Below are 72089 nucleotides of genomic sequence, written 5' to 3' on the forward strand. Positions count from 1 at the left end.
TTCACTTTGAGATAAAATTCTTGCATAAGACAGCTACTCTTATAAATTATATATGGGCATGGACATATGTAGAAAAACTCAACGCTTAAATGAAATTAAAAAACAAACTCAACAGGTTTTTTCTAAGAACTACTAACGGTAAATCAACTTGATACATTTTATGCAAGTTTTCAAAGCCACATGAGCTGCCCTCACTCCATATCTAGGGCTTGTGCTGAACTGTATAGGATTACAGAGAAGTGGGTCACATTTCCCACCCTTTGGAAGTTTATTTTCAAGGTATGATAGTAAAACTAACATGCACTAAACATTTGGAGAATAATAAAAAAGAGAATATAAATATACGCAAGAGAATATTGAATAGGGAAAATGTTCTAATCAGGAGAATTTTTTTTTCTGTTTCAGGCTGAAACCATGTCATTGCCAATGGAAAATGGAAAACTGGCAATATAAGCATCCATTTACATGAGAAATTACCCAAGTGCCCCCACACATACTGCCTTCCGTGCACAATACAAAGTGGTTCCATTTTCAGTAGAACATATGCTAAATGTTTAAGCTCAAAGATGATTTAGACAAAATGGAAAAGATTTTTTAAACATTTATTTTACACTTTACAGGATTCATTTAGATTGGCAGATGTTCCAAAACCCAAAGAAAAGTAACTTAACCAGCTAGTGGAAAAGGCAGTGTTTGCAAAGGCAAGAGGGAGGAAAAAAAAAAATCCCTGACTTTGTAACATTCAGTATCAGAAAACATATGAATGAATGAATGAATACATAAAAATCCAGGGGAAATCTAATAGTTAAAATACTGAAGGACTTCTAAATTCTTTCAGGTACCTGCAACAAATGATATATTGATTTTGCTGTTAAACAGCCCAGCTGTAACCAACACATTAGACACAGAGGATGAAAGCAATGACTAAAAGCACCTTATTTCATCTGTCACACCTGAGGCACTGCCTTCTTCAGACCTTTGGTGTATTAGCACAGAAAATCAATTAGGTAAAGAGCTGAACAAATGAAGGGAGAATAAAAAAGGTCTCATTCACAAAGTATGGGATATCAACAAGCCCAGGAGACTTTGGTAAACTATATGATATCTCCAAATAAACCATAACAACTTTTTCTGAACTTTTAAAAGTCTGTGATTATGTATCACAGATTGCTCTAAACCTATTTTGGAAGGTTGTCAGCCATTAAACCACCTGATAAACACAGTAGAGTATTTTCAGCTTCAAGTTTAGTACATATGCATCTCTTAAATCATAAAATATTGTGTCCAAAAAAAAAAAACTCAGTGTAGTTACTCCCTTAACAGATTCTTAAAATGATTATATACATGAATCTTCAGGTAAAGATCATTGTTACTTAACATTTGTGTGGCCTGTTCTGTGCTTGCATATGGCCCCCAAATTTTCAGTGTAACCTAATAATTTCCTCAGCCATAAAAATAATCAATTTTTATCATAGAAGTCATATGGCTCCTGTTTGAGTTTTAAGTAGACAAAGCACTGAGCACAGGATCAACCTCAGGGATTTTAAGTACCATGATATTAATTTTTCTTCAAGGAACTTATTTTTTTTTTCCTACAAAGAAAATCAAGCTGCTTCTTGAAAGGGATCTCATAAAGTATCAGAGGGAATGTGTGGAAGCCACATTTGGATACTGATATTAAGTTTTATGGCCAGTGCTTATCCCTTTTTGTGCCACTTCCCCAAATTATAAAAGTATCTCTTCTTTATATCTTTAGTTCTTTTACTACTAATATCTACCACCTCATCAATTTCCCAGTCATTGCCTCTTCATCTCATTTCCCAATAGCTATTAATCTAGAATCTCATGCTTCTCCTCCCTTCCTTATCTTTTTCCCATAAAACCCTTGACAATTCAATATACAGAGCTCTGTAAGCTCTAGCTCCACTCTGACCAAAATCCCATAACCTCTTGTATTTGCTTATGCCCTCTGCCTTTTCATATTAACCACTGATGTTCGGCTATCAGGACCTTTCCCATGAAAACCCAATTCTTCCACTTCCCTGTCTACTGGTTTGCTTCTCATTCCCCAGGCCCAATATCAGCCACTAACTCTCCACATCCTGCTTATTCCACTGAAATTCGAATAAGGGTATTCATTGTGTGTGTGCTCTGTTTCAGGCATTGGGCTCCCACTTTTGTATGTATAAAAGCATATATAATTTAGTCATTTGAATCTCAGAAAATCTGGCCACCCTACGACTCATTTTTACAGGAGACAAATTTAGAGAAGGTAAGAAACTTTCCACACCCATTCAAGATTTGCTCTTTGTTACCTTTCGCTAGGAAATACCTCTAGCATTCTTTCTTTGTACATAATAATTCACCAGATCAGCTCTTTGCCATCTTGGATTGTTTGGGGTTTTGTTTGTTTGTTTCAGTAAGAACTCTAGGGCTTTGATTACAAATGGAGTTGACTGCTAAGGAGCCCCTTCTCCAATCTTTCTTCTCCACCCTCTTCCTCTCAACATAACCCTCCAGGTTAGGTCACTAGGGCCATTAAGGAAGAGGAATCTGAGGAGAATGAAAAAGGGCAATGCTTTCTCCAAAGTCCTCTGAAGCGCAGAGTCCTCCTAGCTCCAGCTGAGAATCTTCTGGTAGAAGGGGTGAGAGATTCAGCTCTCCTCTTCAGGGTCTTCCATGTCTATGTCCTGGGATACTTTTGTCTTCTTTTGCCCTTTGGGCTGTGCCTCACTAGTCCTGGATGGCTTTGTAGGGGTTTCCACTTCAATGACTGCTTTCTCTTTCTGGGCAAGCCAGGTCTGTGGAAGGAGTTTTCGGTGCTTCTTCACAGAGTAATGTTGGCATGTACACCTGACACCCGCTTTTTGAGGTGGTGCTGCATGATCAGCCCATCGTCTGTCACAGCCGGAATCATGGGTGCTTCAGTCGCCTCTCCCGCTTCAACACCCGCCAGAGCTTGAACAGCTTCTTCTCAGCTACATTCAAGGCCGCTTGATCTTTCCCTGGGGAGCTCCCAGGGCTGCGCCACCATCTTGGATTGTTATAAAGCCTCTAGAAGAAGAAATAAAGATTCATCTCCAATATTTCCAAAGTGCTATCTAGAGGAGCTAATAAATGGTGGAAATGTGCAAGATATGAGAGAGTGCTCAATGTCCTTTTGGAGATTAAAGGGTGTGTGGGTGTGTGTGTGTGTGTATATATATATATTGCTATATACACACACACACACACACACACATGCTTATATCTATATCTCTTTCTCAATATATGTATATATCAAGAGAGATGAAAGATAATATAAACATGAAATTAAGAGAAGAAAGCAACAGGGCAGGCCTGCCTAATGTATATGGTATATATATATATTTTTTTTTTGTAAATATTTAATTTATTTTTTTTTAAAGATTTTATTTATTTATTTGAGAGACAGAGTGAGAGAGAGAAAGAGCACAAGAGTGGGGAGCGGGAGAGGGAGAAGCAGACTCCCCGCCGAGCAGGGAGCCCGATGCGGGACTTGATCCCAGGACTCCAGGATCATGACCTGAGCCGAAGGCAGTCGCTTAACCAACTGAGCCACCCAGGCGCCCAGTATATGGTATATATTAAAAGTCAGTTTAAGTTGTTGTTCAGGAAATAAACACAAAAGAAAGTGGATATTAACAGGACATATGATTCAAAAGCAAGCCCCATCCACTTCACAATTTCCCTAAGATATAATGCTATTTTATAGGAATACTTCATATATGAAATGCTCCTTTCAGTACAGAATACACTAGATCAGAACTCAATCTGTTTTTCAATGAATATAATGTGAATTTGGGTATATTGTCTGAACTCAAATTTTCCAAGGTCAAAATAAATATTGGGGACTATCCATTTTCAGTTATGCTGTTGAGGAAACTCTGAGAGTTCTTTTGCTAAAAATTTACACTTTGAAATGTGACATGTGAACATTCTGCTTGGTGAGCACCTAATAACTATTTAGTGACAAAATAAGACAGTTGGTAACATTTGCATAATTTATGCAAGATTTTATAGACTCATATTGAAAGCAAGAATAATAAGCTTCTATGATTTTGGTACCTATATTTTGTGACTATCAACTGCTTGATTCAAAAGTATGTCATATAATGAAATAATTTGCAGTATATAGCCAGAGGTTTTTAAAAAATCTACAGTTGATCATGTTGTAAGCTATCACATTAGAATATGAGGATGTTTTCTTTATTAATAGCAGTACATGGATGGTTCTGAACCTGGACTGCTCAGACAAATTTTGAAGATTTCTGCATATTTTGCAGTCAACAAAATATACTGTACTTTTGTACAATTTCTCATGGCAACAACACTTAAGATCACACATAGTTGAGGTTATCAGAAATGCATGTCTTGGTGGTATAATTTTAGCACTTGCTCATGGAAGAAAGATTCACGTCAGTTTCAGATTTTACCCAGTTTTCCAACTGCTAAGTACAAACAAAAATCTCTATCAATCTACTGAAAGTAAACAATTCTGTTGAAATTGGTATCCTCTGATCACATGGACATCTTATAATTTGATAAGGCAATTTAGAATAGCACTAGATGTCCCAAATGTTTAAAAGTCCAGCTTTTACCCAGATGACTTGGATGTTACCACCAAGTACATTATAGGCAGAATAGTACAGAATGACTTTCTAAGTACTTCAGATATTAAGTAAGAGGCCTGCTTGATGCCTTAAAGTCTCTTTATCAATATCAATTCTTTTCCATAAGTTCATGTCTCCAAAATGGCTCTTTTGAAATGCAACTCTATTAGCTGGAAAGGTAGTACATTGTTCCATTAGCCTGTGAGGGGGAATTACTTAGCAAGGTCCTCAGGGAATGAATATCAACAAATAAATTTTGATAAAGGAGGGAAATGAATATTAGAAAAAAATCTGAGCATGGATCTTTGCTCAACCAAATAGGCCCAGATGGGTCGTTCCAAAAAACCAGCAGAAGGGCACTTTTGAGGAAGCACAACTAAAGATGAGGTTATGCCAAAGCACAATTTTCCCAGAGTTTTATAGGGCTCTGTAGGGAAAATTCTAGAACATTCTTTATGGTTACAGAGTATGTGGTTCACACTCTTCTGCCTCCACTTCTTCTGTAAAATAGGGATAATGATAAAAGCTGCATCATCATAGATAATTCATTGAGATGAAAATGTAAAGCATTTAGAACTTTACAATAATATTAACATTTTAAAAATGTAGAGATGCATTAATATTGCAACACAGCATCCTGGCACCTTCTCCATTTTACATTTTAAAAAGTACTATTACTGTTATGAATTATTCATATTCCAAAAAGCCAATGTCCTAAAAAAGAAAAATAGAATTATTTTGCATAGTGTTTTATTTTCTTCAGCATCATCAAGGGTTCTTGATTTTTATTTTTTCTTTAACCTAGTGAAATGTCTGAAACCTTCCTTTTCATGTTAGAGAATGAATTTCAAACCAGTTGTAGCAGCTGTCCTCAATTTTCATTCCTAGCAAATGAACATATTTTTAAACGATATTATAGGGTATTTTTCACACTCCTCCTAGATGATAGATAAATTCTTCAGGCACTTCTCATTGCCAGTAAATAGGCGCTCTTGTTGCTATTCCAATAAAGTGAGCATACACAAGAGTCTCTGGGAGACTGATAATCTCATACACAATTCCATTTGTCAGCTTCCTGTAGTCTACAAGCTTGTCTTCAAGGAAACTTCACCTGCATGAGGATTTCAGGATTAGGTTTTTCTATGTAATTTCACTCTCTAATAAAGGGATTCGGTGAGCACTTTCTCAATTATTTCTGCTTCCTAAGGTCAGGCTACAGAGGTAAATGTAGAGATTTATGCACTTAATTCCCTGTGGGTCAAGATGAAAATACTCACTTTCATTCTTACTTTTTATTTTATTTTATTTTATTTTATTTTTTTAAGATTTTATTTATTTGTGAGAGAGACAATGAGAGACAGAGCATGAGAGGGAGGAGGGTCAGAGGGAGAAGCAGACTCCCTGCTGAGCAGGGAGCCTGATGTGGGACTCGATCCTGGGACTCCAGGATCATGACCTGAGCTGAAGGCAGTCGCTTAACCAACTGAGCCACCCAGGCGCCCTTTACTTTTTATTTATTAAACTTTTACACAGCTCATATTTCCTCCAATTTGCAGGCTACCATGGTGGCTTAATTTTTCTTTCTCTCCCTTGCTTCTCTCTCTTTCCTCCCTCCTTCTTTCCTTCCTTCCTTTCCAGTAGTCAAGAAATATGTATTAGTGTTTCAGTTCCAGTATATTTTCTTTTCCTTTTGAGAAACAGCCCTGTTTGTGACTTTATATTATAATACACAGAGAATCATACAGAAATACATTTATACACAAAACTAAATTCTCAACTATAATTAGTTGAATGTGGACCAAGTCCCCCTTTTGCCATCAACCTCAAAAATCTCAGTATAAGCGTTAATAACCCTCTTAAGAGCATAATGTCACATTTATTTGATCTCCAGGGCTTTGATTTGTCATCCCAGTTCAACTTTCACCATAGTCATTAGCCACTCTGATATTTCCTTCTTTGAATCTAATCTTTCTGCCACCTTTCTCATGTTCTTCTAATAATAGAACAATTTCTTAATTCTCACTAAGATCTTTAACTCTTTTCCTTCCTATTTTCTCACTGCCAACAAAAAAGGGGAATGTCTTTTAGAATCTAATGGACCTGTCATTTAGGGCTCAGACACTTTCAAGTTGTGTTGCTTTGGCTTACTATTTAACTCATATGAAACTCATTTTCCCAGTGGAGAAAAAAGTGATTCTATTACATATAACTCCCAATTCTGTCAAAAACTCTAAAGATAATATCTATAAAACAACATAATGCCTGGCACCCAATCATTGTTATAAATATCATGAAAATAGTCAACATTGCCTTTATCCACAGAGTTAATCAGTATCATCTTCATCACTGCCTAGTCTGTAATCAAGTATCAGCTGTATTTTTCATCACAATAGTTTTTTTTTAAGGTAAATGTTTTGAAGTATAACTCATATGTAGTAAAATTTAACCTGTTTAAGTGTTCAGTGCTTGAATTTTGTCAAATGTTATAGTCATATATTCACCACTGCAGGCAAGATATAGGACAGTTGCTTTGACCTGAAAATAATGTAGTTAATCTCCTACCCCAAACTCCAGCTAGTGGCATTCACTGATGTTTTTCTTTCTGTAATTTTTATTATTATTTTTTTTTTTGGTATTATCCAATGGAAGTGGAATCAAAGAATATGTAGCCTTTTGAGTTTGACTTCTTTTAATTAGCATAATGCATTTGAAATTTGTTCATGTTGTAACATGTATCTGAGGTCCATTCACATTCCATTTTATTACTGAGTAGTATTCCGATGTATGAATGTCTCCATGATTTGTAATCTTTTCTCCTGTAATGGTCATTGGAACTATTTAGGGGTATTGATGATTATGACTAAAGTCACTGTGATTACTCACATACAAGTTTTTATATGGAGATGTTTTCATTTTCCTTGGATAAATGTCTAAGGAAGGTATTGCTGATCATATGATAAGTATTATGTTTATTTTTATAATTATTGTCAAACACTTTTACAAATTAATTGTAACATTTTGCATTTCCACTGGGTAGGTATGAGAATTCTGATTACTGCACACTCTTTCAAGCACTTGATATTGTTTTTATTCCTTGTTTTTGTTTTAATTTACTCATTCTGATAGGTGTTTAATTTTATCACATTATCCAACAAAATAATAACAATGTTGACCATAATTTCAAGTTTATGTGCTATTTGTAATCTTTGGTAAAATGTAGGCTTAAGTATGCCACCTATTTTTAAAATTGTATTGTCTGTTTCCTCATTATTTAATTTTGTCAGCTCTATATTTTGGATTCCAGTTCTTTATCATATATGTGTTTTACAAATATTTCTCCCAGTCTGTGTTTTATCTTTACATTTTCTTTACAGTGCCTTACAAGGAGCTAAAGTTTTTAATTTTGATTAAGTCCATTTGTTTCACATTTTGTTCTGTGATTCATGCTTTATCCTCTCTGAAAAATTTTTATCTTACAATCTAACAATGTTTTTGCATGTTTTCTTCTAAAAGTTTTATCATTTTAGGTTACACTTTAGATCTATGTCCATTTGTAGTGAATTTTTTTTCTGTCTTCAACATTTTTTAAATTTTATTGTTATGTTAATCACCATACATCACATCACTAGTTTTTGATGTAGTGTTCCATGATTCATTGTTTGCGTATAACACCCAGTGCTCCATTCAATACGTGCCCTCTTTAATACCCCTCACCAGGATAACCCATCCCCGCACCCCCCTCCCCTCTAGAACCCTCAGTTTGTTTCTCAGACTCCATAGTCTCTCATGGTTTGTCTCCCCCTCCAATTACCCCCCTCATTTTACCCTTCCTATTATCCTCGTATTTTTTTTTAACATATAATGTATTATTTGTTTCAGAGGTACAGGTCTGTGATTCAACAGTCTTACACAATTCACAGAGCTCACCATAGCACATACCCTCCCCAATGTCTATCACCCAGCTATCCCATCCCTCCCACCCCCCAACACTCCAGCAACACTCAGTTTGTTTCCTGAGATTAAGAATTCCTCATATCAGTGAGGTCATATGATACATGTCTTTCTCTGATTGACTTATATCGCTCAGCATAATACCTTCCAGTTCCATCCACGTTGTTGCAAGTGGCAAGATTTCATTTCTTTTGTTGGCTGCATAATACACCATTGTGTGTGTATATATAGATATAGATATAGATATACATATAGATATAGATATAGATATAGATATAGATAGATAGATAGATATCTCACATCTTCTCTATCCAATCTTCTGTTGATGGACATCTTGGCTCTTTCCATAGTTTGGCTATTGTGAACATTGCTACTATAAACATCGGGGTGTGTGTACCCCTTTGGATCACTAATTTGTATCTTTGGGGTAAATACCCAATAATGCAATTGCTAGGTCATAGGGTAGCTCTATTTTCAACTTTTTGAGGAAACTCCACACTGTTCTCCAGAGTGGCTGTACCAGCTTGCATTCCCACCAACAGTGTAGGAGGGTTCCCCTTTCTCTGCATCCCTGCCAACATCTGTTGTTTCCTGACTTGTTAATTTTAGCCATTCTGGCTGGTGTGAGGTGGTATCTCATTGAGGTTTTGATTTGGATTTCCCCGTTGCCGAGTGATGTTGAGCACTTTTTCATGTGTCTGTTGGCCATTTGGATGTCTTCTTTGGAAAAATGTCTGTTCATGTCTTTTACCCATTTCTTGATTGGATTATTTGTTCTTTGGGTGTTGAGTTTGATAAGTTCTTTATAGATTTGGGATACTAGCCCTTTATCTGATATGTCATTTGCAAATATCTTCTCCCATTCTGTCGGTTGTCTTTTGGTTTTGTTGACTGTTTCTTTTGCTGTGCAAAAGCTTTTTATCTTGATGAAGTCCCAATAGTTCATTTTTGCCCTTACTTCCCTTGCCTTTGGTGATGTTTCTAGGAAGATGTTGCTGCAGCTGAGGTCGAAGAGGTTGCTGCCTGTGTTCCCTTTTAGGATTTTGATGGACTCCTGTCTCACATTTAAGTCTTTCATCCATTTGGAGTCTATTTTTGTGTGTGGTGTAAGGAAATGGTCCAGTTTCATTCTTCTGCATATGGCTGTCCAATTTTCCCAACACCATTTGTTGAAAAGACTGTCTTTTTTCCATTGGACATTCTTTCCTGCTTTGTCAAAGATGAGTTGACCATAGAGTTGAGGGTCCATTTCTGGGCTCTCTATTCTGTTCCATTGATCTATGTGTCTGCTTTTGTGCCAGTACCATGCTGTCGTCATGATTACAGCTTTGTAATAGAGCTTGAAGTCTGGAATTGTGATGCCACCAGCTTTGCTTTTCTTTTTCAACATGCCTCTGGCTGTTTGGGGTCTTTTCTGGTTCCATACAAATTTTAGGATTATTTGTTCCATTTCTTTGAAAAAAGGGGATGGTATTTTGACAGGGATTGCATTAAATATATAGATTGCTCTAGGTAGCATTGACATCTTCACAATATTTGTTCTTCCAATCCATGAGCATGGAACATTATTCCATTTCTTTGTGTCTTCCTCAATTTCTTTCATGAGTATTTTATAGTTTTCTGAGTACAGATTTTTTCCCTCTTTGGTTAGATTTATCCCTAGGTATCTTATGGTTTTGGGTGCAATTGTAAATGGGATCAACTCCTTTATTTCTCTTTCTTCTGTCTTGTTGTTGATGTATAGAAATGCAACTGGTTTTTGTGCATTGATTTTATATCCTGCCACTTTACTGAATTCCTGTATGAGTTCTAGCAGTTTTGGGGTAGAGTCTTTTGGGTTTTCCACATAAAGTATGTTCCTGACCACAGGGGGAAAGCTCTCAGGTTTTCCCCATTAAGAATGATATTTGTTGTGGGTTTTTTATAGATGGCTTTTATGATATTGAGGTTTGTACCTTCTATTTCTGTACTCTGAAGAGTTTTGATCAAGAAAGGATGCTGTACTTTGTCAAATGCTTTTTCTGCATCTATTGAGAGGATCATATGGTTCTTGTTCTTTCTTTTATTAATGTATTGTATCACATTGATTGATTTGCAGATGTTGAACTAACCTTGCAGCACAGGAATAAATCCCACTTGGTCGTGGTGAATAATCCTTTTAATGTACTTTGGATCCTATTGGCCAGTATTTTGGTGAGAATATTTGCATCCATGTTCATCAAGGATATTGGTCTGTAATTTTCCTTTTTGATAGGGTCTTTGTCTGGTTTTGGGATCAAAGTAATAGTGGCCTCATAAAACGAGTTTGGATAGTCGCCTCATAGAACGAGTTTGGAAGTTTTCCTTCCATTTCTATTTTTTGGAACAGTTTCAGAAGAATAGGTATTAATTCTTCTTGAAATGTTTGGTAGAATTCCCCTGGGAAGCTCTCTGGCCCTAGCTCTTGTTTTTGGGAGATTTTTTATTACTGCTTCAATTTCCCTAGTGGTTATAGGTCTGTTCAGGTTTCTATTTCTTCAGTGTAGGTAGTTTATACATCTCTAGATATGCATCCATTTCTTCCAGATTTCTAATTTGCTGGCATATAGTTGCTCATATTATATTCTTATACTTGTTTGTATTTCTTTGGTGTTGGTTGTGATCTCTCCTCTTTCATTCATGATTTTATTTATATGGGTCATTTCTCTTTTCTTTTTGATAAGTCTGGCCTGGGGTCTATCAATCTTGTTAATTCTTTCAAAGAATCAGCTCTTAGTTTTGTTGGTCTGTTCTACTGTTCTTTTGGTTTCTATTTTATTGATTTCTGCTCTGATCTTTATTATTTCTCTTCTCCTGCTGGGTTTAGGCTTTATTTGCTGTTCTTTCTCCAGCTCCTTTAGGTGTAGTGTTAGGTTGTGTACTTGAGACCTTTCTTGTTTCTTGAGAATGGCTTGTATTGCTATATACTTTCCTCTTAGGACTGCCTTTGCTGCATCCCAAAGATTTTGAACAGTTGTGTTTTCATTTTCATTAGTTTCCATGATTTTTTTAAATTCTTTAATTTCCTGGTTGACCTATTCATTCTTTAGTAGGATGCTCTTTAGCCTCCATGTATTTGAGTTCTTTCCGACTTTCCTCTTGTGATTGAGTTCTAGTTTCAAAGCATTGTGGTCCGAAAATATGCAGGGAATAATCCCAGACTTTTGGTACTGGTTGAGACCTGATTTGTGACCTAGGATAGGATCTATTCTGGAGAATGTTCCATGGGCACTAGAGAAGAATGTCTATTCTGTTGCTGTGGGATGGAATGTTCTGAATATATCTGTGAAGTCCATTTGGTCCAGTGTGTCCTTTAAGGTCTTTATTTCCTTGTTGATCTTTTGCTTAGATGATCTGTCCATTTCAGTGAGGGGGTTGTTAAAGTCCCCTACTATTATTGTATTGTTGGTCATGTGTTTCATTGCTTTTGTTATTAATTGGCTTATATAATTGGCTGCTCCCATGTTAGGGGCATAGATATTTACAATTGTTAGATCTTCTTGTTGGATAGACCCTTTAAGTATGATATAGTGTCCTTCTTCATCTCTTATTATAGTCTTAGGTTTAAAATCTAATTTGTCTGATATAAGGATTGCCACCCCAGCTTTCTTTTGGTGTCCATTAGCATGGTAAATGGTTTTCCACCCCCTCACTTTCAATCTGGTGGTGTCTTTGGGTCTAAAATGAGTCTCTTGCAGACAGCATATCAGTGGGTCTTTTTTTTTTTAATCGAATCTGATACCCTGTGTCTTTTGATTGAGGCATTTAGCCCATTTACATTCAGGGTAACTATTGAAAGATATGAATTTAGTGCCATTGTATTTCCTGTAAGGGGACTGTTACTGTATATTGTCTGTATTCCTTTCTGGTCTATGTTACTTTTAGGCTCTCTTTTTCCTTAGAGGACCCCTTTCAATATTTCTTGTAGGACTGGTTTCGTGTTTACAAATTCCTTTAGTTTTTGTTTGTCCTGGAAGGTTTTTATCTCTCCTACTATTTTCAATGACAGCCTAGCTGGATATAGTATCCTTGACTGCATATTTTTCTCATTTAGTGCTCTGAATATATCATGCCAGTCTTTTCTGGCCTGCCAGTTCTCTATGGATAGGTCTATTGCCAATCTAATCTTTCTACCCTTGTAGGTTACAGATCTCTTGTCCAGAGCTGCTTTCAGGATTTTCTCTTTGTCTCTGAGACTCATAAGTTTTACTATTAGATGTTGGGGTGTTGACCTATTTTAATTGATTTTGAGGGGGGTTCTGTGTGCCTCCAGGATTTTGATGCCTGTTTCCTTCCCCAAATTAGGGAAGTTCTCTGCTATAATTTGCTCCAATATACCTTCCACCCCTCTCTCTCTTTCTTCTTCTTCTGGGATCCCAATTATTCTAATATTGTTTCATCTTATGGTATCACTTATCTCTCAAATTCTGCCCTCGTGATCCAGGAGTTGTTTATCTCTCTTTTTCTCAGCTTCTTTATTTTCCATCATTTGGTCTTCTATATCACTAATTCTCTCTTCTGCCTCATTTATCCTAGCAGTTAGAGCCTCTATTTTTTATTGCACCTCATTAATAGCCTTTTTAATTTCAACTTAGTTAGATTTTAGTTCTTTTATTTCTCCAGAAAGGGTTTCTCTAATATCTCCCATGCTTTGTCCAAGCCCAGCTAGTATCTTTATAATCATCATTCTGAACTCTAGTTCTGCCATCTTAATAATGTCCACATTGATTAGGTACCTGGCAGTCAGTACTGCCTCTTGTTCTTTTTTTTTGAGGTGACGTTTTCCATCTTGTCATTTTGTCCAGGGGAGAATAGATGAATGAGAGAACAAAATGCTAACAGGATAACAACGACCCCAGAAAAATATACATTAAACAAATCAGAAGAGATCTGAAACCAGAGTAAAAGAAAGGGAAAGAAAGAAAAAAGAAAAAGATTAAAAAAAAAAAAAGTATATGATCAAATATGATCAGGCTGGTGTATAGATCAGTGCTACACACTAGATTTGGGGCATATTTTGGTCTGTTAGAAGAAAATGCCTCCCAAAATTTTAAAGAAAAAAAGCTTATATATGTACAAAAATAAGGATAAATACAATGAAGGGATGGAATATGACTGTAAAGATGAAAATTATAAAAGATTTTATAAAAGGTATTGATAAGAAGTTGGTTGAAAAAAGAAAGAAGAGTAATTTAAAAAAAGGGGGGTGGGGAGAATGTGATCAGGCAAGAGACTAGAACAAAGCCATACACTAGAGATTTAGGATATATTTTGGTCTGTTAGAAGAAACTATCCCAAAATTTTAAAGAGGAACAACTTATATATATACCAAAAATAAGGTTAACTACTGTGAAGGGATGGAATATGACTCAAAAAATGAAAAATAAAAAAGATTTTTAAAAAGGGAATTGATAAGATATTGGTTGAAAAAGGGAAAAAGAAAAAAAAAAGACAGTTAAAAAAATTAACTTTGAAAGACTAAATAATCATGGTAAAAAAGCCATGAATTCTATGTGCAGTATTCCCCTAGCGCTGGAGTTCTGCCATTCTCATTGATGGGTAAACTTGGTCTTGGCTGGCTGTTCTCTCTGATCTTCTGGCGGAAGGCCCTGTTGCCGTGGTTCTCATATGTCTTTGCCGGAGGTGGAATTGCCCCACCCTTGCCGGGTCCAGGCTAAGTAATCTGCTCAGGTTTGCTCTCGGGAGCTTTGTTCCCTGCAAGCTTTCTGTACAGCTTTGGAGGACAAGAGTGAAAATGGTGGCCTCCCAATCTCCACCCCAGAGGAGCCGAGATCTTGGGGCCCCACTCCTCAGTGCACCCCCAGAGAAAAGCAATCACTCCTGTCTCCCTGGGCTCTGGCTGCACTCTCTGCTCACCCAGCCTGTGACTGAGCATTTCTATCTCTGGCACCTGACCCCATGTGGAGTCTCCAAACCCAGCAGATCCATGCAGTGCACTCCTGCACCACTCCTCCCAGGGGAGGAAGGGGAGTCTCCCCGGATCTGCCGCTTGTTGGGTCCCTGCTGGAGGAGTAGTGGCCTGGCCATGCCGCAGATCACGGTTTATGGCAACCCCGAGCTGAGAGCCCACGCCTCAGCTCCATCTCTGCAGCCAGCTTCCATGCTCCGATACCTGGGAGCTCTGCCGCACTCAGGCACCCAGGTCTTTCTGTGACCCCGAGGGTCCTGAGACCACACTGTTCCAGCGAGGGTTCCACCCCCTGCTTACCTACTGGAGCGATGTCCCTCAGTGGAGCTGACTTCTAGAAGTTCCGATTTTGTGTTCTGCGGCTCTATCACTTGCCAGAAGCGGCCACCAGAGGCCCCCTCCCCTGCCATCTATCATCCCGAATATCGCCTCGGATTCACTTCTCCGTACATCCTACCTTCCAGAAAGTGGTCGCTTTTCTGTTCAGAGAGTTGCTGCTATTCTTTTGTTCAATCTCCTGTTGAGTTCGTAGGTGTTCAGAATGGTTTGATCCCTATCCAGCTGAATTCCTGGAACCAGATGAAATTTAGGTCTCCTACTCCTCCGTCATCTTGCTCTCAAACAGCTCAATGCAATTCTCTTGACTGTATTTTTATACATGGTATAAGGCTGTAAGGTATGGACTGAGGTGATCTCTCCCTTTTTTTTTTTTCTTGGATATGGATGTATGTCTAGTTGTTCAGCACCATTTGTTACCTGTTCTGTCAGCTCTCCATTTAATTGACTTGATATCTGTTTTGAAATCAGTTAAATAGGTGTGTGTGCCTGTGTGTGTATTCCTGCATTCTCTATTCTGTTCTACTTATTTGTTTGTTCTTTCAGCAATTCCACAATGCACTAATTAGTGTAGCTTTATAGTAAGCCTTGAAATCAAACAGTGTGAGTCCACTGACTGTTCTTTAAAATTTTTTTTTTATCATTCTAGCAAATTTGCTTTCCATGTATTTTTTAGAGTCAGCTTAACGATGTCTATAAAGTACCTACTGGGATGTATCATGGCATAGAATAATTTGGGAAAAATTGACGTAGTAACAAATCATGTTTTCTAATCCATGAATATTGTATATATATCCATTTAATTAGATTTCTGATTTCTCTCATCAATGTTTTGTTGTTTTTAAGACACAGCTCTTGCATATATTCAGTTGGACTTATGGTAAAGGTCTTCATCTTTTTGGTACTATTTTAAATAGTACTTTTATAAAATTTTAATTCCTAAACATACATTGCTCTATTCTGTTCTATTCATTTCTCTCATTCTTTCTGCTTCACTCTGAATATAACAATGATGTTGTAAAATTAGTTGAGTAGTATGGACCCTTTTCAAGGCATCTGTGCCTAAAGTTTCATGTACTGGAAGAGTGTAACTATAAATTCAGTTGATTCAATGGATAGTGCAATTCAATTCTTCATTAAACTTTGGTAGTTTAATCTTTCAAGGAATTTGCTAAGTTGTGGAACATATTATTATTATAATGTTTATAATATTCCCTTAATAAAATTTTAATATCAGATTCTGATATTAAGGAGACATCTGTAGGGATATTTGGGTTTCTCTATTTTTTTTCCTGATCCATCCTGCCAAATATTTATCTTTTTAGTTTGTTTGTCTTTGTTATTAATCAGCTTTTAGTTTTCTTGATATTTTCTATTTTATTTTATAGTTTCATTGATTTCTGATTTCATTTGTTTTACTTTCTTCTTTCTATTTAAGTTCAATTTCTCTTCCTTTTGTAGTTTCTTAAAATGAATACCTAGATCATTGATTTGAGACATACTTCTTTTCTAATACAAGTAATTAATACTATACATTTCTCTCTGTGTCTCAAATTTTGATATGTTTTGATTTACATTTAATTCAAAATATTTCTAATTTACTTTAATCTTCATATTTCCCCATCAATTGTTTAGAAATATGTTATATAATTTTAAAATATTTGTGTATTTTGTGATATCTATTTTTCATCCCTTATCTACACTGTTATTAAGGGTCTTATTTTGTATTTCTTGCTTCTTTTAAATACATGGAGGTTTATTTTGTGGCCCCAAATATAATTCTATCTTTGTGAATATTCCATGTGCTCTTTAAAAAAAATATGTATTTTGTTGTTCTAAGTTTGTGTGTCCTATAATTTTCAATTAAAGTGGATTCATAATATGATTTAGTTGGTTGTCCTTATATTTTTCTAATGATTGCTAAGGAGGGAATATTTAAATCTCCAAATATAATGGTAAATTTGTTTGCTCTTCTTTCTGTCAATTTTTTGCTTCATAAATTTCAAAACTGTGTTGTTAGACTATAAATAAATTAATATATACATACATTTTGGAATGTTATGTCCTCTTACTGATGTGACTTCTTTATATTTATATAATTTCCTCCCTTTTCTCTGATAGTTTTCCTTGGTGTAAAGTACAATTTGTTTATATCATGCAGTCATTTCAGCCTTCTCTTGATTAGTGCTTGTGTAATAAATCATTTTCCATTCTTTTATTTTTATCTTTGCATTTATATTTGAAATGCATTTCCTGTGCCTATAATGAAGTTGGGTTTGCTTTTTTTGTCCAGTCTGACAATCTCTGTCTTTTCATTGGAGTTTTTACATCCAATGTACATATCATCTTCCTCCCCATGCCTTTTTTTTTCCCTTCATGAATTACTGTTGACCTGTTTTAAGTTCATTAAGTTTCTCTTTGGCTATATTGAGCTTACTGATGAGTACTTTGAAGTAGTTTCTCGTGTTTATTACTATATTTTTATTCCTATCACTTTCATTTGACTCTTTCTTACATTCATTATCTGCTGAAATTCCCCATCTGTTTATGTATGTTGTACAGTGTTTTACCGGATTTTTTTTTTTTTTTTTTTTTTTTTTTTTACATATCTGTAATGGTTATTTTAAATACCCCAAGAGTTACAACATTTGTGCTGTTTCTAAATCTGGATCTATTAATTGCTTGTCTTTTCTTAATGATATGCTTTTCTCTTGATTTGTATGTATTCCATAACTTTTAGTTGAATGCCAGAGACCTTTAATAAAACAGAAGAGTCTGAGGAAAATAGTATTTAATTTGGTAATGGGCATGTCTCTTTCAATGAATATAAATAAATTTGGGTATATGGTATGAACTCCATTTTTCTAAGATCAAAATAAATATTAGGGACTCTCCATTTTCAGTTATGCTGTTGAGATTTGTGTGTGGAGGATTTAAATTAGTCAGTACTTGGGCCAAGTTTGGGTTTTGTCATATTATTGCATGAAATATACCACAGGTCTCAGGGTTTTCTAACTTGCACTTAGGTGAAGTCTGAATTACCAGAAGGTTTTACTCATTGTTAGGAGTTCCACTCTCAAATTTCTGTCATCTTACAAAGCTGTACCATAAATGGTGTCTCTCTCCAAACTCCTGCCCTTTCCCCAACATTAGACTGCTGTTGCTTTATACTCAGTGCTTGTTACTCTCATGTTAGGGATAGAATACTGTTTCCTTGGTTGAACCTCAGTCCAAGGATGGCCCTGTGTGCCTAGCCCATGGAGGGTGTTACCCTTCATGATCTGGTATCTCCTAACACTCTGACCACTTCTTGTATTATTTTCTTCCTTGCCTCATTGACTGTCTTACTGTTCCTGGAACCTGCTAAGTGCATGCCCACCTGAAGCCCTCTTTACCGACTGTCTCCTTTGCTTAGAATGCCCTTCCTTTAGATATCTTCATTCTGAATTCCTGTAGGTCCTTTAGGTCTGTTCTCAAACATCCCCTTTCCAATGGGCCTACTCAGACTCTAATAAGCTTTGAAATGTTATCCTTTTCCTCTGGCCCTGACAATTCCCAGTTACCTTACTTTATTTCCTTTTCCCATAGTGTTTATTTCTTCTAACACATGGGCAAGAATTTTTTGTTAATGTGTTTACATATACCTGTAATAGTATGTGATACAAAATATGTACTCTGCAGATAGTTCTTGAATGGGTGAATACATTAATAATGAAAAGATAATGCAGAAAAACTAAAACTAAAACAAAAATAATAATTTAAACACACACACACACTCCAAAAACAAAAACAAAAAACAAGAACCAAACTCCAGAATATCAGCAAGGGCAGTAAACAAAACACTAAGAAATTTTGATTAAATTGAGAAAAATGAAAGTGCTTATTCAGAGAAAGCAGATACAGTGCAAAGAACCAAATACTCTGAGTCAGGTGTAGGCCATTATATGCAGTTCTATACTACCTTTTAGTGTGACCTTTAAGAATTTCCTACAATCACCCAGAGTCCCATACAATGTCATGTCATCAGATAACCACTAAGTTCCTTCTATTTTTAGGTCTACTACATAGCCCTGTTCTAGGGAATTATATTTTATTGGTAAATAGAGGTTTTTTCTTTATATCTCATTGGTTCTACATGAGATTTTCCCCAGAAACTTGACCTGAGGAAACACTATTCAAACAAACTAAATTTTCCCAGCACAACTCTACTTTCTTTTGCATATTTTAAAAAGACCTTTCTAACTTTCTGTTACAGAAAAAAAAATCAGTAGAGGAGGAAATAATTTGAATGCTTACTACATAATGGGGAATTAGTCAAATCAAGTTTGAAATGTTTTACATACAGTTATTTTCTATTAGACAAATCAATCTCTTTCTTGAGTAAACTCTGACTATTCTTCTCTTTCAAACATGGCATGTTTTGATTCTTGATTTATTGGAAATGTCCCAAATGGCTCAACCATTCTCAACTTAAGGATGCAGTCAAGCATTTTATGACTGGCTGCCTCTTGTGGCTCCAAAAAGTAAACAAAAGTTTGACAAAATCGAGAGTAGAATCGGAGGTTAAAACAATGTACTTTGTTCTGTTTTTAAATGTTCTCAGATAATTCACGTGTCATTTTGTTTTTATTTCAACAAAAGTCTGTATGAATTCCCTTATAGTTTGTGCCAGAAATAGTTTATGTTCAAGAAGCACACAGTATGTTAAAAGATTAAGGATTAATGAAGTCTGGCTGAGCAGGATGTCTAATTATGAATTTGATATTTAAAAGCTGTGCTACAATTTACATATTGCATAATGTATGTTTGCTCTCTTTCGGAATAAAATATATCATCCTGTAAATAGACAATTTTCAGAAATCTTCATTCTACATATCCGCGAAGACAGGCAAGGGATATGATTGCATGACTAAATATGTATTAGGAAAATTCAATGAAATTGATTCTAATTAATTCTAATCAATAATCAATCCCTAATTTAAAACTATCTCTATACTTATAAATAACTGTTGAGATATGAAAAAAATGAAGAAGTAAATAACATTTAGTAAATGATAATAATAATAATATTTATTTTCCAGATATTGTTATTTTGACAAATAATAGTTGCTACATTATTCTTTCTAATTAAATTAAAGACAAAAATAAAATAGCTACTGAACTCTTCCATAGGTATAGAAAATTCCCACAGAGGAATTTCTTTTTTTTTTTTTAAGATTTTATTTGTTCATTTGAGACACAGAGATACAGAGAGAGAGGGAGCATGAGCAGGAGGAGAGGCAGAGGGAGAGAGAGAAGCAGACTCCCCGCTGAGCCAGGAGCTCGATGTGGGGCTTGATCCCAGGACCCTGGGACATGACCTGAGCCAAAGGCAGATGCTTAACCATCTGAGCCACCCAGGTGCCCACACAGAGGAATTTCTTACAATCACAAAAGAATAAACTTTTACTCACTCTCTTCAAAAGTATTCCTCAATATTTAAAGCAAATTCCAAACCAGAAGACTGTAGGAAAAATCTTGATTACCAGTAATGCTTTAAAAATTCAGTTAATATGGTTAATAAAAGTCCATGAAAACTAAGAATTAACTCCCCAATCATTTCAGGTCAATCCTTATTATTTTAAAATCCTTCTCAAATGTATTAGTCTTTTTGCCCACCTTAGCAAGTTCATGATTCTGAAGATAATTGAATCTGTGATAATTCAGGAACTGCTATGCCTCAGGCTTATCATTTTAAGCATCAATTCTCACTGCATAGGAATGGAGATGAAATTATAGAAGAGTACAGGATATTGGCTTTGTTCCCTATTGACCCAAAGATAGGGCCTAAAAAGTATTGATTTTCAAATACATCTGTAAGACCCAATTATTAATTTGTTATTTACCACATATTCCAAATGTGAAAAAAGAGAGAAAAACAATTGAGTTATTTGAAGGTTTGGTTAATCATGTTTAAATGTCCCTATGCCAAATTTTCCCTTTTCATTTGGAGGCTTGGCATTGTATGTATCCAAAGGAGTAGTTCTTTTTTTTTTTTTTTTTTTTTTTTTTTTTTAGAATTTATTTATTTATCTGACAGAGAGAGAGTGAGAGAGAACACAAGCAGTGGGGAGGGTCAGAAGAAAAGGTTGGAGCAGACTCCCCACTGAGCAGGGAGCTCTATGCGCCTAGATCCCAGGACCCCAGGATCAAGACCTGAGCTGAAGGCAGACTCTTAACCTACTGAGCCACCCAGGCACCCACAAAGGAATACTTCCTTAAGTCATAAGAAATTCAGTGTATTCACAAAGGAGCCACAAGTTTTGTCTTCATTGAGCAGTCAAAAGGTCAGGCTGTTATCAGGAATTTCCCAAAACAAAATTTACTACCAATTTGTAGATTAGTCACTGATAACGCATATTGATTTGATAATTGTCTGTATAGAGGTTTTAGCTGACTGTTTCAAAATGTATGTTTAGCCATTACAAGTTCAACATCATTTTCTAAATAAAATTGCAAAGAAGGAAGCTTTCTTGGTATCAAAGAAATACTAATATGGGATGAATATTTCCAATTCCAGGAATATTAGTATAGGCCAATTCTCCCCTGTCTCTCCCACTGAAAGCAACTTTAACTCCTGAGCACAATGCTTGGAGCAGCTTTATGATAACTCTGAAAAGTAAAGAGCAGATGGATTAGAGAAGAGACAGATTCAAAGTTCAACAAAACTGGTGCAGATTTTATTTTCCTCCACTATTGCCTGCCTGAACTCAAAGGCCAATTGAAACACATTGTGTGGGGCACCTTGGTGGCTCAGTAGGTTAATCGTCTGCCTTCAGCTCAGGTCATGATCCTAGGGTCCTGGGATCGAGCTCCTCCTCAGGCTCCCTGATCAGTGAGGAGCCTGTTTCTCCCTCTCACACCCCCCCTGCTTGTGCTCCCTCTCTCTGTCAAATAAGTAAATAAAATCTTAAAAAAAAAAAGAAACATATTGTGTACACCAAGTGTGCACTAAAAGAGATCTTAAGCCCTCTCCTTCTGAACCAAAAAGGAAGTGTTATAAAAGAGGAGTGTTATAGGTCAGAAAAAGTGTAGAAATATTGCAATTGGCTTTTCTTTTTTTTTCTTTCACTCCCAGACAAGCTCCCAGGAGATACCAGAGCAATGGTGACAGCTGGATATAATAATAATGTAATAAGCAGCTGCTGACATCTAAAACTCTGAGGATGATAAACACTTTTTTTTTTAAAGATTTTATTTATTTATTTGAGAGAGAGAGAATGAGAGACAGAGAGCATGAGAGGGAAGAGGGCAGAGGGGGAAGCAGACCCCCTGCTGAGCAGGGAGCCCAATGTGGGACTCGATCCTGGGACTCCAGGATCATGACCTGAGCCGAAGGCAGTTGCTTAACCAACTGAGCCACCCAGGCGCCCCAGATGATAAACACTTTTATCTGACCAGTGGATCTGTGGTTCCCAGAGAGTGGCCTAAATATCTCCCTATCCTCCTGCTCCCCACCTTCTCACCTTCTGCAACCTGGCTCTAGACATATTACTGGTAGAAGGAACTGTGTGGCAGAGTATGGAAATCAATACCTTAGCAAGGTGCACATCTGACACTGAATAATATAGCACAGACTTAGGAACCTACTCTAGAGTACATCACTATCCAGTGATATCACTATCACTCTAGAGTACTCATCACTGGGCTAACCCATTCTCCCACTCCTCTCCCCTCTGAAACCCTCAGTTTGTTTCCACTTTATGTGGAAAACCCAAAAGACTCCACCCCCAAATTACTAGAACTCATACAGCAATTCAGCAAATGTGGCAGGATACAAAATCAATGCACAGAAATCAGTCACTTTTGTATACACTAACAATGTAACTGTAGAAAGAGAAATTAGGGAATCAATTCCATTTACAATAGCACCAAAAACCATAAGATACCTTGGAATAAACCTACCCAAAGAGGCAAAGGATCTATACTCTAGGAACTACAGAACATCTATGAAAGAAATTGAAGAAGACACAAAAAGATGGAAAAACATTCTATGCTCATGGATCGGAAGAACAAACACTGTTAAAATGTCTATGCAGCCCAGAGCAATCTATAATTTCAATGCCATCCCGGTCAAAATACCAATGGCATTTTTCAAAGTGCTGGAATAAACAATCCTAAAATTTGTATGGAACCAGAAAAGACCCCGAATCGCCAAGGAAATGTTGAAAAAGAAAAACAAAGCTGGGGACATCACGTTGCCCGATTCCAAGCTATATTACAAAGCTGTGATCACCAAGACAGCATGGTACTGGCACAAAAACAGACACATATATCAATGGAAGAGAATAGAGATCCCAGAAATGGACCTTCAACTCTATGGTCATCTAATCTTTGACAAAGCAGGAAAAAATATCTAATGGAAAAAAGACAGTCTCTTCAATAAATGGTGCTGGAAAAATTGGACAGCTGTATACAAAAGAATGAAACTCGACCATTCTCTTACACCATACACAAAGATAAACTCTAAATGGATGAAAGACCTCAGTGTGAGACAGGAATCCATCAAAATCCTAAAGGGGAACATAGGCAGTAACTTCTTTGACACCGGCCACAGCAACTTCTTTTAAGACATGTCTCCAAAGGCAAGGTAAACAAAAGCAAAAATGAACTTTTGGGACTTCATCAAGATAAAAAAACTTCTGCACAGCAAAGGAAACAGTCAACAAAACAAAGAGGCAACCCACAGAATGAGAAGATATTTGCAAATGACACTACAGATACCAAAAAATTTAAAGCAGATATTATAAGCATGCTTCATTAAGTTAAGGGTGATCCCTCTTGAAATAAATGGAAAGATAAAGAATTCTCAACAACTGAAAAGATAATTAAAAAAAGCAATGGAAATGTTACAACTGAGAAATTAGATAAAAACTTAAATGGGCTCAATAGCTGAATGAGGATGACAGAGGGAAATATCCATGAACTTGAAGATAGAAGAAGAAGAAAGCTAGGTAAGTCAATGAAGTATAGAAAGGTGTGATCAGAACTTATTCTGACAAGATCTCATTTGAGAAGGGACCTAAAGGAAGTGAAAAAGTAAATGATTGCTTTATATATAGGGGAAGTATTTCAGCATGAGGGATTGAAAGAACAAAGGCCTTGAAGTGAAGACTTGGTTGGCATGTTTAAGAACCAGCAAGGCAGCATTGTGGCTGGGCCATGGTGAATCCTGGTGTGAGTGAAAGGATATGTGCTCAAAGACAGAGCAGAGGTGGGAGATAGAAAAAGTCATGAAGAGACTTGTAGGCCAGGGTAAGAGTTTAAGCTTTTATTACAAGAGCTAAGACATTGGGAGATTCTGACTTTAGAATTAACTTTATCTACATTTGAATGGATAAAACAGCTTGCTGTGGAGCCTAGGTTAAAGTGAATTGGTACATGAATGGGAACAGGCAACTAGTGAGAAAGCTATTGAAATGATTCAGGGAAGACATGATGGTACACTGGATTAGTAGGTTGCTTTGGAGGTGATGAGATTGGCTCTAGAAATAGAAGGAATTTTTTGGATTAAAAAATAAATGTTTTCAATGCTCTTGGGACAGTGAATAAGTGGAGTAAACTTTTTTTTTTTAAGATTTTATTTATTTATTTGAGAGAGAGAGAATGAGAGAGAGCACATGAGAGGGGGGAGGGTCAGAGGGAGAAGCAGACTCCCTGCCGAGCAGGGAGCCTGATGCGGGACTCGATCCAGGGACTCCAGGATCATGACCTGAGCCGAAGGCAGTCGCTTAACCAACTGAGCCACCCAGGCGCCCAGGAGTAAACTCTTAATAAACACATAATACATGGCATATGAAAATTATTTTCTTGAACAGAAATGTGGCTAAAACACAAAATAGGATTCCCATGGACGACCAGATATTTCCACACTTAAAGATCTTTTAAAAACAACACTATGCCTTTTCTCTTTCTCAGTATCAACATTGATACAATCAAATGCCTTTTGAGCAGGATGAGTTTCTAGCCCTTGGAGTCTCATGGGTGTTTCTCAACTAAAAAATAAAACTGAAAAAAAAAATTAAATTATTTTATATAACCCTTCCAGAGGTAGTAAGGAAATAAACTCGACCATCTCTATGAAATATATATAATATATAAATATAAATACATAATATATATTTTTATATTATTATAAATTATTATTGTATGTATTATATAGTATATCTACAGTATATTTAAATACTATATATTATAAATAAATGTATCTTATATTATATATGTCAGTAATATATTTATATGTATATATGTGTGTACAGTATATAAAAAGACAACTGTATAATATTTTCATACATATATAATTATGGACATATATGTACATATGTGTATACATATGTACTTAGATACATATATATGTAGATAAATATAGATAGATAACATTTATATATGAATATATAATTTATATATATCATAGTCTAATATATATAACTTTATATAATAAAAGAGTTGGAAATTGGATATTATTCATTTGATCTTTTCAGTCTTCTTACCTTTGCTTACTCATTTTCTGTAAGATTACTTTTTTAAAAAAATATTTCTATATATGGTCTTTTCTTTCTGCCTCTTCTTTCCTCCCTCTTCTTTTTATCAACTGATCTTGTTTTCATCAAATTAGATGTTTCTTTATAAAATTAATAAAAGTATTCATTTTTAAACCTTCAACTTCTACTTGAGGCTCCTAAATGTAAGTCTCTGGTCTTGATCAGCCACTCTTTTTCTTAACTGGAATTTTCCGTATCAGCAGTCTCTCCAATGTGTTCTATTGGGTCCATTGCTCAGAAACCCATTTCTCAAGATTTCTGTGCAGATTATATTTTCCTTGTAATCCAAATTTGAGATAGTGTTAACCAGTGATAGGTTCTGACAGGAGATTGGAGATTTGGAAGCGGATACCAGATTATCTCCTCCTTCTTGCTTCAGGGCTATCTGTGGACATGGTCATCTCTCTTCCGTAGTTGCATCAATCTCCAGGCAGGCCCGCCCTTCCTGGGTAAAGTTGCAGCCAGTGATCCCCACTCTTTGCCTCTGGTAACATTATCTGTTTCCTTACACTTCTAGCCATAGGGATAGAAGAGAATTTTTTTTCCCATTACTAAATTCTGGATTGCCTCAGTGTCCCCTTCTGACTTTTCAGTTCTAGCACCTCAAAAACTAGCTACATTGTTGGAGGAACTGAAGTAAAGGTACATATGTTACAGCAGTGGTTCAGGAAACCAAAGAATTTATAATCTAGTTTAACATAAATTATGTTTAATATTTCTAGATACCCTACAACATGACTATTAAAATTCCATTTTACTGATGTCTAAGCTCTATGAGGCTAAACAACCATTCTAAGATCAGACAAGTAGGTGGATAAGTTGGTATATAAAATGATGTATTCCTGGCTCATATCATTTTATTTATAACATAATCAGGTGAATAAACCAATTAATGAATAATGTTTGCCCTCAGCCATATTCTTTTTGTTAACACTTGTTATCCAGAGGCAGTGACATCCAAAATGATCCCTTATTTTATCAGCTTCTTAGAAATTTTTCAAGGTCTTTAATTTTTGACCAAAAATATGTTGAGTAGAAATCAGAAATAATTTCTAATGCTTTGATATCTTCCTTCCTTCCCCCAAGGAAAACAATAAAAATAATGTCAATCTGAAAAGCAGATTTATCCATTTATTATTAGATGTTTAAAAATAAAAATATATTAGGGGCACCTGGGTGGCTCAGTCAGTTAAACATCTGACTTTTGGTCTCAGCTCAGGTCTTGATCTCAGGGTTGTGAGTTCACAGGGCTCCAGCAAGGAGCCCAACATGGGCTTAAAAAAATAATACTTATAGGGGCACCTGGGTAGCTCAGTTGGTTAAGCAACTGCCTTTGGCTCAGGTCATGATCCCAGGGTCCTGGGATTGAACCCCATATTGGGCTCCCTGCTCCTCGGAGAGCCTGCTTCTCCCTCTCCCTCTGCCTGCTGCTCTCCCTGCTGTGCTTTCTCTCTGTCAAATAACTAAATAAATAATCTTAAAAAAATTAAATTAAAAAAAATAAAATGAAAACCATAATAATAATAAAAATATATCTTTTTTCCAAAATATATTCAGGAAATTACTTTTTCCACTCAATACCAATAGGCTTTCTTGACAAAATGGATCCACTTTTATATGTAATTAAATAAATATTGCAAAATTTAACTGGTAATTGAAATTCAAAATACCAATTAATGCATCAAAAGTTTGAGAATTCATAAAGAACTATGTTTATTTTTATTCAACCTAAAGTTGCAATAATATCTCTAAATATTTGATATATGTATACAAACATGCACCCATATATGCCATTATAAATGTGAAGATGTATAGAACATTCTTTTTAAAAAAGAAAAGACTTATTTATTTATTTTAGAGAGAGCCTGTACGCACATGAGCAGGGCGTGCAGAGAGGCAGAGGCAGAGGGAGAGAGAGAGAATCCACAAGCAGAATCCTTCCTGAGCGCAGAGCCCAATATAAGGCTCAATCCCAGGATCCTGAGATCATGACCTGAGCCAAAATCAAGAGTTGGACACTTAACCTACTGAGTCCTTCAGGCACCCCATGATGTATATAGAACATTCCATCTGAGAGTGAGAAAAGATGTTAGTCTGTTCTATATAAGATAGGTGTTCTCACCTACAGCATTTTATAAAAATTTCTTCAGTCAGTCTCCTAATTTTTGACTGAACCAGAATTAGAACCCAAGTCTAAGAACATTTACTTTATCACTGACCAAGTTAGCTATGGGTAGTAGAAAAAGCATAGTGTTTTGAGTTACACATTTCAAGTTCATGCTTTGCCTTCACAAATTACTAAATGAGCCAAAGATTTCTCATCTCTAAAATGAGGATGATTAATAATAATAATAATAATAATAATAATAATAATAAATAATAAATGCCCTAATTACTTTACAATGTCAGTATTGTGAAGATCAAATAAGGAAACGCTTCCAGAAGCATTTTACAAGGAAGCTGGCAACATCATTTTAATTAGATTGGAAAAACAATACCATAAAATAAGATTTAATGATCAATAGTTTATGTTTAATGTGACAAACTTAGATTTCCTTTACCAAATACAATAGAGGGTACCAGAAATTAAATGAGATTTAGGCAAATTTGTTTTAAATTTAAGTCTTTTAATTGTTTTGTTTGTTTTTGAGTCTCATTTGTACTCAGATTAACTGAATATTTGTACAAGTCTTTGTAATTTGGAGACATAAAAAATTGTATTAGATTAAAATGCAAGAAGTATTTAAAAGATTTTTCAATCCTTTAAAATAGAAAAATACATAACTCTCTGGTAATTTCTATTTAACAATTTTAGTTGATATTTTTCAATAAACTATTATTTTTTAGTCACTTTAATGACCACCCTGAGTTGAATACATGATATATCCTGCCAACTGTTTCAAACTCAGTCTTCAAAAGATCCAGAGAGGACATTTTAACTGAAAAGTAGTCGATTCTGGAGTTGCACATAGATATGGCTTTGGAATATTAACTCCGTCATCCACTGGAACCATTTTAGATATACCAATGGGAAGACGTCATTTCATGATTCATTCAACTTTCAGTTACCCTTGGAAATGGGAAATAGAATTTGGATGATTGAAATTCTCAACCCCTGATCTTATTGCAGTCATTAATGCTCACATCCCTACCTAACATCTGGCCTAAGTTTCCAGGAAATAAGCAAATTACAGATTTTAAATTCACCCCAAACTTTTCTTTTCTACTAGCCATGACATGCAGGTAATAATAAACAGAGATGAATTATGAAAATTAGGGAGCCAAATGGAAGAGAAGACTAGGAAAAATATCAACCCAATTGTGTAAGTGGTTGGAATTTTTTCATTTTCCCATCAATTATGGACTATTTTATTTTACTGAAATATTTCAATTTTTTTAACAAACACCATACAAATTCTATTCTTATCAAAAAACAGTTTAGAAAATGCTGAAGGCAACACTGAATAATAAAAATATCACTCTGTATTAGACTAAATCAAAATACATTAGTCAATTTAAGAGCATAGGGATAAATTTCCTGATAGGTTGATAAAAGGAATTGGTCTAGATGACTTCTGACTTTACCCTGACCAAAATTCTATTATTTTAACCTATGTACAAAGTACTTTGTTGGATATTCTGGGAGATTCAGGATATGTAAGATATGGTTTCTAGTCTCAAAACAACTTGAAAATTGGTTGGAATATGTGTGTTCACAAGGAATGGTGAGAAGTGTTTTCTAAGCAAATAAAAAAAATGAGTAAATAAAAATATTGTTTATATGTATTTACAGCAGGAGGGGACCTGGAAAAGTTTGATAGAAGTTAGTATTTTATTGTGTTTAGAAGTATGAGTTTTATAGGTGACTATGTAAGGTAAAGGGCATTCAAAATAAGAATGAGCAAAGGTAGGCAGTTATGAAAGGACATCGTGTACCTAGGTGATAAATAGCAGTCAGATGTCACTATTTGATTTTCCATCTTAAAATATGAAGTCTAATCTAGATCAGGGATTTTTAAATATATTTCATGGTCTACAATGTAGGCTTTTAAGGTCCTCCTGATAAACTGGACAATGATTAAAAAATTGAAGTTATTTTTACCATCAAATCTACTCACCAGAATCTATACCCACATATACTACTTTCCTGCCTTATACCACAAACTAACTATTCTCATTCTTCTCCATAACCAATTTTCTCATTCATCACAGTCTTTAATCTCTGTATTATATTTGTATTTTTTTTTTATGGCTGCTGTAACAAAGTTCCACAAATTGGGTATCTTAAAACAACAGAAACTTATTCTATCTTAATTTTGGAGGCTAGACATCTGAAATCAAGATTATCAATAGGGTCATGCTCTCTTTGAAGGCTGTATAAAGGGAAATATTTGATGCCTTTTCTAGCATCTGGTGGCTTCCTACAATCCTTAGCATTCCTCGACTTGTACATATACTTCAGTCTCTATCTCCATCTTCACATGGCCTTCTCCCCTATTTATGTGTGTGTCCAAAATTTCTTCTTATAAGGACAGCAGGTGTTGAATTAGGGTTCATTATAACTTGATTGTATTTGCAAAGACCCTATTTCCAAATAATGTCACATTTACATGTTCTGGATTGTCATGAATTTTGAGGGAAGGGATACCATTCAACATAGTACACTGTCTCATTCACACCATCATACAGATATGATGTTATTTCCTCCACCAGCCACTACCCATTTATCTTACATTTTTTTTGCACAAAACTCTTTATTGCATTTGTCTATAATTGCAGTCTTCAATTTGTCTCTCCCTATTGTCTCTTATACTACTCCTAATTTTACCCACCCCAGCTTCTTCTTTCCATTCATGAATGACCTGCATATTGCTGGTTTCAATGGTCATAGTCTATATTTACTTGATCTTTGTTGGCCTTTCACCTTGATATACTTTCTTTACTTGGCTTTCAGAATACTACTGCATGTTGATGTTCCTCAAGTTACACTGGATACTTCTCAGTTTCCTTTGTTTGTTTGTTTGGTTTCTCAGCCTATTGGTAGTGAGCTCTGATGCTTAGTCTTTGGCCTTCTCTGGTGATTTCTTTCAGTTTCATGCCTTTAAATACCATCTATGGGTCAATGATTCCTATATTTATTTCCAGTCAAGATCTTTTTTTCATTACCCAAGCCTTCTATATCCATTGCCTGCTTGATATCTGGACTCACAAGCCTATTATGTTTCTCAAATTATCATGGCTTAAAGAGAATTCCTATTGACCCTCGTATCCAGTGGCAGCGTTCTACATCTCCTTTTACAGCAAATTCATCCTGCCAGTTGCTCATGTCAAAAAAAGTCATTCTTGATCCCTTTCTTTCTCTACTTTGCCCACATTCATTCCATGAGAAAATAAAAATTAATATAGAATCTGCTTTTCTCCTGGTCTTAGCCACCATCATCTCTTGCCTATATCACTGCCGTTGCCTCCTAACTGGTCTGTTTCTTCCCATGTTCACTTAGGATCACATATCAACACAGCAATGGGACTGATCCTTTAAACCACCAACAGATCGTGTCATGTTGTTCCAAAACCTGCTATGACTCCATAGCTCTCTAAACACCAAAGTCAGCAGTGACTTCAAGGCCCTCTGTGATATTGATTCCCATTATCTTCCTGACCTCATTTCCTAACTCTTCTTTCCCTTCCTCACTCCGATACCAGCATGTTGGACTCCCTGCTGATCTTTGAACATGTCAGGAATGTTCCCTTGGTAGAGTCTCTTCATTATATCTAATCTGCTCTTCCCAAAAACAACTGATTTGGTAACTCACCTTCTTCAAATCTTTGTACAAAGTCACTCTCAATAAGTCAGTCCTAAAATCAGTCCTAAACTGATTTTCCTATTGCTCCTCCCACCACTTATATTGTGACATCACAGTTCTCATTAAATTCCCCTATTTTACTTTACTTTTTCATATATGTATGTGTATATATACATATTCATATATATTATATTATCACATTTGAAAATAGTTTACAGTTACTTCTTTATTATGTTTGCCATTTGTGATCAGGATTTTGTTTGCTTTGTTCATGGATGTATCACAAATACCTAAAAGAGGGACTGATTTACTGTATAACAAAATAAACTAGTTTTAATGGGAAAATAGCACAAAATTCCTCAGATGTTTTTTCTCTTTCTATCAGACTTCTGATAGAAAGAGCTCAGATTTGTTTGGCTCTTCTTGCAGGGTGATTCCCAGAACTCATAATAATGACATTTAATGTTTATGGCATACATATAATATGTCAGGTCCTATGCTAAGCCATTTACATATATTGGTATCAGGCAAAACCTCCTCTGTAGAAATAGCAGATGATATTAGCCCCAGCTTGGAAAAATGCATAAAGAAATTAAATAATACCCAAGACCACAGACCCAGTAAGGGAAGGAGATATTTATTAAAGAACATTATCTTCCCTCCTAATACACTACTCTGAATGTAGACTTCTATTATGCATGGCCAAATACAATTAATACATATGGATACTAGTTTTAAAGAAAATATATCTAATTTAGATTAATTAAAAATTGAAATTATTTTGGGGGCACCTGGGTGACACAGTCGGTTAAGCATCTGACTCTTGGTTTCACCTCAGGTCATGATCTCAGAGTCCTGAGATCAAGCCCCGTGTTGGGCCTGTGCTCAGCATGGAATCTGCTTGGGTTTCTCTCTCCCTCTCCCTCTCTCCCCACCGCCGCTCTCATGTGCTCTCTCTCTCTCAAATAAATAAATATTTTTAAAAAATAAATTGAAATTATTTCTATTTTCTCTACATTTTTATCTGCCTTTGGTTTGTTTATTAGGATATATTGTGTAAACGATGTTGATTAAATAATAATGATACAGTTACCTTGAAACATGACAAGATTTGAAATTTCTAAGAAATCTATTATATGCCTAAATATAGTAAAACATTTTCCATAGGAGACTATTAAATACCTTCCCATAAGTTAGAGAAAGAATAAATCTCATATATCGTACAATTGATTTTTAAGTATACTCTAAATTAAAGTTTTACATAACAGCAGATGTAATACAATTCTGCAAAACTTGTAAAGCCAGTCCTTTTGCTGTATGAGGCTACTTAAATCATTACAGAATAAGAGTTTTAATGCTGGCACAGAAATCTTAGGAGTCTATTTTAATATGAATAGACTATTTTCAGTTATTTCCTGAAAATGCAAACAATCTTATTTTTTATGGATTCCACTGATTCAGAAGCTCAATAAAACTGGGCACCTGTGTCTTTTCTAATTCTGCAGTGATGTAGAAATCCCATCCTTGCATTACTTTCTGTTCTGAGGTATTTTTGACACTTAAGTCTCAAATTTATGTTTTACTCTTAAGGTTGTGATATTAAGTAAACTGAACAATGGATCAGTCACTTTTCAAATGATTATGGTAAAAAGAATGGAAAATATGAGTAATAGAATAAAGTTACACTATATTTCTAATTCAGTTGATATGATAAATGAAAGACTAAATTGGATATTCCTAGTCCTACACCATAACAACAAGCCATTTCCAAAGACATTTTTTTAAAAAAATCCTCATTATACTAAGTTGAATTTTATGTTATTTATATACTAAAATATTATTGTGCATTTAATTTACTAACCCCTTTGGCTTTTGGGTTTCTGAAAAGAGAACTAGATACTGCTAAATATATTCTAACTCTCATTCTGCCATTTTGTACTGCTTTCTTCTTGGGAAAAACATCTTTCTGAGTCTGTGTCCATAAGGATCAAATTAATCTCTTAAATTAGAGGTTGACAAGCTATGGCTCATTGTCTTTTTTGTAAATAAAATTTTATTGGAACACAACTGCATCCATTTGTTTGCATAGTGTCTATGGCTGCCTTCATGCCATAGTGGTGAAGTTGAATAGTTATGGCAGGATCATCTGGTCTGCCTAGCTTAAAATAGTTCTGTTTGACCCTTTATAAAAACTGTTTGCAAACCTCTGATCTAGATGTTTTCTATGATTGCTCTAAGTTTTAAATTCATGCAATTTTGTGGTTCTGTTTGATCAGTGCTCCAAAACTGATTAAGTACTACACAGACTTATGGATGAATGCTTAGTATATGAAAAGGTAAAAAGATACATTCCTGTCTTGAACAATATCTTAAATATCTTACAATTTCAATGACGTGGATGGAACTGGAGGGTATTATGTTGAGCGAAATAAGTCAAACAGAGAAAGACATGTATCATATGGCCTCACTGATATGAGGAATTCTTAATCGCAGGAAACAAACTGAGGGTTGCTGGAGTGGGGGGTGGGGTGGGAGGGATGGGGTGACTGGGTGATAGACACTGGGGAGGGTATGTGCTATGGTGAGCGCTGTGAAGTGTGCAAGACTGTTGAATCTCAGATCTGTTCCTCTGAAACAAATAATGCAATATATGTTAAGAAAAAAAAAAAGAAGGTAGCAGGAGGGGAAGAATGAAGCGGGGGAAATCGGAGGGGTAGACGAACCATGAGAGACGATGGACTCTGAAAAACAAACTGAGGGTTCTAGAGGGGAGGGGGGTGGGAGGATGGGTTAGCCTGGTGGTGGGTATTGAGGAGGGCACATTCTGCATGGAGCACTGGGTGTTATGCACAAACAATGAATCATGGAACACTACATCTAAAACTAATGATGTAATGTATGGGGATTAACATAAGAATAAAAAATTTTAAAAAAAAGGCATGGGCATTAAGGAAATTCATCACTGAGGTAATCACTGAGGAGTAAAGCTGGCAGGTAAAGCTTTCCAGGTAAAGCTGGAACTTGAACTGAGTTTAGATAGAAAGTGACTATTTTGAATATCTAATATATATCACAGTTATTGAAATGGGCACTTAAATTTCTTTAATCATCTAATCCTGTATGGCAATTACTAATATCCTCATTTTATAGGTAATGAACTTGTGTTTACATAGCTACTATATAGTGGAATTGGTATTTCAATCCAGGTTTACTTGTATTACACACACATGTGCATATATGCTCACACATACATGAGAATATTTCTCCCCCTCCTGTACCCAAACTCCTAAATCCTGATACTCCCTCCTTGATTCCATGATGCCATCCTATAATCCCCTTTCTATAGTTAGCTAAGCTAGAAATCTCAATTGAAGATTTTATGTCTATTGTAATTATCAAGGCATGTGTTAAAAAGGACCTGAACTAAGGTATAAGTGTAATGTGTCTGTGAGTGTCTATGTTATGTGTGTGTATATAAAATTATATGACATATATATATTTATACATATATACATGCATACACACACTTCACCTTTTTGTAATTATTAAAATGTCTAAGTATTATTTAACAAGGCTGCATTTTATATAGAGAAAGAAATGGGATGTCTTAAGAGTAGTCAAAGAATAGAATACCCAAAATGAATTCAAAGTAAGAGTACACCCCAGAAAATTTCTACAGAAGAGATACAATTTCCTTTCTTTTCAACTTTTCTTTTTAATTCTAAGACAGGTGTGTAAAAATCAGCATTGCTAATTTCTTGTCAAATGATTTCTGTCTAAAACTCTTCTATATTTTTCTCAAGGTAAATTCAGTAACTGGAGCCAGGATGACTATAAACTAGTAATTATTTCATTTTTAAGCATGCCATCAAATGCAATTTCTAGTTTTGTTATGTATATTCATTATTCCCAGTGACAGAAGAAAATGCAGGAGACTGGGGCGCCTGGGTGTCTCAGTCATTAAGCGTCTGCCTTCAGCTCAGGTCATGATCCCAGGGTCCTGGGATGGAGTCCCACATCGGGCTCCCTGCTCTGCAGGAAGCCTGCTTCTCCCCTCCCACTCCCCCTGCTTGTGTTCCTGCTCTCGCTATGTCTCTCTCTGTCAAAAAAATAAATAAAATTAAAAAAAAAAAGAAAAGAAAATGCAGGAGACTGAGATGATAATCCCCATTAGTACAATGAAGTAACACACATGGAAAGACTTCTTCACAAGGGCATTATAAGAACTAAGTTACACTGCAAATAGAAAATTCTTTGCACATGTAACCTACAAAATGATCACCATCATCTCTTGAGCACAGAAAAATAAAAGAATTTTGCTTCCTAGAATCTGAAATTGCTGTTAAAGAGAATAAATAGAAGGTGACATAGAGAATGGGAAGTTTATAATGCTTATTCAAATTCTCCAACTGACTGTCTTAAATATTTTTATATCATTTTGATAAACTTCTACTTAAAATTTAGAATTCAATTTTGTTACTATAAAGAAATAAAGATGATAGTTGTTAACCAACTACATCAGAGGATTTAGCTTAAAATTCTATTATGATGATTGATGTGCATGGAATCTTTGTTTAATGAAAGTGCTTTAAGGACACAATATGGCACACTTGACTAAAACTTACATCTGGCAATATGATCTTCAATTTAATATTTCATTTATTGTGCAAGTAATCATCAAACTAACTCATCCTGAGAATATGATATTTTACTATTGTAAAGTGCTATATATTTCCTCATTTAATGATCCTCAGATATGTAATTATTATAATTGCTATTGCCACATATCATTCTATATGCCAACCATTGTGCTGTGTTATTGATATATATCATCTTAATCAACAATTGCCACAACTTTTGAAGTATTATGATTACTATTCACCTTTTTTAAAAAAACAGATGTAGAAAATCATTATTAGTGAGTTTAAGGAGGGGGTTTTAGCTTTTGGTAATGGAAGAGTAACCTGCAGATTATAGTTATAAACTCTAAAATATATAAACCTATCTGAAAGCATTAAAGTGTGACCTAATATGAGCAGAACCTGGAGAAGAATCAACATTTGGAAGAAGGGAATGGTTCTGATTTTCCTATTTTAATCAGTTTTTACCTAAAAGAAGTCTCTGGATAGCAGTTGTGACATGCAGCTAGAATGTAGAATTGGCAATCTTCATGATTTTAGCAACTAGGGAACAGGTATTGGGATACCACAGCAGCTAGAATGTAAGAAGTGAAATTGTACAAAGGAGAAAGCCACAGAGAGATGGCTCTAAATTCTCCATGTAAACTTTTCCCAACTTTGTAGCTAATCTCTATTCCGTGAATGCATGGGGCAACCTCCAAGCAACTAATTATAAAGAACTGAACATTAAGTTCAATGGCCGCACCCTATGTGCAAGATAGAGTTTAGAGTTTGAGTTCAGCCAAAGTAACTGCTAAAACAAGCAAGCAAGAAAAATCTTAATACTCCTCAAAGAAATATAACAGGACCCAGAATCTACACAATGTATCATTTAGTTTCCAGATATATTCTAAAATCTCTAGACTACATATATATGTATATACATACATACATACATACATATATATATACATACATGTTTATATATATAAACATGACAACTCATACTCAAGAGAAAAAGAAATCAACGGACAAATCTGAAATAACACGGATATTGAAATAGATAGACTAGGATCTCTATAAGAAATAAAATCTATGAAAAAGAACCTCCAAAAGAACAAATCAAAATTCTATAATGAATAAATATAATATCCAAAATAAAATTTTTACGGATTCTCTAAGGAATTTACAGGTTCACATAATTATTAATTGCCATAGCTGAGATACAAACTAGGTTTGTCTGATTCCAGAATCAGTCCTCTTAACTACAACTTCATGCTATTTTCCAATAAAGTACATGTTGTTATACCCTATTATTCATATGTGAAAACTGACACTTGATAAATTAAACAATATGCTCGGTGATAAGGATAGAATGATAAACAAGATAGAAATTCCCAGTGGAGCCAATAATCCACTGACAGTCATAGATGTTGTACAGATACCATCAGTGATTATGTCATTACAATAGTGGTCATTACAGTTGTAAAACATATTGTAGGGAATGAGACTGTAGAACAGGGTGACGTAACGGAGAGTTGGAAAGGGTGTGAACATGATATCTTCTGCTTCTCTGTATTTAGTTAAAAATTATATCTCTAATATATGCATAATGTTTAATCTTTAAAAACTCAGGTGTAAGTTTGTCTGGTCCAGTGAGTGGATATGTAATCTGCTGGTTCTTAAGGAAAAGATGTATCTTTGTTGCAATGGTGCATTCAGGGGTACCCTGCCAGATTAACTACATATAAAACACAATCATCCAAAAGGGGCTATCTGTGGAAAATAGAAAGCCATAAAAGAGATTGTATTGACTTTGAAGTGCCATGATTACAAAAGTGATTGTTTGGGTCATAATGTTTCTAAGAAAAATATTGCTGAAATATAGCCTCTACTTTACTGATGGCCTAACTTCTCTCCAGTGTACACTTCACTGAATAAAGCAGACATAGAACAGTGAGTTAGTTGCTGAAAAACAATAAACATGAACATTATACTGAAGGATTAAATATGTTTTCACACCTCTCTAATCCAGCCACACTCTGTAGCATTTAGATTACCTCCAGGACATGGCATGGTCACTGAGGATAATTGAATCCATTGATCTCAAGCACTTCTATCCACACAACTTTTTAGTCACCTAATTTATTGTAATTAAGATCAAAATATAGGGCTGGATGTTTATTGTGTTTTCCCAGTGTCGTAGAGTACGTGTACTTTTCCATGAAGGTACAGTGAAGCAAAAATGTCATTGTCTTTTGAAAGAACACATTATAAGAATATAAAGTAATACCGAGAATTTTTAGGACCTCAAACCACAAAACACAATCACTTTCCATACAATCCCTCTCATTTTATACATTTTTTTTCCTATTTTCATTTGCTAAGCTTCCCAGCTTGCCAGGGTTTTTACTGAGTGGTAGAAATGGTCAGGAATTTCTGTCTTCCAGCAAATAAGCATCTCTCATCTCTGTCAATGAATATTTGATCATCAGTTATTTAAGCCACATCTCTTTATTTTTCCTTTTTTTCTGGGAAATCCAAAAAACTCTCTGCTCAACCTGTTCTCTATGAGAGATCCACACATCACATCAAAATAAAGGGGGAAGGACAGAAAACTTGAAATCTTTGCAACTCTCGTTGATATCTTATTCTGCTTATGTTCCCTTTATGCTTTTCTTCTGGGAGGTGTTACTTGTCCTCTCCACATTACATATACATACTGAAGCTTTTTTAATTTATGTAATCTTGTGTGTCCAATTTTATTTTCCAAAAATTTTAGAATTTCACCATAATCAACAAATATTGATTAAAAAATGCCTTTGAATTTGATCTGGTAGAAACATGTAGTTGCTTATGATCTAAAAAGATAATGCTGACTTAACCAACAAACATTTTTTAATGTGTATATTTACACATGTGCCCGTTATGTGCACTGTTCTGAGATGATTTATGAATAGTAAGCCAATGAATTATATTGTTGCTGTCAAATGATGTCAATTCTGAGTCATTACAAGCTTCTTCGTGGTATCTATAATAATAGGTTATTACAATAATAAGATTTAATACAATTCAATGAAACATAAAACTTTTGACAGTTGCTTCCTTCCTGTTGATATATGTGTTTTTTCTTTAATAATTATTTAGTAAGATGAGAGCAAAGGGGACAAGAGCACTTGGTTGTCAGTAGTTCTTTGGTATCGTCAGTTATTTCAAAGAATCAATTCTTGGCTTGTTATATTGATGACAGTAATGTAAGACCTCTGGGTGATGCCAAAACAGATCAAAAGTGCCAACGCTGGTTTCACATTTTCTAATTCTAAAACAAGTGTGGTGAAAACCTTGGGCACCAGAAAAAAAAAAAAATCTGTCAACTCCCTCACCAGCAGCTGTCACCTATAGTTAATCTTTTTATTTCTATTTGTGTATTTCCCCTCACACCACCCTATCTCCCACACACTATGTCACCATCTGCTACCACATTTTCCTGCATCCAATTGACCTCTCCAAACATGGCCCTGCCATTATTTTCAGTAAGTCAGGCATCACTAAGTCAGTGATGGCAAATGTCCTTTGAAAATAAAATTAAATATTTCATAAGGGAGGTAACAATATTTGCCCACTATTTCTATATATCTAAATGCGTTTTCTAGGTGGAGGGACAGTAGCTCTGCTCTGGGGTTCACCTAAGGTTCTAGCAACTAGGGAAAGCATATCTAATTTTGAAAGGGGTACATATGAAAAAATAAGAACAACATGAACTTTTTTATTTTTTAATTTTTTGCTTCACAGGACTGATGACTAATGGGAAACAATAGAGAACTGAAAGAATCAGTCAACTTACAGATTAATAGTCAATAATGTGGTCAGTGGCAAAGACTGTTAACATCTGTGCATATTTGGTTTGCCTCTCTTTTCATGAAAATTACACTTTGTTTCCAACTTGCTGCTAACTGAGGTCATATGATTGTTCTGACCATTTCATTGTAAGGACAGATGCATAGTTCTAAGCTGAAACATTTGTCTTTTTGAGTAGCCAGGATCTCAGGGGTAATTTAGTTACCATAGCATAACCTGGCCTATTTTGGCTGATACTGTTGGTCTTCAGTTACTCTAAGTAATTGAAGAGTTAATCTGTTTCTACTCTCTCTTTTATCTGCCCCTCACAATGAGGATTTTAATGATTGACTATTCTGTTCTTCAAGTATTCTGGATATTCACTTGCATCTGGTTACTAAAAGAGCCCTAATCCTTACCATTATGTCAATTATGCAAAGGATTTTGCTACCTTCACAGGTTAGCAGAGGGGGTTTTGATAGGGAATTTTATGTAGATTTCCTATAGCCCTCTGCCATCAGTCAGAGACCCACAATCATAATGGAAGAAGTTCCTCTGGAGGAAGTGCTAGAGCCTCCTGCCAGAGAATAACACTGTCTGATGTGACAAAAGAGGCAGAAGAAATAGGGAATCAATGTCAAAGCCTCAGGACCCACACTTCTTCCACATTATGACCAGAGAATAAAATATAACCACAGACTGGAGAGAACTCTAGTAGAGATAGAATTGTTTTCTGAAGACAATATTGAATGTTCCCCTTTCCTTAAAAAGGAAGTAAATAAAGTGAATTTGGATGGATTCCCAGATTGCACATCTGCCTGTCTAAATTACACCTGAGAAGTAGCAACCAAACAGATGGAAGTGAGGAAGATTAGGGAGCGGCTTTCTTTCGATTTTATGTGCCTGTAATCACAATGGCTTATACCCTTCACAACAAATGGTCTTCTGGCTGGCAGACAGTCTTGTAAATACAGACTGTAACACCTGTGTGTCAAGCAAGTGGATACAGGTGCAATGGTGCTTTCCCTAGATATATAAGATAAACTTTGCTGAGTTACATGCATGCACATCATTCTAGTTACCACTGCCTCCTTCTATGAACAAGTCATTAACCATAATGTAAAAATAATATTGCATAAAATATTGGTGTTATTAAACTTAATTTCTCTTTGGTACATTGGAGGAGAATTAGTCTGTCATATTCCACTGTATGTGTTCTCTTGTTCTGCCGCCTCTTTCCTATTCAGCCGTCTTTAACTTCTTTCTTCATTTTAAGATTTCACCAAATAGGATAAGAATATCGAGGTGTGTTTAATAGTCAAAATGTATTTCCTTCCTTTTTAAAAAATCTTCAATAATATTTAATAGATTTGGTGAGTTGAGCAGATAAAAAAATTTTCAATAATTTTAAATTGTGGAACCTTTTCCAAAAAGCCCCTGAAATAATTAACATAGTAAGTCTTCCTTCTAAATGGGGTAGCTAGAATTGTGAAAGATTTGGTATTTAAATGAAAGAGAACATGAAGAAATAATGCATTATGGCAAGTAGCATTTTTTGAAAATTCCAGTGTATGCAGTCCTTATTAACATTTAAGAAATGGATTTCTAACAAAACAGGGGAGATTAAATATCCAGTGTGTTAGTGGAATTTTTAATAAAGTATGAAATGTCTCATCACTGCAATGGATCAACAGCTTAAAACTGAGCTAGACAAGGATTAAGAGGAGGTAAGGCTGACAGTGAATTAACTGACAATGTGAAATGATCTGCCAGCTTTGAGTCAGGTGCTTGGTAATTGTCCCACTTAATCATATACCATGGTATTGGCTAGCATTAATGCATTCCATTTGTTAGCTAAGATTTTTTTTTCTCCCTCATAGGGTCAATAGCATTTTTTTGTAAAATATACTGGAAATGTAAAGTCCAATAGGATCAGACATGAACAAACAAATACTATTCTGATTAATTCTGAGCCTGATAGCTACCTTAGAAATAGGGAATAGTATTTCAGGATTCTCTATAAATTATGAACTCTTGTGCAATGATCACTTTAAATTAGATCTAACACATCTGTTAGTCTCATAAGATTCTACTTCTGTCAGATAAAAGTTAAAAAATAAAATAGCCATTTTATATTTTTGTATCATGATTGTACTTTCTAACAAAAAATACATTTTCAAATAAATTATTAAATTTAGACTAAGACTTGAGTCCTTTGATCACCTTGGTTACAGATAATGGATTTGACTAAATTTATGACACTGCAAACGTTATTTAACCATCATTTAGGAAGAGTTTGTATGAATCAGACAGGTCAAAGAAGATTTTTTTTTTCAATTTACCACAACTCATTTAAATGCCAAAGATGTAAGGAGAAGACATGAAAGTATCAATTTTATCACTCTCACTTATTACATATTTGTTAAATTTGATTGAATTTAATAAAGGCACAGAAAGTCTTATCAAATTTCTTAGAAATTCCAGTTCACAAAGGCATATACACATGAATTTGGATGGATACATGTACAACATTCATCTTAATGGAACTCACTAAAAGTAGCTGAATCACACACACAAACACACACACACACACGCATACATAAAATCTGAAATGACCAACTCTCCCTGTCTGTGACCATCCTGGTTTTTATATTAAAATTTCTACATCTCAGGAAATCCCTTGTTCCTAGGCAAATTGAGATGGCTGCTTAACATAATGCATACACACACACACACACATGCACACACGCACACGTGCTGTCTGCTCTCACTTTGAATGTGTAACCAAAATCTTCACAATCTTTAAAAGAGCTCTCTACACTTTTGGCCAGGAGAGAAAATCAGAAAAAAAAAAAAATCATAAGCCAACAAAATATATTAAGCAACAAATTTCAAGACATTGAATTTCTTTGTTATTCAAGTACATTAGAATTACTATTTGGGGTCACTTTTTCCAGCCTGAAGAACTTCCTTTAGTATTTCTTATAAAACATGTCTACCAACAAAAAATTCACAGGTTTTGTTCATCTAAGAATGTCTTTATTTACTCTTCACTTTTAAAGGAGAATTTTGCTGGATAGAGAATTCTTAGATAACATGTTTTTGTCTTAGAACGCTCCCAGTATGGCATCTATTGCCTCCTGATTTTAGTTGCTTTTTTCTTGCTTCTTCCAAGGTAATCTCTATTTCTTTGGTTTTCAACAATTTAATTATGGTGTGTCTGTTTATGGGTCTTTTTTTCTATCCTGCTTTGAGATTTTTTACTTTTTTGGATGTATAGATTGATTTTTTGGTGGCAAACTTGGGAAGTTTTCAATTATTACTTTTTTAAATATTTATTTTCTTCCCCATTCTCCCTCTCCTCTCTTCTGGTATTACCAGTAAGTATACATTGATGCACATAATGGTGTACCATGTGTCCCTTAGGCTCTGTTCAATTTTCTTCATTCTCTCTTTTTCAAATTGTATGAACTCTATTGATCTGTCTTCAAGGTCATTGATTATTGATTATTTCCTTTGCTACCTCACATGTCCTATTAAGTCCTGGGGTGAAATTTCATTTCATTTATTGTTAACTTTTCAAATCCAGAATTTCTATTTGTGTTCCTTTTCATAATTTCTATCTCTTTATTAATAGTCTCAACTTGATGAAATTTTAATTATTTTATTATTTAAAAAGTGTTTCTTTTGGTTCTATGACTACATATAATGACTGCTTTGAAATCTTTGTCTGCTAATTTGAACATCTGGACTACTCAAAGGCATTTTCTGTTGACTGCGTCTTTCCTATGTATGAGTCATTCTTTCCCCTTCCCTTGCATATCATATAATATTTTGTTGAAAACTGAACATTTTATATGATATATTGTAGCAACTTGGGATTCTTATTCCTCACTTCTCAGGGATTGTTGTTATTGCTCTTTTTGTTCATTTGTTTATTTGTTCAGTGAATTTGCTGGACTGATTCTGTGAAATCTACATTTCCCATGGCATACAGCCTCCCATGCCCATACTCAATTTATTTTCCTTGTTTTCACTTTTAAGGTTAGTTTCCTAGTGTTCACCCCTAGGTCAGCATAGATTAATGATTAACACTGATCTTTCAGGGGGTATGCTTAAACACCCTGAGCCAGTAAGTTTTTCACCTTTTTCCATTGGATTAAGTGTGTGACTTAAGAAATGATGTCAATTTTCAGGCAGTTTACAAGTCTGCCTCACATTCATCTGGGGACTTGAATATACTCTCTTCAGGACTCTTAAGATGGTGTATTAGATTTTAGGAGACACAATAAGCAAGTTGTGGATTCTAAATTGATTTACATATAGCTACCCATGCCTGAGAACAACTTAGAAAATATTCCCTCACTCAGGGAATGTTTTAAATTCACTTTGTACACAAATAATGTACAGGATATAGAAAAATTTACTCTCCCACACAATTTAATAAAGTGAAATTATTTTAAACTTTTGTAACAATTTTCAAATTGGCATTCTATGTCAAATAAATAACTTTTAGAAATTAATGCACTTGAAATGCACAAGTGAATAAAGGTCCCTCATATAACCCTTTTATAACCATGCCCACTTCTCTCACACCCCACTCCATCTTAACTCCTAGAACCACAGATCATTTTTCATTTCTATTATTTTGTCATTGGGAAACAGTTTTATAAATATAATAACATAGCATGTAACCTTTTGTGATGATCTTTTTCATTCAAAATAATTCCTTGGATATTCTTCTAGGTTCTTATGTTTATCAATAGTTTGATCCTTTTTATTATGGACTGGTGGTAGTCCATGATATGAATGTACCACCATTAGCTTAACCATTCATCTCATGAAGAACATCTGGGTTGTTTCAGATGTAGACTATTTTAAATAAAATGGATATGGACATTTATCTAGAGGATATTGTGTTAGCATAACTTTTTATTTATCTGGGATATAAGCCCAAGAATACAATTGTCAGATCATATGGTGGTTGCATGTGTAGTTTTATAAGAAACTTCAACACTGTTTTTCCAAACGGGCTTTACCATTTTACATTTATATCATAAATGTATAAATTTTACATTTATATCATTATATCAATAAAGAATGAGTGATCCAGTTTTTCTGCAGCATTACCAGCATTTGGTGTTGTCAACTTTTTTTTTTTTTTAATAGCTATTCAGGTGGGCATGTAGTGATATTTCAGTATGACTTGATTTTGCATTTCTCTAATGATTAAAGATGTTGATCTTTTCATGTGTTTATTTGCTATCTATATTTCCTCTTTGGTGAGGAATATATTTCCTTTTTGCTCATACATTTCTTTTCCATGTTCTAATTTCATTGTTGTTGTTGTTTTACAGTTGTGTTTTGAGAGTTCTTTAAATATTCTACACACAAGTTCTTTATCAGTCTGTGATTTAAAAATATTTTTTCCCAGAGTGTAGGCTATTTTTCATTTTTAATAGGATCTTTCACAGAATAAAGTTTTGAATTTTGATAAAGTCCAATTTATCACCTTTAGAAATGTTTATGGGTTGTGTTTCTGTGTCAAATTAAAGTATGCTTTGCCTAGTCCTAGATCCAGATTTTCTACTGTTTCTTTCTAAAAATTTTATAGTTTCACATTTTACTTTTATGTTTGTGATCCACTTTTATGTACATTTTATATATTTTACATAATATTTTTGTATATTTTATGTAAGAGATTGTGTAGAATTGGTGTTAATTCTTATTTTAATTTTGGTAGAATTTGCCAGTGAAACCATCTTGGCTTGGCAATTTCTTTTAGGGAGTTTTAAGGTTATGAATTCAGTTTCCTTGTTAGTTATAGAACTATTCAGTTCTCTGTTTCATATTGTACAAGTTGTAGTAGTTTGTGTTTTTGAGGAATTGGTTCATTTGATCTAAGTTTTCAAATTAATGCATGTAAAACTGTTTATAGTATTATTTTGTTCTCTTTTTGAGGTCTTCCATGTCTGTAGTGATGCCTCCTATTTCAACTCTAATATTGGTAATTTGTATCTGCTCTTTTATTTTTTTTGTCAGTATTGCTAGGGTTTTGTCAATTTTAGTGATCGTTTCAGTGTTGAGAAGAAGAAATCAAGCAGTGAAGATTAAAATAAAATAACTTGTATACATATATAGATATGAATATAAATATAGCTCTATGTATATATATATATGCATACATAAACACATATGTATAATCTTTCAGAATGTCTTCTCTGTAATTTCAGTAGAAAAATGAAAACAAAGCTGAAGTTTGTGTATAGATAGACCTATCATTCAGCAAGACTTCATTGATTTATAACTTGGATAAATCTGATCTACCTAGACTGCCATTTCATTTTTATGTTATTAACATGATAGCAAAATGTTCCCATCTCAAAGATTCCATTCTCAATGAGGTTGTCCCTGATCATTCTATTTAAAATAGTAGTATTCTCGGGGCGTCTGGGTGGCTCAGTCATTAAGCGTCTGCCTTCGGCTCAGGTCATGATCCCAGGGTCCTGGGATCAAGCCCCGCATCGGGCTCCCTGCTCGGCGGGAGGCCTGCTTCTCCCTCTCCCACTCCCCCTGCTTGTGTTCCCTCTCTCGCTGTGTCTCTCTCTGTCAAATAAATAAATAAAACCTTTAAAAAAATAAAATAAAATAAAGTAAAATAGTATTCTCATATCCATATATCCTCACCTTCCTGCTTTTTTCATTTCAGATAACACTATTTACTTTACAATATTTTATTTATTTATTTTGTTATTGATCTGTCTTTCTTGACTACAGTGTAACCACCATGAAATCGGGTTATACAACCAAGTGAATAAAAACTTAATAGCAACATTTGACAGTGCCTTTTGCAGTTTTATATGATTGTTTTCTAGTCTGCAAATTAGTGTAAAAACACCTATATTTGGTAACATGATATAAATTGGCTTTTCTTATTTTATGATGTTTATCTGCTTTTTATAATTATAATGGAAGGGTCCCATCTTTAGTATAATGTGATTAAACTCTGATTTAAACAAAATTTGATATTTTGTAGCTTAAAGACACAACTCAAATGAAGTATACAACTGAAAAATAATTTCTGTACTACCCCTTTATCTGCTTACTTTATTACTTTTTTCCTCAAAAGCCCATTCACTGTCATGATGATGAGTACACTGAGATTCACAAACTCTAATTCCACGCTACACCTATTTTGTGAATATTAGAGTTATATTTTCATGGCCTCATAAATAAAAACTTCAAATTCATATTAACGTCCTTCAAAACTGAGCTCATAATCTCCCCTACCAATTACTCCTCCTATATTTTATCTTATTTGAGATATCATCTAGTTGCTTATTTCATAAATATAGCAGTCATGTTGGATTACTCTATTTATCTTATGTTCAACATTCACTTGCTACCAAATATTTAACAATTCCGCTCTCAAATCTCTCTCCTTTCTTCATTCCCATTGCATGAGGTTCCTGACACTCATTAGGTCTATTCTAGGTTATTGTTTAGTAGAAGTTTAAATAATAAATTCAGACTTGAAACATTACTTTTTAGATTAGGCTCCATATATGTCCTCCTCTCTTATTCTGCTAAATTTCACTAAACAACTACAAATAGAGACATACTCAAAGAAGCAAATCTCTGATTTGGTGGCACACCGCCCGTAACAAACCTAAAATAAAGTATCATCCTAGCTTTACTTATCTGTGTTAGAGACACATATCTCATCTGTATTTATCTTTTTGAACTGTATTTGGATATTTCTATTCACTATATCTAGCAAATCTGTGATTCTAATAGCATTTTGGGCATGACTCTAAAATAATTTGAGTGAACAAACGACAATAGAATAATGCCAGATTTTTAGGCACAATACTTGAGTGCTGTGTATTTGTGATAATAAGAAACAATAAGACATTCAATATGCCCAATATTGTTTGATATTTATCTATCAGGTATTTCAATGTGCTTGTTTCCTAAAGGATTGTATATATAATAATTAGAATTGTGATAAAGCACATATTTCTAAATGAGTACTCTGATTCTGTTGTAGGTTAAAGGACAGAGTTGTGATAAAAAATATCAAATATGATTTAATGGCCTAAGGTTGTATACTTCCTTTGAGATTCCCACTTTTAATAACCTCCAGTATCATGGATAAAACTGAGGCAGTAATCATTACTGAAATGGATTTTCTGGCAGAATTAGACATCGCCTCTAAGAATCAATAATCAGTTGAAACTAACAGGGTGATTAAATGACCTCCTTTTTATTTTACCTCATGTTGAGTTGCTTTTTAATCTTGATTTAGAGTCACACTGCTAGAAACAAAGATAAACCGAAGACTTAGAACATTAGAGCAACAACGTGAGGCCTATTCATTATGAAGGGTAAAGTCTCCTTTCCTTCAATCAAGGCATTTCTAGCTAATCAATGCATTCTAAAGGAAAAACTGAACACTCTAGGTAGAGACTGTATAAATACCACCACCTAAGGTGGCGGCTTCTTTATAAAGCTCTGCACCATTAGCTTTGCTATGGCAGGGGCTATATATATTTTTAATTCACCATGCCAGTGATGCTGGGGGATATCTTTGTATTGACCAGTAATGTTGTCATTAATTCTTTTCATTCATGTAGTTTATCCCTCCCATCTCTTTATAGCCCCCAAAATAACTGCCTCAAGTAGGCAGCAAGTTAATTCTGCTAGCCAGCTATTTTCTACCACATACAGGAAATGGAGCCGCTCACCAAGTAGAGTTTTACAAAGTTTGCCCTGTCAGTTACTATGTAAACAACTGTATTGACCAATGGATTATTTTTATTCATCTACTAATAATATACACATATGACAGTGTGGACATGAAATTTGTTATTGTGTTCACCTATAAGAAATAATTAAATTTATAAAATATAACTTTGTGAAATTCAATAAAATTCAAAAGCAAAATTTGTTTGATCTTTTAACCAAAGGAAAGTCAGATAGATAAATAGATGGATAGAAACATAGGTAGACAGATATAGACAGATGCACATTTGTGCATCCAAACGTGTGCATGAAGGGGAAAAGGAGATAGATAAAGATAAAGACTTTTATATATCTTTAGGCAGAGTTTTATTTACAATGATTTTTATCTTAAGCCTTAGATTCTTCATAGATTGAACATGTTTTATATCTTTATAATAAATATTTCATGTTTGAAATAATATAAATTAATAAGATTATAGCAGAGCAAGTGAGATATTAACAATTATCATGCATCTTCTCTTCAAAGGTTTTTTTTTTTTTTATTTTTATTTATTCATGAGAGACAGAGAGAGAGAGAGGCAGAGGGAGAAGCAGGCTCCCAAGGAGCAGGGAGCCTGATGCTGAATTCGATCCCAGGACCCTGGGATCATGACCTGAGCCGAAGGCAGACACTTAACTATCTGAGCCACCCAGGCACCCTCTGCAAAGGGTTTTAAAATATAATTTATAATCAATTAATAAGCCTCACTGCCAAAGAGTTCTCAAAGAGTTATTTAATAACAAGGAGCTAATTTTCAAAATGTTGCAACTGCATACTGTGAGCTTTAAAATTTTTCACTACTGCCTTGAGAGTCACTTAGGAAAAATATTAGACTTTCTAAAGAAATAGGTTTTTAAAAATGTTTTAGCATTATAAAATGTCCCAACTGTTCCTCTTCAAGTGAAAAATGTGATTTCATTAAATTTTAGACAATAATTTTTCAAATTCCATTTAGTTATTTTCACATCCTCTTACACATCTTTAATACTGTACAGTTTGACAAGGATAACAGAAAGGTGTTCTGTACTTCTTAGAGCATCTTTATAAGAGACACGTGATGTCTGACCATATCTCCTTTTTGTGAGGTTAATTTTGATCAGCATGTCTAGATGCTCTCATTTTGATCCATCCATATAAAATTTGCTGTTAGCCTCTCACCTAAGCACTTTAACTGCCATCAGTGATGATTGTCTATTTCCATCATTTCTTTAATGGTGGAATAATGGTGATATTTCAATTCTATCACATCTTCCTCATTCATTATCTGGAATTCTTTACACTATTCTAGGTATCATGAAGTATAGTTCAAATAGGAAATACAGAATAAATCTTTGACTTGTTCTCATCCCAATTATTCAGAATAGCAATTGGTTACCAAGCATGTAATAAAGGGGATAAATATATATTTTTATGATGATTATTAATCCAAAGATGTTAGCATATTTGATCTTCTTCTTTCAATCTATGGCAGTTATTATTTTTGATGCTCGTATTGTCCCATCTCTGACTGCAGTAGTCTGTTAAAGTTTGTTTTGTTATGTTTAATATAAGCCCACTGGTAATAATAGCTTCCATTTTATTTTGTATGATAAGATGTTTCAGGCTCATCCTACACATATTCTATTCCAGATCTGGAATCAGGTATTTTCCAAGGAGCTTTCATTCTTTTTTTTTTTTTTTTTTTTAGATTTTATTTGAGAGAGAGAATGAGAGAGAGAGAGCACATGAGAGGGGGGAGGGTCAGAGGGAGAAGCAGACCCCCCGCCGAGCAGGGAGACCGATGCGGGACTCCATCCAGGGACTCTAGGATCATGACCTGAACCGAAGGCAGTCGCTTAACCAATTGAGCCACCCAGGCGCCCCGAGCTTTCATTCTTATTAATGAACTGTTATTACAGATCACAATCTGGACACTAGTTTCTCATTATAGTTGAGTTGTTCATTGTTTCTCGATTTTTCAAGGCACACAGCTAGAAACAGGAACACATGTATTTTATTTTCACTGTGGTTAATTTAAGGCTACTAACATGGCATCACTGAAGACAGAGTTGAGAAAAGATGCACCATTGTACAATAGCATATTATGTTTTCACCATACAGATACCATAGATGTAAATCTCAAGATTATAGGTGTTAGAAAAAGGTAATAAGATAATTAGAAAGTAAGGTTTTTAGTATTTCTTGCCTTAAAATTTTAATATAATATATTTAATTGTGTGGTTATATAATCTGTTAATAATAACTGTAACACTGGGCTCACAAAATTATTGAAAATACAAAAACAAGTGGAATGAGCTGGCTCAAGCACCCAACTTGTAGGTATACATTAAAAAAAAAAGACAGTTGAGGGCATTTGGGTACTAATTTGGTTTTTGATATTTAAGAAATATTGTAAACTTCTTTAGGTGTGAAAATAGTATTCTGGTCTTGTCTTTTACAGATACATACTGAAATGTACATTTATAGGTATTAGTGATTATGAGTCATGTGTATATGAGGGTACATAATACCATTCTAATTTCATCTGCCGAAAAAATACTTCCATAAAATGTGAAAAATATAACATATTGATTTTCCAAATTCCAGAGATACAAAAAAAAAAAAAAACCCACAAAGTAAGGTCATCATCCTCAAGAGTCTTATTATACTGGTATACATTTCAAACTTGTAAAAAATTATTACACTGTTGATAAAAAGTTTAAAATGTGCTGTAATTATAAACAGTGGAGAGAAACTAAATACATCTGGGGGACTGGGAAGGCCTTTTTGCAGAAGGGGGTCTTAATATATGTATATGAACTTGCCAAATGATAAACAAAGATAACATTTCACACAATAATCCTCATATGCAGCAAATGAAGTTTTGAAATTATAGAACATATTGGTAAATAGTAAAAAAACAATTTGAGCTTATTGTTTCTTTCAGATTATGTATTTTATTGAAAATAAAGTACTTTACATTATGATTTGGTATAATTTTTCATTTTAATTAATTTTTATCAAATTAGAGTTTTGGTCTATCTTATTAAAATTATTAATTATTCTTATTTTAAACATGTTGTTATGGTTAAAAGTGTATGGGATAAATCTGTGATGTCATTACACAAAAAAGATAGCTATTGAAATGGCTTTCTGTGAACTAAATTATTCAAAACTCCAGTTAAGATTTAAGTTATGTGTTTCAATAATAGAAAGGAACTTATAGATCCCATTATTGGGTTACTGACTGAGGAACATTTTAGTCCCTGTTGTCCAAAGGATTCTCAATCATGCTGCTGAGAGCATTTGATATTTTGAACATAAAGTTTAATTTAATAAAAGGATAAAACCTAAAATAGTCCATATTGAGACATCTTCTAAAACACTATTATAACTATCTGTAGATACTTATCAAATTAGAGACTCTAGGGATTATTGTCCAAATGGGAAGCTAAGGGTATATATAATTTGAAAATATTCCCCTGGTGATTTTTTTTTAAGATTTTATTTATTTATTTGCCAGAGGGACAGGGAGAGTGAGAGAGGAGAGCACAAGCAGGGGGAACGGCAGAGGGAGAGTGAGGAGCAGACTTCCTGCTGAGCAGGGAGCCCAATGTGGGGCTCAATCCTAGGACCCGGGACCATGACCTGAGCTGAAGGCAGATGCTTAACCCACTGAGCCACCCAAGCATCCCTCCCCTGGTGATTTTAATAACTTTTCTCATATTATACTTATTCAGAATCCATTGAGGACCGCTGAACCCATGTTAATGAAAGAGGCACATCCGAGGGTATTAAAATATTTGGGGAGAGTTATTGAAACATGTTTCAAGTGTTGACTTTTTTAAAAAAATAAAAGCCTATGATATTAGGAGAATGGAAAAAAGAAAACAAGGCAAAGATAATTAAAGAAACAAAAAGAAAATTAGAAAATCAAAATTATATAAACAGGAAAGAAGGGTATGGAAGAGGGTCCAAGAGAAGGAAAAAGAAAAATAAGAAAGAATAACGTCAGAGCTAGAGGAAGAGGACTATCCATACCCTAATCACAGCCATGGAAGTTTTGATTCTCCTTCCACTACTTTTTATGTTTATCCTCTTTATCACTCTCTTGTCATTTTGCTCTTAAATTAGTTTTTATCTCACTTTTATACATAACACCTTTTTATTTTTTATTTATTTTTAATTTTTTATTATGTTCCATTAGCCAACATATAATACATCATTAGTTTTTGATGTAGTATTCAACGATTCATTAGTTGTGTTTAACACCCAATGCTCATCACAACACCTGCCCTCCTTAATACCCATCACCTGGTTACCGCCCCCCCCATCTCCCTTCCTTCTGTAACCCTCAGTTTGTTTCCCAGAGCCCAGAGTCTCTCATGGTTTGTCTCCCTCTCTGATTTCTTCCCATTCAGTTTTCTCTCCCTTCACCTGTGGCCTTCCATGTTATTCCTTATGTTGCACATATGAGTGAAACCATATGATAATTTTCTTTCTCCGCTAGACTTATTTCACTTAGCGTAATTCCCTCCAGTGCCATCCATGTCAATGCAAATGTTGGGTATTCATCCTTTCTGATGGCCAAGTAATATTACATTGTATATATGAACCACATCTTCTTCATTCATCTGTTGAAGGACATCTTGGCTCCTTCCACAGTTTGGCTATTGTGGACATTGCTGCTATGAACATTGGGGTGCATATGGCCCTTCTTTTCACTACATCTGTATCTTTGGGATAAATACCTAGTAGTGCAATTGCTGGGTCATAGAGTAGCTCTATTTTTAACGTCTTGAGGAATCTCCATACTGTTTTCCAGAGTGGCTGTACCAGCTTGCATTCCCACCAACAGTGTAATAGGGTTCCCCTTTCTCCACATCCTCACCAACATTTGCTGTTTCCTGTCTTGTTAATTTTAGCCATTCTTACTGGTGTGAGGTGGTATCTCATTGTGGTTTTGATTTGTATTTCCCTGATGGCCAGTGATGAACATTTTTTCATGTGTCTGCTAGCCATTTGTACGTCTTCTTTGGAGAAGTGTCTGTTCATATCTTCTGCCCATTTATTGACTGGATTATTTGTTTTTTGGGTGTTGAGTTTGAGAAGTTCTTTATAGATCTTGGATACCAGCCCTTTCTCTGTAATTTCATATGCAAATATATTCTCCCATTCCATGGGTTGCCTCTTAGTTTTGTTGATTGTTTCCTTTGCTGTGCCAAAGTTTTTTATCTTGATGAAGTCCCAAAAGTTCATTTTTGCTTTTGTTTCCCTTGCCTTTAGAGACATGTCTTGAAAGAAGTTTCGTGGCCAATGTCAAAGAGGTTACTGCCTATGTTCTCCTCTAGGATTTTGATGGATTCCTGTCTCACATTTAGGTCTTTCATCCATTTTTGAGTTTATCTTTGACATAACACCTTTTTTAAAAAACAAAGAATTCTATAAGATTTATAATGAAAACCAATTTTTTTAATGCATCACTGGTTCCCTGTTTTAATGTCTAGTTTATTGAAGCAACAAGTTTGTACTATTTTACTAAAAATAAAATGCTTGTTCTTCTGTTTCCTGATATTCCATCCTATTCACTCCCTCCAGGTATGGGTAACTATATTATTAGGTTTTTATATAGTCCTCCATTTAGGATCTATAGCCTTCTGAAGGTGAAATAGGAAAATCTACCCTTCTTTTAACCTCCCCTCACACAGCAGTATCACTTTCTTCCATCTTTGCCAGTTCGTTAATATAGTTTACTAGGGGGCATTTTTTTCAATTATTGATAATGACTATGTGAATATTACTCAACTTAAGACATGTAGTGTACTGTGATTATATTTTCTTGTTTTCTTACCTACTTTTCTTCTTCTGTATCAGTAACCTGTCCTCCAACTCACTGGAAGGTTAAATTTACATTCATCCTTTAGCAACCCTCCAACATTCTACTCCTGTCAAGTACTGGTTTTCTCCAGGCTTGGTTCTAATCCTAGAATCTCTGTCACTATCCTGAGGATTCTTTTCATCTTTCCTATTTGTTAGATAACAGTTTCCTTCCCTTCCTTTCTCCTTTTTCATGACCACATTATCTTCCATCTTCATGAGAAACATCCTATAGGAGACAAAGTTTCAAGATGCCATGTATATGAAAGCATATTTAGTCTACTTCCCACAGGAATGTTAATTTCTCTGAACATGTCTCTCTCTCTCTCTCATCTTTCTATATATATCTATGGAGAGAGAAAGAGGAGCCTAGACAGATCCATCTTTCTCTCCTCCTTCTCTGTTGGTCTTTAGGGACTTCTGCTTAATGTCAGTATAATGGGCTTTTAAGGATGAGTGGATGCAAAGACACATTCCATCTACCAGGTTCAAATAAAAGCCACTCTCATATTTAATATTTTCTAATTAACTTTCCTTATTTACAACCTTTTGTTTCTTTGTCTTACTGTCTTATTAGTCCCTTTTTACTAATTCATTCATTTATGTTTCTTCTTTCACTAATACACTTGCCAATAATATACAAAATATTTTGTGGGCCTTCTTCCACTCATACCATTGGCATATTTCTCTATCCTACTTTTCTTTATATTTCTTTCACTTCTCATCTTTTGATTACAGACTTTTTTTTTTTTTTTTTTTTTTTTTTTTTTTTAGAGACAGGGAGGAAGAAAGAGGTGTAGATTAAGAAGAAAGATAATCTTAAGCAGGCCCCATGCCCAGCAAAGAGCTCAACTTGGGACTTGATCTCACAACCCTGAGATCATGACCTGAGCTGAAATCAAGAGTTGGATGCTTAGCTGACTGAGTCACCCAGGTGCCCCTTGATTTATGGACTTTTTTTTTTTATTTTCACCATGACATGGCACATCTACACATTTTTTTTATTTTATTTATTTATTTGAGAGAGAATGAGATAGAGAGAGCATGAGAGTGGGGAGGGTCAGAGGGAGAAGCAGACCCCCCGCTGAGCAGGGAGCCCGATGCGGGACTCGATCCTGGGACTCCAGGATCATGACCTGAGCCGAAGGCAGTCGCTTAACCAACTGAGCCAGCCAGGTGCCCTACACATTTTTTAAACATGTACAATTTAGGGGCACCTGGGTGAAGTGTCAGTTAAGCATCCAACTCTTGGTTTCAGCTCAGGTCATGATCTCATTGTCCTGGGATTGAGCCCCATGTAGGGCCCTGTACTCAGCATGGAGTCTGCTTAAGATTCTCTTTCCCTCTCCCTCTGTTCCTCCGCTATGCACTCTTTTTCTCTCAAATATATAAATCTTTTTAAAAATGTACAATTTAAATAAAAATAGTGAAATAAGTACCCTCCATAGTAATCAATAAAATGTTTGCAAGGACCTTAGAAACCTACTGTGCTGCCCCACAAAATATCCCATTCTTGATTCCCCCAGAAGTTACCATTATCCTAAACTGTGCATTTACTAAACATTTGCTAAAGATAAAGTGTTGGGTTCAATCTGTCTTTCTATATGAATGAAATATGTCCTTTGTGACTTGATCTGTTCATTCACTCAATATGTTTTTGAGATCTACTTATGCTGTACATTTAGTAAATTTTATTATTTTGTTGTTTTTCCTTGTGTACATACCACAATTTAATAATCCATTATATGATTGATGAATATTTGTATTTCCATTTTTTTAATCTTTCTATAAAATAACAGCTATCAATATTTCTTTTGCGTCTCCTGGTGTATATATTCAAGAATTTTGATAGACTATAAACAGATAGTTAAATAAGAATATGTGAATGTTCTTCTTACATTCAGAATAAGGACTAAATAATGAGAGCATGTGAATTTTCAAGTTAATAGGTAATTACAAACTTTTACCAAAGTAGTTGTAGCAATCTGCATCCTCATCAGCTGTATACGACATTACGTTGATTGAACTTTTCCAGAAAATTTGATATTAACAGAATTATACTGATGGCATGGACCCTGGGGTCTTAGATCTTTGCAGTTTCCTATAAAACTCACTACTTTGTGTGTGGGGGGAGGGAAATGAGAGAGATCTAGCCTATATCTCTTATTCCCCATGCCTGATGTTTGCTGGGTTCTGCAGAGCCTGCCTAGTGAAGCCAGTCCTCTGTGTGACCAATTGCTAGACTTCCTGATTTTACTTCTATTTTTTATAAGTGCAGAAATTAAAAAGATTTTTCTTTTTTTTTTTACATTTTTTTATTTTATTATGTTACGTTAATCACCATACATTACATCATTAGTTTTTGATGTAGTGTTCCATGATTCATTGTTTGCATATAGCACCCAGTGCTCCATGCAGTACGTGCCCTCTTTAATACCCATCACTGGGCTAACCCAACCCCCCAACCCCCTCCCTCTAGAACCCTCAGTTTGTTTCTCAGAGTTCATCGTCTCTCATGGTTCGTCTCCCCTTCCGATTTCTCCCCCCTTCATTTTTCCCTTCCTACTTTGCTTAACTGTTTATTCAGTATGTAGCTGTTAACTCCAGACCATCTTTCAGAGTGTCAGGTCTGCTATATTATAAAAAATAGAAGTTCACTGGTTCATGTTTTGAATGGGGTCAAAAAACAAAATAAATGATTCTGACAAAAGAAGCTATAGTAATGAAAAATTCTAGATTTTTTTTGCATTCTTTATTGGTTGTTGTATTATCTAGCCTTACAGCTATGCCAACAAAATAACAATAACAGGATAGATTTATCACATTTTAAATATGAACAACTTATCCTCTTTGTATCTCATTTTTGTTTTGTATATGGATATAGTGAGAATATCACACTTGTGAGATTTTAGAAAACACCTACTACTTATTTTTAACTATTACTGAACCCATCGTATGCTGAAATGAAAAACATAAATTGAAATATATGATACTACAAATTTCTAAAAACAGTTGAAAAGTCCCTCTTGCTCTTAATTTTTTGCTCTCACACTCACATTCTCATAAATAAACACAAGTGCATACACATGTGCTTTGGAATTCACGGAGAAGGAAACTGAATTTCATAAATAATTCTTGAAAATGGCTTAGAATAACAGCAAAAATATGTTCCACTATTGAATTATATTTAAAGAATTAAACAAATTCCTGTAGAGCTGATCAGCATTTGCAGAGGCTAAAAAGACATGTTTTTCAGAATCATAAAATAGGGGACCACATTTGTAGCATACAAGCTAAGATATAGACAAGCATCGGATTTAAAACAACAAGACAAAAACCTTAATGTCTTTAGAAGATCCTTATAATGGAAGTCTTTATGTCAAAGCTTATTCTTAATTCTAGCCTTGTTCTTTGAATGTTTAACTTAATATAGCTGGGCCAATCCATCATCCAAAAGCCTATTGAGTGCCTACTATGTGCCCAGCATGAGAGCGGCAGAATCAGGCACCTCTGACATTTTGATTGTTGGATCTGATTTTCTGTCACCTTCTTTCAGGCTCCCCCAGAGAGAGAAAACCTGGAGGTAGCACGCTCTGTCCCTTCAGGGAAATCTTAATGAGACCTAGCAGTTCAGACTGACAACCTACAATCAGACCTGATTTTTACTGCCTTTCTTTTAGAATGAACATTGGTCTTTTTATTATGCTGCTTTATAAGTCCTCTATCCTCAGTCATTTCATTTTTACGTATTTCTACATAAAAAAAATTAATGAAAACTTTTATTTTCTCAAATGAATGATTGTAGTAGAGGCTGACCTCAATTACTAGTGCAAAGTTGTTACCTCTTGAGTTGAAATGCAAACATAAAAATCTTCACCTTTAAAATATTAATAGGGTAAATCTAAAATAGTTTACAGAATTTTATTTACAGTTGCTCTTTCAGTTTTCATTCTTCTGTTTCTTCAGACTTAACCTTAAAATCTACGAAGCTGTCTTTTATAGTATTTTTCCTTTAATTGGATTTTTTCACTAATCACCTTATTTTTCCTAATTTCTTGTCTAATAATAAATTAATTTGTGTCTATTTGTGTTGCTGCAATGATAAGTTTTTTTTTTTTTAATTTGATATTGTTAATGCTCATTCAGCATATCATTACCTGCCCATACACTTTTGAGAATCAGACTAGGATTCAGGTCAGCTATTACAAATGGCAAACAAAATAAAAATCTCTTTTCTAGTAGATGGGTCCGAAGTAGATATCTAGGTCTAAGGCCTGAAATTTCAAGCTTTGGGTTCAAAAGTACAAAGAAAGATTATCAGATTGGATGATTTTAGAAGGTTGATATGGGGAGCTATGTATTAGAAGCAATATGGTGGTCTAATCATCAACTATACTTTCTTGGCAGGGAGAGATCTAGGTTTTGTGGTACCTGAAGCTTATACAGGGTGGAGGCCCTTTAAGAAAAGAAAAATATATTAGTAATATAAAGTTTGGGGCCCCTCCCAAGACCTTAGGAAGGCACGATGGTAGTTAGAGGCCCAAGGACTTAAGGTTTATTTGATTCATGGTAAATCTGCCTCTGCTCTTAGATGAAATTTCTAATAAGATTAATTTTAGATGGAATATAATGTCTGTGTATTTAGCGTTGCCTAATACATCAACTGATAAGCTATCTCAGTGTTAAAATACTTCATGTGCTGAGACTTCTTAAAATTGTTCTAAAACCACAAATTGTGGTGAGTACAGGCATTGTATTGAATTTATGGGTGATGAAATGGGAATATTTTATCAAGGGAGACTGGGAAAAGCTGAAGTAGGAGAAATGAGGCAAGAAATGGAGAGTAGAATTGTAATGGGAAGACCAGATAATGCAATGTGATGCACAAAGAGAAAACACACCATGAAAAAATGATGGTGGTTTTATATAAACTGTGTAAGTTATTTTAGAAACTAATTAATAATCAAAAATAACATTTATATAAGAGAGGCAAAAACTCTCAAGTGCAAAATTGGTAGCAAAAGTGCTGTCATTTTCAAACACAAAAATAATATGTTAAATTGCTTAGATTTAGTGAGAAATCATTCACATTATTATCAGACAAATGTCTTAAGGAAAAGCTGAAGAATATTTTTCGACGGACTTTTTCCTTGGCCTATATTTGACCTGCTTCTTTTTTTAATTCAAATGTCACATTTTTTTCACCCTTAGAAATGACAGATTCATCTTTTAATGACTTAATCCGAGGACTAGTAATTCTACATAGAAGCGTAAGTCTATGACGATAGAGTAAGTCAAGGAAAAGGAGACTTGTTAAAAAAAAAGAAAAAGAAAAGGAAATGATTGGTATTATAAAAGTTATTCAGAAAAGTGTGAGTGAATCTAAGGGACAAATAATTCTGTAGCATGTCATGCAGTGAAGTAAAGTAACAGTATTATAGATGTGATTATGCTTCTTGAGATAACATTTGCTTGATCGTAAACTGACTTTAATATTATATTATCATTATAAAAGCATTTTAAATTAAAATATATAAGAACTAGGCTTGGTAATAGATGGGTTGAGAATTTTAAAGTATCAAACCAAAATAATAAATTATTATGTATTTTTATGAACATTTTAGACAATCATAATGCCTGAAGTCGAAGTAACAGATGGATTAGGACAACAGATGGATAATTTATTTCACAGACTGAATACCTGAGACCACAAGCACCCACTTGGAAAACCAGGACACACTGATCTATTGCAGCAACTAAATTATTTGTTGATATGATGTTCATATGATGAATATTTGTTTATGATTAAAATTAAGAAAAAATAGACAAAAATGAAATATTGTAATGAAATAATTAAAACTAATTCACTAAACCAAATTATTGAAAAACTACTAGATGAGCAGTTTCTACCTAAGAAGTATTCATTCTATTATAAGGTGCTTTGCCAGAAGTATTGAATGTTTCCATGTCCAGTTGTTTACTCAAGATAGCTATCATAAAATGTATGTCATATATAAATATAAGCATAAAAATATGCAAGTGGTAGTTTAAAACTAGATTGATCATTAATAAATGACGTTATATAATTTTAGATGGATGCTGTGGTATAATTTGCCCATTTTTCAGTTCACATGTCACTAGATGAGATATTTCTGCTTGTGATTTTGAACCTCATGTTACATCAATAAAGGTAGATAGAAGGGAATTGTCAAATATTTTAAGCTATTATACTAATATAAAATACAAACAAATATTATGTTAACATTTATTTCAAAGAGGTTATTTTAAGTGTCCAGGTTGTTTTAGTAGTTACATATTTCTTCAGAGTAGCATCTTATATTATCACCTCTCAAAAAAGAAAAAAAAGGAAAACTATGGCCTTGAAAAAACATTATTCTCATAAAAATTTTAATATATCATAGCTGTAGAAATTTTGAGTAATACTTGATTAGCAGCATTCCAGTTCGGGATAAGAAGTATGGAATAGTGACCTAGCACTAAATTGGACCAACACTAGTTTCAGTACTATTATAAGCTGGTGCCCAGTGGAAGTATTGACCTTGAAAGCCTTATATTTCTTTTCTGCAACATGTCAATGGCCTTTATGGTCTTATTTTATGTCTATGTTATGGTTTATATATCTTTTTTATTCCTAAAATTTTGTAATTTAATGTAATGAAAGTATAAAAATTACAAAAAAAGCAAGGATAAATAATATTAGAGTCAGAAGCATGCCAAAGATTTAGTAGTATGTTATGGATACAAAGGTTCTAAAATACCAGATATAATATTCCAGATATACTGAAGATCTCCTGACATACTTTGGACACAGAAATTCTAAACATTTAATATTTGAGTAAAAACTCTATAAAATCGGGGCACCTAGGTGGCTCGGTCATTAAGCGTCTGCCTTCGGTTCAGGTCATGATCACAAGGTCCTGGGATCGAGCCCCGCATCGGGCTCTCTGCTCAGCGGGGAGCCTGCCTCTCCCTCTCCCACTCTGCCTGCTTGTGTTCCCTTTCTCACTGTCTCTCTCTGTCAAATAAATAAATAAAATCTTTAAAAAAAAAAAAACTCTATAAAGTAATACACAGGAAGATTTGAGTACTTTCAAATCCTTCCAGAAACAAATTGAAAACTACAATAGAAGAATATGAGATTGGGTAAGGACTTAACTTTTGAAATGTCACTTTCTGGAACATGTGCTGTAAAATCATTGTTCAACCAGGTCCCTTCTCTCTTCCTCTACACACGTGCACACTCACACGCACACAGAGCTATTCGCTTAAATTGCCTGCTTTCCTAGTGACAGCCTATTCTCAGTGGAATTTGTTTGCATTTTGATGTGTGCCAATCAGCCTTCATTTTCAAAGGAATACAGTGACAGCTTCTTCCTCTAGTGATAACTCAGGTTATAGATATGATTTGATTCTTTAGTTACATAAGTTATGATGATAATCTATAATGATTGAAACTCAATTTCTTTTTTTTTAATTTTTAAGGTAATTTTATTATAAAAATAATGTTCCTCCCTTAGAAAGAGTTAACATTTATTGAATGGGCCACTATAATTGCATGTACTTGGCTTAAACTAACTCATTTATTCTTTTTTTTAATTTTATTTTATTATGTTAATCACCATACATTACATTAGTTTTTGATGATGTAACGTTCCATGATTCGTTGTTTGCGTATAACACCCAGTGCTCCATTCAGTACGTGCCCTCTTTAAAACGCATCACCAGGATAACCCATCCCCCCACCCCCCTCCCCTCTGGAATCCTCAGTTTGTTTCTCAGAGTCCATAGTCTCTCATGGTTCGTCTCCCCCTCCGATTTCCCCCCCCTTCATTTTTCCCTTCCTACTATCTTCTTTTTTTTAACATATAATGTATTATTTGTTTCAGGGGTACAGGTCTGTGATTCAACAGTCTTACACAATTCACAGCACTCACCATAGCACATTCCCTCCCCAATGTCCATCACCCAGCCACCCCATCCCTCCCACTCCCCACCACTCAATTTCTTAAAGAATATATAAGCAACAAGACCAAAGAACTTACTTACGAAATAACATTGCAAATAAACTCTCTGTTTGCACACACATACACACACACACACCAATTAAGTAACTATAAATTTTAGTACAACAGTAAGTTGTAAAGTTTATCATGAAATCTATTTGGTGAAAAGATTGAGGGAGGAAAGCAAATCAGGGCTTTTGAAATATATATTTTACACTAACATTTGGAAAATAAAGACTCAAAATACTAAATTGACAGAAAATGTTACTTAAAGAGATATCTCTGATAGGGATGTTCATATTCAGTGGATAAATGGTAAAATTTAAGAACTACTGAACTCTGGGAAGATGTCAGGAAATTGGATATAAAGGTATTCATTTTTCTGGGTACATGGGGCATAATTTCATACTGGGGACTAGTCAGGGGACAATTCTTTGTGCTAACTAGGAATAGAATTTGATGGCTTGCATTGTCTTTGCAAAGGAGGGAGTAAAGAAAAGAAAAAGCAAGAGGGGGGCAATGTCTGTTTGACCCCAATAATTTGGAACACATTCACAGTGGAAGTATGCGGAGCTATAACTAGAAAAAGTAAAAACATTAGTAGAGGTATTTTAAAGATACAATAGAAGTCTGTGAATCTCTGTAGAAATAACAATGACAGAGGCTTTTTACTAGCATTGAACTTTGATCAATTGAAAAAACAAATCTTGCAAAGTTCCTGTAGATAATAAGATGATCCCAGGGTAAGGAACCATATGCGCAGAGGCAGCAAAAAATATGAGAGGGATAGCAAGGAAGAGAAGAATAATAGAATGAATCCAAACACAAATCATTGCTTTGTCACCTTTTATTATTGACTTCTGCAGTTCTTTAATGATTAGGGAATTGAAAATCATTGTTGGTACACCTATTGTTTATCAGATTGTTTGTTGTTTATTACTAGTTTCAGTAAGGCTTAGAGTAAAATGTATGGGGTTCTCTTTTAATAATGAGTTCACCATTCTTTTTGACTCCTTCTTTTATCTTGGTAAAGAAACAATCCCTCCCACCTCTGACATCTGGGAGCTGATCTGAACTATCAGCTCCCAGAGTTTCATTTTGCTGATGCCGTCCTGGCACTTACAGACAGAGTATGGAGACAAACATAAACTATTTCACAGAAAACCAATATCAGACAAGTCACTCTGTGACTGTGATTGATCAAGATAAAAACAAGACCATTCTATAATCATGTTTGAACACAAACAGAAACAAGAACATTGTCTAAACCACAAATACGCCAAAGAACTCCCGATCCTAGCTATTGTGAGTGACTGGTGCTTTTTGTGCAATTATATCTTTAACGTTCTATTCTTCCTTCCTTGTAATATGTAATTATATAGTACTGCTTCTTTCTGACCTGATAGAATCCATGAAAAAACCTCTTTTCCTTTACCTCAGCCCTAAATCACCTAACACAAACCCAAGTCCTTTAAGTCCTTTCTAACACTTTCCTTTTCTATGATTGTGAGGTCTCCATTTTTGTATGATTCAATAAAGCAATTTGACTCCAAATATGTTCCTGGTGGTATTTGCCTGAAGGGCATTAACAGGTATAATGATAAAGTCATTAAAACTTTCTCCTCCTCACCCTGATGTCATATGTAGATGTCTAGACTGGGAATATTTTGCCTATTCATCGTAGTCAAGATTCTGGTCCTTGAGACTGGCTTATCTAGTTTTTCTACACATTGTATCTATTAATTCATGGATGCATGTTTCTTAATAGTTTATAGACCTAAACTATGGTGATGATGTATGTAGATTAGCAATTTGTTGTCCCCCTACAATCCTCACATATGAAAGTATACTCTTCCAAGTAAAACTGTACTATGTTCTTGAAGACATAATAACCACTGATTTTTTATAAAAAGTTTCCAAAAGAAGGGGCACCTGGGTGGCCCAGTCAGGTTAAACATCTGATTTTGGCTCACGTCATGATTTCAGGGTCCTGGGATCGAGCCCCATGTCGGGCTCTGCACTCAGGGGTAGTTTGCTTGCCCCTCTGCCCTTCCCCCATTTGTGCGCTGTCTCTCAAATAAATAAATGAGATCTTTTAAAAAAAAAAAAAGCTTTCCAAAAGAAAATTGGGGCTTTTGAAGAGAAATAAAACTTGTATCAGTAAATTCTAATGTAATGCATTTCTTTTGCCCCCAAATGTCTCAACAGTGGTAATTGATAAAGCCTGTGTATGATTTCTGCTCATATGTTTTGATGACTTACTTTTAGTAACCTATTTTAAAAGCCCACTCAGAGACTTTGAGACACTGCGGCATATCTTTTTCCTGTCCATACTGGTTTATTTATTCCATAGGTGATTTAGAATTTCACTTTTGTAGAAGTTCAGAGTGGAAGTGAAATGTGGCACAGATGCAATGTGGCTTCACAGTTAAGAGCCTGTCACTTGAGTAAGACTGTCTGGATTTGAATGACCAATCTACCAATAAATGTAATGTCATCAAAGTTATTTTTTATCTTGTGTCTTAATTTCCTTTTAATATAGAGATAATTGTATCTACCTTTAATGGTTTCTTTGAAAATTAAATGAGTTAATATGTGTAAAGCCTTTGAAAAGTGCCACCATATAGCAGGCACTGAGTTAATGTTGTTAAATATTCATAAAAAGTCCAGTTTCATTTGACCACCACTCCCAGTCACAATATACTTAGAATTACATATTTATTGGGTATATTTCTGAACTACTCTATGTGTATGCACACATTTATCTGTACAGAATATATTATTGTAAAAGAAATAAAGGAAATCATACTGTTCTTATATAATTTCAGTCAGGTTTATTGAAGGTATAACTTATATATAGTAAATTTAATTGTATGAAATGTGAAGGATAGATCAAGGTTCATTTTTTGCATATGAATGTTTATTGCTTCTATACCATTTGTTGAAAAGATTATCCTCTTTCAATTGAATTGCCTTTGTTTCTTTGTTACAACTATTGACCATATTTCTGTAAATTTCTTTCTAGACTATCCTTTTTAGAATTGAAGCATAGTTGACATACATTACATTAGTTTCAGGTGTATAACATAGTGATTCGAGAAATTTACATGTTATGCTGTAACAAGTGTAGCCACCATCTGTCACCATACAATGCTATTACAGTACCATTGACTATATTTCCTATTGTGTACCTTTTATCACCATGATTTAGTTATTCCATAACTGGAAGCCTGTACCTTTCACTCCCCTTCACCGATTTTGCCCATCACTTCAGCCTCCTCTGTTCTAGCAATCATTATTTCTCTATTTATGTCTCTGTTTCTGGTTTTTTTTATTCATTTCTTTTATTTTTTAGAGCCCACATATAAATAAGTGAAATCATATAGAACTTGTCTTTCCCTGACTTATTTCACTCATCATAATACCTTCTAGGTCCATCCACATTGTCACAAATGGCAAGAGCCCATTTCTTTTTATGGTTGAGTAATATTCCATTATACACACACACACACACACACACAATACCACACCTTTATCCATTCATCTGTTGATGGGTACTTGGGTTTCTTGCTTAGTCTGGCTATTGTAAACAGTGCTACAATAAACATAGGAGTACATATATCATTTCAAATTGTGTTTTTGTTTTCTTTGGGTAAATACCCAGTAGTAGAATTACTGGATCATATGGTATTTCTATTTTTAAGTTTTTGAGAAACTTCCCTACTGTTTCCCATAGTGGCTGGATCAACTTACATTCTTACCAAGAGTGCGTGAGAGTTCCTTTTTCTTCACAACCTCACCAATACTTGTTTATTGTTTTTTTGATTCTAGCCATTCTGATAGGCATAAGGTGATATTTCCTTGTGGTTTTGATTTGCATTTCTCTGAGGATTGGTGATGTTGAGCATCTTTTCATGTACCTGTTGGACATGTGTTATGTTTCCTTTGGGAAAATATCTATTCAGGTCCTCTGCCACTTTTTTAATTTAATTATTTGTTCTTTTGGTGTTGAGTTAGTTCATTATACATTTTGGATATTAACTGATATCAGAAATAGCATTTGCAAACATTTTCTCCCATTCAGTAGGTTGCCTTTTCATTTTGTGGGTGGTTTCCTTTGTCATGCAAAAACCTTTTTGGGGCTGTAGTCTCAATAGTTTATATTGGCTTTTGTTTTTCTTTTCTTTTTTTTTTTTTTGTTACATAAATTAACCTATTTATTATAGGCTAGCAATGTTTCAAATGGTGAAACTTCTATGGGTCTTTCAACTCCTTCAGTCTTCTGATGGCAGACTTCACTGTGACAGCAGAAGTGGTGTTGTAGGTCCAGGTGCCACCAGCGACGGTTTTCATGCAGGAGCCACAATGCCAGATCCCCACAGCTCGTCTTTTCATCTTGGTTTTGCCACAGAAGGAGCAAGTGTACTTGGCATGCCGGCTTATTTCAATCTTCTTCACCATTTTCCTGAGGGAGGCACCATAACGGTCCCGTATTTACCCACGATTCTGACCTTCTTGGTGCGTTTAGCCATGTCACCGCAAACTAGGTTTCGGCTTTTGTTTTTCTTGTCTGAGGAGGTATATCTAGAAAAATGTTGTGACAGCTGATGTCAAAGAAGTTACTGCCTATGTTTTCTTCTAGGAGTTTTATGGTTTTATGTTTCACGTTTAGGAATCCACTCTGAGTTTATTTTTGTGTATGTTGTAAGAAAGTGATCTAGTTTCATTCTTTTGCATGTAGTTGTCCAGTTTTCCTAGCACCATTTATTGAAGAGACTGTCTTTTCCCCATTGCATATTCTAGCCTCCTTTGTCATAGATTATTTGACCATATAAACATAGGTTTATTTCTGGGCTCTCTATTTTGTTCCATTGACCTGTGTGTCTACTTTTTGCCAGTACCATGCTGTCTTGATTAGCATAGCTTTGTAGTGTATCTTAAAATTTGGGATTTTGATGCCTCCAGCTTTGTTCTGCTTTCTCAAAATTGCTTTCACTATTCAAGCTCTTTTACAGTTCCATACAAATTTTAGTATTATTTGTTCTAGTTCTGTGAAAAATGCCATTGGAATTTGATAGTTATTGCATCATATAGATTGTTTGGGGTAGTATGGGTCTTTTAATAATGTTAATTCTTCCAACTCATGAGCATGGAATATCTTTACATTGTTTGTGTTGTCTTCAATTTTTTTCACCAGTGTTTTATAGTTTTCAGAGTACGGTAGACTGTCTATTCTAATCAACAGGTACATAAACTTTCCTATAACCATAGTATCTTAATTGATAATAACCACTCACTAAGTATTAAAATCAGTAAACCTTGGAACATTTTTCTTTTTCATTTTTTTTAGTCTAGCTCATTTGTCTTTCCATATAACTTTTAGGATCATCTTGTCAATATCTACAGAAATTCTTCCTGGGGAATTAATTAATTTTAATTAGTTTTCTTCTTTCCTTATATAAGTATCAAATGCTCTAAATTTCCCCATATGCTCATGATTTTCTGATTCCACAGTTGGAATTGCAGTAAATCTAAAGATCAGTTAGGGGAAAATTGACATATTAAAAATGTTGGGTTTCCAATTCATGGATACTGAATTTGTCTCCAGTTGTTTAAATTTTCTTTGAATTTTATATTTTTTTATAATTTTCCATATACACATCCTGCAAATGTTTTGTTGGACTTATGCCTAAGTATTTCATTTGCTAGGTTATTATAAATTGTATTTTTTGCTTCAAATATCTATTGAGAATGTGTAGACATATGATTGTTATTTATATGTTAACCTTTTATATGCCAACATTGGCAAACTCACATTAATTCTAGGATCTGTTTTTATAGAATCCTTGTGATTTTCTATATAGATACTCATATCACCTATGAAAAGGAATAGTTATATATTTTCCTTTCAATCTCTACTTTTTAAAAATGATCTTTTAAATATGTCTTGCTTTAATGGACTTGCTAGGACTCACAATAACTAGATATGTTGACAGTAAGTATCCTTACCTTGTTCCCAATGTAAGGCAAAAGCATTCAATTTTTCATCATTAAGTATTGTTAGCTTTGGTTTTTGTTTTTGTTGTTTTGTTTTGTTTTAAAGAATATATGTGGAAAATAATCAATAGAACTAAAAAGCAATCCATGGAATGGGAGAAGATATTTGCAAATGACATATCTGGTAAAGGGTTAGTATCCAAAATCTATAAAGAACTTATCAAACTTAACAACCCAAAAACAAATAATGCAGTTAAGAAATGGGCAGAAGATATAAATAGATATTTTTCCAAAGAAGACATAGAGATGGCCAACAGACACATAAAAAGATGCTCAGCATCACTCATCATCAGGGAAATGAGAATGGAAACCATGGTGAGACACCACCACATTACACCTGTCAGAATGGCTAAAATTAACAACACAGGAAAAAACAGATGTTGGCAAAGATGTGGAGAAAGGGGAACCCTCTTACACCATTGGTGGGAATGCAAACTCGTGCAGCCACTCTGGAAAATGGTATGGAGTTTCCTCAAAAAGTTAAAAATAGAACTACCCTAGGATCCAGCAATTGCACTATTAGATATTTGCCCAAAGGACAGAAACATACTGATTCAAGGGGCACATGCACCCCAATATTTATAGAAGCATTATCAACAATAGCCAAATTATGGAAAGAGCCCAAATGTCCATCGACTGATGAATGGATAAAGAAGTGGTGGTTTATATATAATATATATATGCACAATGGAATATTATTCAGCTCTCAAGAAGAATGAAATCCTGCCATTTGCAAGGATATAGATAGAGCTAGAGTGTATAATGCTAAGCAAAATATGTCAGTCAGAGAAAGACAAATATTATATGATTTCACTCATATGTGCACTTTAAGAAACCAAACAGATGAACATAAGAGAAGAGGAAAAAAAAAAAAAAAGGAGGCAAACCATTAAGAGACTCCTTTTTTTTCATGTTTTATTCATGATTTTATTGGGAAAGCCTCTAGAATTTTGTCATTATGTATAATACTTGCTGTAGGTTCTGGGTAGACATTCTTCTTTTTTATTTCATCATGAAAGACTCTTAACTGTAGAGAACAAACTGAGGGTTGCTGGAGGGGAGGTGGCTGGGGGATGGGCTAAATGGCTATTTAGGAGTGTACTAATTGTGATGAGCACTGGGTGTTACATGTAAGTGATGAACCACTAAATTCTACTCCTGAAACCAATATTACATGATATGTTAACTAACTAGAATTTAAATACTTAAAAATATAACAGATGTGGAATTTTTTCAGTTTTTTACCTTAATTGATATTATTCCATATTTCCCCCTTATTTCTGCTAATTTGGTGAATTATATTGGTTTAATTTCAAATGTTAAAACAGCCTCCCATTACTTTCCAGTATGACCCATATTTGCTTATCACACATCATCCTTTATTTCTCAACTCCCATATATTGAGTTAGTTTCATACATTATTCTCTGTATAATTTCCAAAATACCTTGTTACTAATTTTATTGTGACAGTCAGTTACCCTTTAAAGATTTTTTAAAAATATATTTTATATTTATCTTAATTTTAAAAAATTGCTCTTGCTTTTATTGTGTTATATTTATGGCACTGATCCAAATTTACATTTGATATCATGCCCCTTGCTTTACCTTATAAGACAGTTCTGAAGATAATCGGAAGACATATTCTCTAGGGTTTGTTCATCTAAAATGTATTTGACTTGGGGTGTCTGGGTGGTTCAGTCGATAAGTGTCTGCCTTCCGCTCAGGTCATGATCCCAGGGTCCTGGGATCGAGCCCCACATTGGGCTCCCTGCTCGGCGGGATTCCTTCTTCTCCCTCTACCAGTCCCCCTGCTTGTGTTCCTTCTAGCTGTGTCTTTCTCTGTCGAATAAATAAATAAAATCTTTTTAAAAAAATAAATAAAATGTATTTGACTTCAGTTTTAAAATATATATTTTATTGGATATAAAATTTGGGGCTGTCAGTTATTTTTAAAATGTTTTTAATGTGTCACTCCATTGTCTTCTGTGGTTTTTGTTTGTTTTACCAAAAGCCTGCTGTATTTCAAATTTTGTTTCCTTCTGACTGTCCTAAATATTTTCTCTTTATTGTTAGAGTTAACAGTTTAACTATGTGTGTATATGTGTGTGTGTTTTATGCCATTATGTCTTCAAATATTTCTTCTGTCCTCTCCCTTCACTCCTTTCCTATTATGACTTCAATTTCACATAAGTTAGACCATTTAATATTGTCCCACATCTCCTAGATGCTGTATTCTGAATTATTTTAAATTATTCTCTTTTTTTGCATTTCAATTTGGATAATTTCTCTTAACTACAGCTCTTATTTTGGCTGTGTACAATCTGTTGAAAATACTGTCAAAGGAATTGTTTGTATATATGTATATTTTTGGTAACATTTCCATGTAACTCATTATTCTTTTTTCCATCTCTTTTCTGTCCTTTAATTTGTTGTCCTTTCAAAATAGCACCTTTTAAAATATTTATTATGGTGTTTAAAGTCTTTGTATAATAGTTCTAACAATTTGATTATTTATAGGCCCATTTTTGTCAGCTGTGTGTTTTCCTGACAATTTGTTGTTACTTCTCGATTTGATTTTTTGGAGAGTTTTTATTGAATAATGGGCACTTTATGCTAAGGAATATTACTACAGTAAATAAAATTTATGCCTCTTAGGCTCTTGGTGTGGGGGACTTAATTACATGAATAATTTAGCTACATTTGATTTTTATTATTGCCATAATTACTTCAGCACATCTCAAACTTCAAATTCCTTCAGTGACAGAATGCTAATAATTTATTCTTAGTGTTTTACCCTCAATAAGCCCTATATGCCTGCTTCACAATGGTGTTTTTTTTCCATACTCTTGTCCCTTCCCCAGCTGTAGATTGCTGTAGAGTTTTACTCAGTTCAAATATAGTGTTAAGGACAGGATCATTCTCAGTTTTCTCACTCTATGCCTCAGTCTTAGACAGGCACCATATTCCTCAGCCTCAGCGACAGAACTTTCTTAGCATTCCTACTCCTCCTTTCTATGGCAATCAACCTCTTTCTTGTATCTATGGAAGATCTTGGGTGGAAAGTAAGTTTGCATATCATTTCAAAGTAGTAGTGAAACTCTGTCTTTTGGTAGTGTACAATCCTTGGCCAAGTGGATTTTTACCCCTTTTCTAGTAGTAGACAACTTGGTTTTTCTCCTTCTCCAAGGTAGTCCATAATCTCTTGGGCTCTTTTGTTGGGAGGTTTTCCTGCTACTTCTACAGTAGCTTAAGAATTTATTTAATAAAAAATGTAGGGTCTGGAATATGGTGAGATTTGGTATCTGTGCACTACTTTGAGGGTTAACCAAGTTTCCTGATCTGCCCCCAATATTTCTTGAGAACATCTGGTATTAATCCATGTTAAGAAGCTTATAAGAGTTAGGAGACAATTCTCCATGTGGAAGAAACATGTAAAGGTGGCAGTAATTATCTTTTATCATTCATAACTGCCTATGAAGCCTTCTTTCAGAAGGAAAATGTCATAGTGCAGTTCTCCCAAACCATTGCGAGTGCCATTGATTAAATGCTGCCTCTCCCATCTTCCAGTAAATGCCTTTGAGCATGGTTCAATTAGTCTATTAGAAGCAGCATCTACTTGGGCCTCCCCTATATCATTCCTGTAGGACTTTGGGGCTAGGAAA

The 72089-nt window shown here is 34.6% G+C and overlaps 2 pseudogenes; both read right to left on the bottom strand.

Moving 5' to 3' along the window:
• Positions 1-1539: 1539 nt before the first annotated feature.
• On the bottom strand, positions 1540-56359 carry LOC118001102 (annotated as a pseudogene).
• A 10265-nt stretch (positions 56360-66624) lies between these two features.
• Positions 66625-66902, bottom strand: LOC118001104 (annotated as a pseudogene).
• Between the last annotated feature and the right edge of the window lie 5187 nt (positions 66903-72089).

Source organism: Mirounga leonina, unplaced genomic scaffold (genome assembly GCF_011800145.1).
Source record: "Mirounga leonina isolate KUSES-001 unplaced genomic scaffold, KU_Mleo_1.0 Mir_53, whole genome shotgun sequence".
NCBI lineage: Eukaryota > Metazoa > Chordata > Mammalia > Carnivora > Phocidae > Mirounga > Mirounga leonina.